The sequence below is a fragment of the Heterocephalus glaber genome, unplaced genomic scaffold (genome assembly GCF_053883595.1).
Source record: "Heterocephalus glaber isolate CG9 unplaced genomic scaffold, H.glaber_assembly_v1.0 deba00001673, whole genome shotgun sequence".
Lineage (NCBI taxonomy): Eukaryota > Metazoa > Chordata > Mammalia > Rodentia > Bathyergidae > Heterocephalus > Heterocephalus glaber.
In genome coordinates, this window is record NW_028258410.1 from 11,792,028 (window position 1) to 11,857,250 (window position 65,223).

The 65,223-nt window shown below is 47.8% G+C and overlaps 1 protein-coding gene across 2 annotated transcripts; it reads left to right on the forward strand.

Moving 5' to 3' along the window:
* The first annotated feature begins 9,715 nt into the window (after positions 1-9,715).
* Apcdd1l (APC down-regulated 1 like) lies at positions 9,716-56,792 on the forward strand. 2 transcript variants are annotated; one of them, XM_021255163.2, is made up of 4 exons: positions 9,716-9,859; positions 46,625-46,745; positions 49,201-49,753; positions 54,561-56,792. In XM_021255163.2, exons 2-4 carry the CDS (start codon positions 46,633-46,635, stop codon positions 55,317-55,319), a joined length of 1,425 nt encoding a protein of 474 aa, XP_021110822.2. In that variant the 5' UTR covers positions 9,716-9,859; positions 46,625-46,632; the 3' UTR covers positions 55,320-56,792. The 2 variants fall into 2 exon arrangements, with proteins under 2 accessions (XP_021110822.2, XP_004841223.2); XM_004841166.4 differs by lacking the exon at positions 9,716-9,859 and adding an exon at positions 10,324-10,859.
* The last annotated feature ends 8,431 nt before the right edge of the window (positions 56,793-65,223 follow it).

Here is a 65,223-nt window from a genome sequence, read left to right on the forward strand (position 1 = left end):
ATTGGATTTCAACTTGCCAAAGATTAAAACTAGACCCATATCTCTCACCACGCACTAAACTAAAATCTAAATGGATTAAAGATCCAAATATTAAAACAGAAATGCTGAACTGGCTGGAAGAGAGATTAGGTAGAAGTCTTGAAGACATCGGTGTAGGGAAAGATTTTATGAACAAAACCTCAGTTGCCCATGAAGTAGCACAAACAATCAACAAGTGGGATCTCTTCTTATTAAAAAGCTTCTGCAGAGCAAGAGAAACCACCAGCAGTGTGAAGAGACAACCCACAATGTGGGAAAAAATTTTCACCTGCTGTCCCTCAGACAAAGGTCTACTATCTAGAATCTATAAAGAACTTTAAAAAATCAGACCTCCCAAATTTAAAGACCCAATCCAAAAATGGCATCTGAAATGAACAGACATTTCTCAGACAAACAAGTAGAAATAACAAGTAAACACATGAAGAAATTTTTAACATCACTGGTCATTCGTGAGATGCAAATGAAAACAACGCTGAGATTCCACCTCACTCCAGAAAGAATGGCTGCTATCATGAAATCAACCAATAACAAATGCTGGCGGGGCTGCGGGGAAAGAGGAACCCTGCTCCACTGCTGGTAGGAGTGTAGACTGGTGTAACCACTATGGAAATCAATATGGAGATACCTCAAACAACTAGGATTAGAAGTCCCATTTGACTGAGCCATTCCTCTACTGGTTATCTTCCCCCCAAAATTAAATGAATCATACCAGAGTGATATATGTGCACTCATGTTCACAGCAGTGCAGTTTGTAATAGCTAAAACTTGGAAACAGCCCAAATGCCCAGCAACTGGAGAGTGGATAAAGAAAATGTGGGTTTTTTAATAAAATGGAGTACTACTCAGCCATAAGAAATTAGAAATTAGAGACATTTATAGCTGAATGGATGCACATTGAGGCCATACTCTGAAGTGAAATAAATAGGACACACATGTGTAAATATCAAACAGTTTCTCTGGTGTGAGAAACTGAAAGTGTAAATAAGGACTGAAAGGTATAATAGATAATGTGAAATAGGAAGAAAAGGGGCAAAGGGGAGGGGGAAGTGGGGGGGGGGGGAAGGAAAGAAGGGAATGGAATCAATATGAGAAAATGAAAAAATGGAAACAAAGTCTTTGTAAATAAGGAGGGATTGAGGGGTTGAAGGGAGGGCAGGGGAAGGGGGAAAAGTAAGAACCAAGAGAGATTATGTAAAGGTGCAAATTTCCAATGATGAATGTCATTGTGTTGTATACCTAAAATGTACCAATAAACTTAATTTAAAAAATAAAATAAAGTGTTAGCCAGGAAGCACAGAGAAGAGCCAGAGCCAGGTGTTGTCCCCTAGGTCATGACCCTGATTTCTACTCCTTCAACCAGGTCTTACCTAATGTTTTCATCACCCCCAATCATTCCACCAAATTACCATCTTATCTGAGGATTTAATCATAACCTCAAAGCCTAAAAGCCAGCAACCACCCCTTTAAGCACATGACTTTTGGGGGACATTTCAAATTCAAACCACAATCTTTCTTAAGGGCAAGGAAAACAAAGTGCCAGCCTTGAATTTTGGCTGGAGATGTGCTTCATGCTCACCAGTCCTTAGGGAAGGGGAGGTTGGCGGTGTAAGCAGCCCTGGTACACCAGCACCCAGCAGAGCCTTTCTCTTAAACGGTACAACTGCAAAAGGAGCCCGTGGCATCCCCTGCTCTGTCCATAGGGGACCTGAAGTCACCTCAGCTGTCTGTTAAGGGAAACACCAACACCCAACTCACACCAGGCCTCCAGGCCAGCAAGGGGTCCCACCTGCCTTCTCTGGAGCTTCCCACCCACTTTATGGAGCACACGCACACTGTAGCCTCTTCCTGGGCCTCCCTCCCATAGGCCTGTGCAGCCCGCTGCTCCCACACTGAGAACACATGACTGCCACTGAGAACACATGACTGCCTACAGGAGGGTGCTGAGCTCCTCCTCCTCCAGAACTCTGCACTTTCTCAGGCAGTCAGACTCTGAGGGCCCTGATCCCTGGCACAAGTGCCCATGACATCCTGTGATGCTCAGAATCCTCAGCGGCTCTCATCTCCAGGAGAAAAGTCCATCTCCACAGTTCTCACCTTGAGCTCATAACCCACCCGCTTTGTAGCATCTGTTGATGAACCTGTGAATGATGATCTTTTCTGTTTTACAGTTCTCTGGAAGAGAAATGTGGTTTGCATAAGGAAAAGAGAAGAAAACAAACATCGTGGTGTCAGCCTGCCTACACTCCTGGCTCCCTCTGGCATGCTGTGGATGTCTTGTGGAGGAAGAGTCTGTGCCTGGAGGTGGGCAGAGACTGGCTGTAGTGAACTCCTGGTACCTGGCCTCTTCTCTCCATTGTTACTAGGAGCTAACCTCACCCAGAGATCCCAGTGCTGAGCACCCACCTCCTCTCAATTACTCAGAACGGTCGTGCAAGGCTGGTTGGTGTGGTCCAACTAATGTACATCTTAGGCACCAGAACCACTGTGGGATGGTGCGCACCCCACTAGCGGAGCTCCCAGGACCGTGTATTTCCTCAAGGAGCAGCAGGGTCCACGCTGGGGGCAGGATCACTGGCAGCGTCATTGTTCTTCTCCCTACACTTACATTTTTGGTAAAGGACAGACAGTTGAAATCCACTCTTCTTTCCAATAAGCCACTCAGCCCTGGAAACACAGCAGGACCCTGTGGATTTGTGTGGGATGCAGGAACAGGCCACCCAGAGCCCCTTTGGGGATCAGATTCCAATGAAATACCCCCTGGTCCCTGGGACATTCGGGTGGGCCTGTCAAAACACGTAGACACACATGCTCAGCTTCCCCCAGGACCAGGCTGAGAAGTCCTTTCTGTTCCCCCTTCTCTGGAGTCATCAGGCAACAAACATCTGAACTGTGAGAATCAGGGTGGGAGAACTGTCACTCCCACCACTCCTGTCACCCATAGCTCACCTCACTTTTCGATGGCTTGTCCTCTATGGCAGGCAGTGCCTGTAGGGAAGCCAGGCCCACTGTGACCAAGGTCTCCCTTGAGATCCTTCACCATTGCTGGGAGATCTGGTCTTAGTTTTGTTTAAATTGTTTGCTAAAACTAATAACATGCTTCTCAATTTCCTGGAGCTTTGGGAAAACAAACAAGAGAAAAAAAATCAGCCTCCAATTTATTTTCTCTCCAAATTCCCTAAATGAAAGGGAAGAGGGAATGGATGCCTGTGGTTGGTAAATGAAAGTGGCTTAAATCAAAGCCCTGCTTCCCCTGCAATGAGATGGGACTGTGTAGCTCCCCCTCCTCTCAGAAGCCAGCTCCTTTCAATGGTTTCAATGAGAGCACCGTGTCGGCCTCGGAGGCCCAAACAGTTCTCCAGCACGTCAAACCCAAGAGCTTGTCACCTGGAAGCCTGGTAGAAAGACTCTGGGGAGAGTGGGGTGGAAGGATGATGTCTTGTTAACCCTTTTTCTTAGGAGCATTCTGCACCCTCTTTACCATGCCAGGTTTCACTTACCTTGATTTGGAAGAACTGGGACTTTCTGCAGCACAGGCTAAGCCAAATAGAACAGGTAGCTGTCTAGACCTGTTTCAAAAGGATAAGTCCCAGCTAAGCACATAAATAACATCCACTGCCTTTTACCATACAAACGCAGCCAGAGAGCCAAATGCATTAAAGAGTCTAAACACAGGTTCTCATTGTTATCTCATTATATCCATTAAATATGTAGGAAAGAAAATGCTTCCGCGTCTTGGGCCTGGTTTAAACTATCAGGGAGCAGATTAGAGTTAATTAATGCTGTGAACTCTGAAACTGCCTGCCAGGGAGGCTCCCGATGGAATCCAGGTTCACACCTGTCACAGATGGAGTCCAGAAAACCGTGGACAGTGGCAGGCCCCTACACCCCCAACGCTGTAGCCTGAATGCCTAACCTGTAACTCACAAACCTCCACCTGAGATGAAGAGCGGTGGACTCCAAGCAGAAACTGTGCGAAGGTCTCTCCCAGTGCTCCAGAAACGGCCAGGGGTTGCTTCTGGCAAGTTGGAAAGAGCTGACCAATTATTCATGCAACTGGATAAACAGGCATCGCATCTTGTAGCAGGAATCAAGAGATAAAAATTCCATTTCAAGAGGGGGTGGAGACTAAACCAGGAATGTTAATTGTAAACTGAAAAAGAGAAGGAAGGAGGGGAAAAAGTCTGTGAGCTCTTTGGCTTGGGTTGTGCTGTGAGCACCTGAAAGATCTGCCTGTCCCCAAATTCTCTTTTTCCCATTCCCCAAAGCCTCCTGACAAGCAGGCAGCGGGGAGGGAGAGGGGTCATCTCCCACCGAGTTTAGGTCGGCTCTCCTCATTGCGCCCCTGGTCTCTCAGGAAAGCCCCAGCCACAAACCTCCACTTGACAGCTCATGGGGAGAGGGATTTGTGAACCCTCAAACTGCAGCACCTCAAAGTGGAAAAAATTAATTGGCTGCTCCCAGGCTGAAATCCAAAGCAGGTGGAAGTTTACAAACAGCTGCCGAAAAAGGCTCAAAACAAGGCAAATCCAACACAGATGATACTTTGGCCAGCCAGGTGTGGTAATCCCAGCTACCTGAGAAGCTGCAGCAAGGAGGATCTCATGTTTGAGGCCAGCCGGGGCAATTTAGTGAGATTCTGCCCTAAAATAAAACATATTTAAAGGCGGGAGAGGATATAGTTTAGTGCTAGAGCCCCAGGCTGGCATGCATGGGGCCCTGGATTCAATCCCCAGCCCAAACAAAAGGAGGAGTCAACAACAATGCTTTATTTTTGTCCTTCTGCGCTCCTACTCCACTCATGGTCTTGCACCTGACTGTTCCTTAAAGTTCGGGAAATAAATTCAAAAGATGAAATTGGGGAATTGGTGCTTTATTTAGGTACTAGATTTGACCATAGGTTGAACCATATATACTTATGTATACAGAGAACATGTGTGTGTATGTTCGGGGTATATATGTGGTGAAATATATATATATATATATATATATACACACACATTTGGGGATATATACAGAGAAAATATATATTCTGAGATACATTTGGAGGGAGATATGTGGAGAATACATATATTTGGAATATACATGTATGCACATATATTTGGAGCTACTGTACATATAGAGAGAGAGAGACTAATCATACACCCAAGTGTCAGTAGGGGTTGGCCCCACGTGGTAAGAGTATGCACGACTGGTAGTTTACTGCTTTCTTTCTATTTTGTCTGTATTTTCCAAACAGTATATTAGGAGCATTGCTAATTCTACAATGGGAGAGAAATAATGAACTTTGTGCTTCTGAGATACTGTACTATATTAGGAGCATGTATTGATTTTTATATGGGAGGACAACTAAAAACTCTAATCAACATAGTCTGAAGCTGCACAGACTGACTTGTCCTTCCCCCTCCAGCAAAGCAGAGGAATTCACCTCGGTAGATTTGCCCTCTCCTGGCACTCAGCTGGCAGGTGGAGAGCAGAGCTGAAGCGGGGAGAGATGCACCCTGCCCAGAGCCGTACTTCCAGAACACACGCAGGTGGAGAAGAGGGGTCCTGCCCATGCTTGGTGCTTTTGGCGGAGGGGCACCAATGGGAAAAGCAGGCGCATGGACTCTGGCAACACCTGGCACAGCTGCCACCCCCACTCCTCTTGCCTGTTTCCCAGGTCAGGAAGGAGTCAGAGATTTCCCTTCTCTGTTTGCTTCTCCTACTTTTGAAGATGCAGAATGTGACATTGATCTTCCTGAGTTTTTGCCTATGTTAGAACTCCCATTTGTCTTATAAATTTTTCTTCTGGTCTTCCCATCTCCTTGTCCACTTCCTTTCTCTTGCTTCCAAAAGCCATCCACTTGAATTTGTCTGATGTATTCACACAAACACGGGAAGCACGTGGTGTTTATGTGCAGTTTGTGCTTCCTGTTCACATGAATGACCCTTTCCACTCGGTGCTTCTTTCCTGAGGTGCTGTGCTTTGTAGATCTCTCCACAGTGTTGCTCCAACAACTGAGGACCTCTCTGCAGTCCTCATATCTGACTGACAATTGGGGGTAGAGCACTGTGATGACTCTAAGACACATCCTGCATGGGAGGTGCTCAGGGGACAGCCCTCTCTGCCTCTCTTCCCTGTCCTCCTGACCTGGGGTGACCCTGTGGAACCATCTGGAACTGACCTGATGATCTCCAGAACCCTTGCCCCAGCCCCACACCCCGCAGTGCCGAGCTGAGCAGGGGATCTTGCACACATGGAGTCACTCAGCCGCAAGCACAGTGAAATGATGGTAATGACCACCATCTCACCAAAAAGCTACTCTGACGTCCTCCCTCACATCATCTTGCTGGATTCGCCCCCAACCCTCAGAGGATTCTTACATTTTAAATAAATGATACCAGGCCCAGAGAGAGTGCCCAAGAACGCACCTTATGAGTAGCAGTGCCAAGACAGGAACTCTATTAGATACCCCAGCCTTCCTGACCCCAGACAGGGCTGCCACTCCACCCCAACACCAAGGAAGCCTTTCTCTTACTGAATTTTTGGTTCTAGAGTAAAATAGCCAGAGTCACACCATTCTCCTAAAGACTCTCTGCAAGCTCTGCTATACCTAAATAGCTCTAAACTTTCATCCCCATGAACTGGGTGATCCACCACATCCCACTCTCCCGGTGGACAGAGGGAACAAGTTGGGAACTGTGTGGATGAGGTTATGGGTGCCTTACCCCACTGCTTACCCACTCACCCAACAACCAAAGCCCTGGCATCAGTGAGCGGACCAGGCTGGGCTGGGGATCAGAAATCTCATGCAGACAAGGCTGGTGACAAGTGTGTGCTCTTCACTGAGCAGGGTTTAAGCACCTACACATCAAGTTGGCCCTATGCCTACTGATATGGGGATGCAAAGCCTACCTTTGTAGAAAAGAGATCCTTACAACAGGAACTAAGATGTGTCTCTACAGGTTGGGGGTTGGCAATTCAGTGATGGGTTAATGAGTTTATTAATGAATTATTACTAATAAATTGATGAATGTGAGGATAAAATCAAACCATTCAGCTTGGGTACCACCCAGAACAATTGTGACAACGCTAGTCAGTATCTATCCATCCTTCTACCCATTCATCCATCTACCCATCTGTCCATCCACCTAACCATCATCCATTTACCCATCCATCTATCCATTCATTTATGCATTCATCCACCCATTCGTCATTCATTTATATACCTACCCTTCTTCCCATCTATCCATCCATCTACCCATTCTCCATCCATCCATCCACACATTAATCCATCTTTCCATCCATTCATCCACTTACCCTCCATCCATTCATCTACCCACACACCTACTCATCTGTCCATGCACCCATCCATCCATTTATCTAGTCATTCATCCAATCACCCAACAATCCATCCACTCATTCATAACATGTCCATTTATGTGCCAGGTTCTGGGTTCAGCCCTCTGATACTATTCTCTCCCCATACACACAAGAGCTCCTTGGAACAAGGAGACTAAGACTGATATAGGAGCTACTGTAGAGAGTCCCCAGGAGGCCAAGGGATTTCCCCAATATGGCACCCAAGGGGAGACAGACAAGGCACTCAGGATCCAGGCAGTTAGGGTCAGAATGAGGAGCCAGACTTCCAACCACAGACTAGGTTCCTGTCCAGGCTCCACTGCACACCAGCCATGTGACCTTCAACTTCTCTCCAGGGAGTTTCAGGATCTGAGAAGGTTGGATCCTCCTCTGGCCTGGCCCCTACTTCAAACAGCCCAGGAGGGCAGCTTGATGTTTACTTGGTTATTAGATAACCAGGCCCGGCACCATTTCTTTGATCAGACACCCCTGATAACAAGCAGAGGAAACAGACCATTTTATAGCAAGATTTTGGAGGGTGATCTTATCTTCCTGCAGTGCTTTTAACAGGGACAAGGATGAGGAGGTAGGTGTGTGAAGAGGAGGGGGAGGGAGAAAGGGCCTGACCTGCTATGCTTTCCCATCCACCGGCCCTGGACTTTGGCTTTGGGGGAAGGATAGGAAACACAATAGAACAGGAAGGCTGGCCCTCTCTCCCACTCATGGACATCTGGCTTGTAGCTGCCCCTCATTCCTCCTGACCCCAGCAAGACTCTCATGTCCACCCTAAACCCTGGGCAACTCTGACCACCTGAGGAGGTCCCCTGCAGTTAACAGTGCAGAAAACCTGGCTCTGAAGGACCAGATGCACAAATGCCTTTGGACACGACTCACGGCCAGCACAGACAACCTTACAGCGGCCGCCATTTCAAATCCGCTCCCGGGATTGTTCTGTATGTAAGAAAGAGGTCACCAGCCAAGGCCCTATCACCAGTCCTCTAACTAAAGGCGAGGTCTGTACAATATAACTTCTTTCTTTCTTTCTCTTTCTTTTTTGTGTTTTTGGCATGGTTAAAGATATGTTTGAAGCCAATAAATGAGTCTTAGCTTCAGTTCCTTCTTCCATTCTTATCTCCTGGTAACTCAAGGAGAGTCCTGTTAAAACACCATTTGTTGTCCATTTTCTTTGGAGGTTTTTTTTTTTTTAACTTTTTTGGAGTGAAGTTCATATTTCTCCACTCAGGTAGGTGTAGCTGTCTCAGCTGCCCTGGGCTTCTGTCTTCTCAGCCGTGCAATGCAGAGTGCTAGACCACTCCCGCCAGTGTCCCTTCTAGCTTCACACATTGTCCTGAGCTCTGTGCCCTTGTGGGGCTTAGCTAAGATGCAGAGGATGCCACGGAATCAGGCTTCCCAACCCTCTCAAGATCTGCTGAGTAAGGCTGTTGTGGCATGTGCATTTCCACTGGCTCTTCAGACTTGGAGCGGAGCTGACCATGCCATGAAATGTAATCCTCTATGGAGACACAACATTATATGACAAGTGGGGACTCAGAGCTCTTTTGCCTTCCAGCTATGCAGCACTGGAGCAGCAGTCCCTGGTCTTGGAACATATTTCACCATTCCATAACACGGGGCTAACACTAACTCCTACTTTTCACTGGGTTGGTTGGGTATAAAGGACTCAGCACCTTGCTCACACCAAGCTCTCCAGAAGCATTCACAATTCCTCTTACTTATAAGTAAACCAATACAACTATCAGCACATGTGCACCACACTTTGGGTGCAAGCTCCTACTTGTAACAGAAACACAGTCATTTCTGAAAGCACTGAATTATGATCCCACCTGGGACATCAACGTAGCACCCCCCTTCCCACAACAAGCCATTAATGCTTGACCCCCCATCTTCACCTGGGACTTGGAAATGCCTAGTCAGAAAGCCCAGAGGGGGCAGTCTCCAACTGCTATGACCAGAATGGAGTGTCATTTTTAAACTGTCATTATAAATTTTGCATATTTAAAGCTACATAATTGCCACAAATAATCACAATTATGCAATTACAAATAATCACCCTGAGGAGCTCTCCTCTGGCCCCTAACAGTTGTCCCTTGCATACCAACTTAGCGTGTGGCTGTCACTGATGTCTGCAGGGAAGTATCGTGGAGAGCTCAGTTTCATCAAGGCCACCACAAGCCTCACCCTGCTCACGGTAATAAGCATCAGAAACCAGGAAACAAACGTCATTGTCAGGAAGGAGACTGGTTGTCTTCCTCACACTTCCATTTGTGTAGGATCACACTGTGCCCCGCTGCTTCCTGCATGGAGGAAAGCAAGGACGGCCAGGGGTCCCCAGCTGGGTTGATAGCAAAGGGCTTGTGCTGCTCCTAGGAACCTCACCTAAGTTTCTGGCAAGAAATCAAAAGGAGAGGTGGGGCTCCCCTGGTCCCTCTGGAAAACCAGTCCACAGAGGTGCTGCAGGTAAGGCCAGGACACCTTCGGAGGGGCAGGCTGCCTGCTCAGACAGGCCCGCTAGACACACACCTGCCCCAAGAGACAGGCTTGTATTCTCTCTCTCTTTTTCTCTCGTCCTCGTTCTCTTTCTTCCTCTGTCCCTTTCACTCCCTCTGTCCTTTTCTGCTTCTGTCTTGCTCTTTTTCTCAGCTCTATCTTCTTTCTTCTCTCCTTACCGCCCCCCCCCCATCCTGTGTGCCCACACACCTTTCTTCGAGGCTGGCCTGCCAAACAGGATGCCACCAGGGAGGCCCGGTGCCAGGGTGGGATCCGCAGGGACCAGTTTGGAGGCATCCGGTTCGTCCTCCCCCTCGCAGCTGCCTGGCCTCGGAGCTGCCACCCTAAGCTGACTCACCCTGAGGAGAACTGCGGGGTGGTGGCAGGAGGAGGCGTTGGGGGTGGGGGAGGAAACCCGCCCTCGTTGGCTCCACACTTTGCCTGGGCGGCGAAGCTGGGGACGGCTAACTACAGAGCGCGGCTGCCGGCTGCGGGGCGCCCTGGCCTGGCCCCTTTCGCTGCGCTCCTGGGCTTGCGGGCTCCAACTTGACGCGACTTTTCCAGGAGTATCTGGAAGGCCCGGACAGAAACTTCAGGGGTCCCGGGAGCGGCCTGGCCTGGGCGCGCCCCGGCGCTGGGCAGGCACCGCTGGGCTTAGCGGACACAGTTTGGGGAGCCCTTCTTGTGCACTGCAGCCTCGGGGAGACCGGGGCCCGGGGTCTCACAGGGGGCGCGCCAGGGCGAGCGCTGGCCGCGCTGTCTCCACCTCTTCTGGCCTCGGACCTATGAGTGCGCGGCTCGGCTCTCGGCTTCTAACTCCGCGGCCAGGCAGGGTGAGAGCGGGCGCGGGACCCTCGAGACTTCTCCGCGGCAGCCGCGGGCCGCGCCGTCGCGTCTCCGCCTCCCTCCTGCCCGACGGCGCCGCCCGCAGCCATGCTGCTCTACGCCTGCGTCCTGCTGCTGCTGGGAGGTAGGTGCCGCCCAGGCCGGCCGGAGGGGCTCGCGGCCCGGCGCTCCCTGCGGGCCCCAGGGACTGGGGCCTGTGCACCTGGCCGGCCACGCTGCGTGCCGCGGGCTTTTCTCCAGCCTCACCTGGTCGGCAGCTGCGGCGCCACCGGGTCCCCCTGGGCCCTGAGCGAGGAGCCGGGTCAGAGGGCGGGGTGTGCGCCCCTCGCTCTCTGCGCCCGTGCAGCCTGACCTCCGTACTGGGAGCTCCTTGGATTGACCCCGGGAGTGCTGGTGCCTCCAAAGAATGCAAGAGCATCCCAGGAGCACAAGGGACAAGCCCAGGTCGCTCCGCCAGGGCTTCTGGAGGTGGTCTTGCCCTCTGAAGCTGAGACCTGTAGGTGCTTAGGGCTGTTTCCCGCAGCAGGATTGGGGAGAAGGGAGGGGAAATGGTGTTGCTACCTTTAGGTTGGCGCCCAGGAGGCCTGACAGGGGCTGGGGGGGGGGGGGGCAGGAGCCCCTGGTGAAGGAAACAGAGTCTTCTCCAGCGCTGACGGCCTCCCAGTGGCTCTTGGGACTCGCTACAAATGGCAGCTGACTGCACTATGCCGTTATGGCATCAAAGTGTGCCGACCCCAAGCACCTTCCCATACTGAGGGGCCCAGAGTCAGAGTATCTGGCTCAGGAGTGCCGATCGGCACGTCCTATCACCTATGAGGGTGTCCATCCGCTCTCTCCGTCTTAACTTTTTTTTTTTTTTAACCTGTCGAATGGGCTCACAAAAGCTCTAAAGCTCCTAGGGGATTACACGAAGACATTGGGGAGGAGCCCTCCCCTTGCAGCCTGGGATCGCCAGGCACTGAGCAAACCTTCGGCTACAGGCAGCCGAGGTCACAGGCCGTGAGGTCCTGCTGCGCACGAGCTGCCACATGCACGGCCACCATCGCTCACAGGCACAGAGCGAAGTGTGGCCTGGCACCAGGGCATTTCAACCACAGCCTTTTCTTCCCAGCCCCAAATGTCTATGCAAGATGTTTTGAGAAAAGATGAAAGGGGCCTTAAGGAGGGTCAAGGGAGCTTGTGCATGCAGTTTGAAGAGTTGCAGATGCAGCCAATCAAAAGGTACATTCATCAAGGGCCGCTTTCCCTGCTCGGCTGGAAGTGAGAGGTCACACAGCTCTCCCTTGCCACAGAGTCCTCATCTTGGCAAAAACAGTCCTAGCTTCCTCACTGGCTTCCTAGAAAGTAAGATCCTGTTGGGGATGCTGGGAGAGACTCAGAGCCAGTGTCTAGATGGGGAAGAGAAGAGATCTGTGCCAGCCTCTGTTCCTCCAGCTCCTGAGCCCCTCTATCCAGTGGAGTTGAGGCAGTCCAGAGCAGTGGGACATACGACCCCCAAAACCTGTGGTCTTGGTCACATCACAGGACTGTTGTCCTTGGCAGGCCCTGAGCTTCTCGTCATGCCAATAAAAATCACTGGAAGTTTAGCGCTGGGGCTTACTCTTGGGGAGCCTGCTGCTGCACTCCTTGGTGACCTTTCACCAGGGGAAGTCAGACAGATTCTATAGGAGAGATGCCAAGGGTGTCCAGGGGCTGACAAGAACGGGGAGCCCACTCCCCATTAGTTCAGGTGCGGAAGCCAGAAAGGCAAGGATTCCATGCCGGCCACCTCCATAGCTCCCAGTTTTAAGCTGGGCACCATTTTCTACTGGGTGCTTTTCTCATAAGTCCTTTGTCCTGGGGCCAGGAATTTAGCTCAGTGGTTCCACCACCTGCCTCACAACCACAAGGACCTGAGTTTGATCCCTGGTACAAAAAAAAAAAAAAAAATGTCCTTTGTCCCATTGGCTGCATCCCCAGATCTCAAGATTCTTTTGCTATAGTGAAAGGAAACAGAACCCAGTTGATTCTTCTGTGCTTATGTAATCTTAGGTGCCTGAGCCGAGGCAGCCCAGACCTCGAGTCCAGGTTCCAGAAACTTTGGGCAGAATGAATGACACACCAGCTGCCCTGGCAAAGAAATTCAGATTGAGTGCGCGCGCGCACACACACACACACACACACACACACATCAGGGCTTCTCAACCTTAGCACAGTTCATATTTGGAACCAGATTCTCTTTGGAGGGCCAGGGGCCAGGCATGGTGGGCTGTTCAGCTGCATCAATGGCCTCTTCCTGCCTGATGCCAGTAGCGCCCCTCCCAGTCGTGAGAACCCAAAATGTCTCTAGACCTTGCCAGATGTCCCCTGGGCACAACTGCCCCCAAATGAGAACCATTAGTATGGACAGATCAAGCTCAACTGGTAGCTTTCCACATGAATCTTTTCTGCAAATCACTGGATTGGATGGATTTTGTTATTCTTGTTCTGAACAATCAGGAAATCAAGGGCACAGTGGGGCCTCAAGAAAAACAACACAACCTAGGTGGTTTCTAATCTGGAGGTTGATTTTTTCCATTTATTCTCCCTCTGTCTGTGTTTGACAATGTCCTCACAGTGGATGACAGGAGTGAGGCCAGGGTACGCGCACTTACCCACTGCAGTGAACCTGCCTCCATCCAGACCCCGAATGCCAGATGTGTCTAGGGCCATTTATTCAGCTGCCAGATTGGTTCTCTGCACAGCAATTTCTGGCTTTTAAAAAATCTTATTCAACAATTTATGCTTCAGGAGGAAAATAAGAAACCACAGCTTCTTCTTCCTTTGTGTGTGTGTGTGTGTGTGTGTGTGTGTGTGTATGCATATTTTTTTTTCTAATTTTGGTGCTGCTTTTATCAGTAGCCCTATGCTCTGATGGCAAATTATCTTTAGAGATAGATTAACCAGGACAAAATCACAGACTGTTCCATAATAAATTAGTCTTGATGTGGGGATCCATTTCAAATCCCACAATAAAAATGCGGAAGAAAATTGACTTAAATACATTTGTTGGAAAATTAAATGTGAGTAGAGATCAGTAATCATATTAATTATTTAAAACAAAGAAAATTATCCACAGAAACTTTGTCTCACCACTTGGCAAGTTCCAAGCGAGACATCTTGGCCAGCTGTCTCACTTACCTTCTGACCAATGCTATAATCTCTAAACTCAAAATACCCAGCTCAAGGCAAATATAGCAGATTCCTTGATTCCAAAACCATCTGGATGGCAAACCAGTTAGAAGCTACTCATGAAGAAATATTTGTGCAATGTATTGGAAGTTAATTGTGCTAATGAAAGCTTTAAGCCAGAATGAGCCCCTTATAAAACTACCAGGATGTGGTGGTTCACCGCCAGCGTCATTCTGCAAAATGAAAATCAATGGACCAATGCAAAGGGGAAAGGAGGGTATTAAAATCAATTTGAACTTGAGGGCAACTAAGCTGAGCTAGGTGGTTTCTGGGGAAAGAACTAAATCCAGACGTTGGCACAAAGGGTTGCTGTGAGCCCAGGCTGGCAGTTGGGTGTGGTTAATCCTTAAATGAGAACCTCTACCCCCCTTGGATTTTCTGATTATCTCCAAAAGATCCCAATACAGGAAACTGACACCAGGGAAATAAGATGCACCCAGAGGGACCAGAGTAAAGCTGCCACACAGGAAAACTTGTCCCAGAGATGTCAGACCTCCTACCTAAGAGGGCAGCCAGTGGTCCAGTGGGCAAAACTTATGACCACCAGGACAATACCTGTGCACTGAGAAGCCAGCTGATGAATTTTGTGTGCTGCAGGGAGCTTGGGAACCCATCATGGAGATAGACCCAGGTCCCACCCTGGCTTTGTTCCCTTCCTGTTGGCCTCCTGGGCCTGGTCAGCCTCCCTGGGCCTGAGTCTCCTCACTGAGTTGGGACTGGTAATAGCTGTGGTCACTGTGCCTGAGGGATTAAATAGGATGATGTGTGGTCATTAACACCAAGCACCCAGTGACCCCCTGTCCTGTTATGGCAAAGAGGGAACCTGCACTACACTCCCAGAACCCAGAGAAGGGGAAGGTGGGATCCTGCACCCAACAGGCTGCATTCAGCTTGAGCTCCGGTAGGTTGCTTAAGGCCCGTCTTTTTAGTAGGCACCATGTTTTCTTCCTTCTCTGATGTGCTCTGTGCCTACAAGAACCCCTTGACTCATAAAGACACCAACAAATATCAGCACTATCTAACATCCACGGGGCATCGACTCTTCTTAAGGGCTGCAGGAACATTAAATTATTTCTTTACCTTCTGTGACATAGGTACTGCTATTATGAACTTTTGACAGCTGAGAGGTGGCTGCTACTGGGTTAGGGTGCTTTGAAGGGCAGAGCCCTCATTGGCTCTCGCTTGCTAAGGAACCATTCAGAGCATGTGAAATTCTGGACCCAAGAAGCCCAGAAGTCTCTGCTCCCTGGTGGTCCTGAGGAGCTAGCAGTCTCTAACCATGGTCAGTCCACTGCCACCCACTGCCCACTACGGAGAAAACCAGGGAGGGTGGTGGGATCCATCACCAAAGCCAGGGAGACACATTGTGATACTTGTTGATCCCATTAAAAGTAGAGCTTTTGTCCTGAGGAATCCCTGTTCCACCCTTCTCAAGTCCTGCTCTGTTTGAGACAAGTGGACAAGTGATGATTTTGCTTACCTAAGCTCTAATCCCTTTTATTTAGCTACAAGAAAATTTCCCTCATTCCCTCTAGTCCTGGGGGGCATGTCAAGCAAGATGCCTCATCTCTACCTGGGATGTGTGTCTCCAGCTATGCCAGTAGGATGCTTGTTCCAGGACCCTGAATCTTAAGCAGAGTGGCCAGAAATGAAATGCATTCATGCCTACGCAGGCCACAGAAAGCTGCATAACAGTTGTCTCACTGGATTCCAAGAGCATTCATTGGTGCAGTGAGCACCCATGCCTTTCCAATCCTTTTTGCCCTGCAGGAATCATATTTGGCATCTGTCGCTTGCAATCAAAGCATCTAAGCAATATGCCCATAATGTCCATTTGGGGACCAGGCTCCGAGAAGTAGACTAAACAGTGGACACACCCTATGTCCTCATTGCTAAGTACTCCTAGAGCTCAGTGTGCATTCTTTTTTTTTTTTTTTTTTGGTACCAGGGATTGAACTCGAGGACCTTGCACTTTCGAGGCAGGCGGCGGAACCACTGAGCTAAATCCTGGCCCCTAGTGTGCATTTTTTTAAAAAGCTGAGCTGCCCTCACTAGGCCTCAGTATTAAATTTACAGCAAAGGGGAAGAAAAGCAATAGCTCATACCCAACCCCACTCTTTCCCGAAAGTATGTGCAAATACAGAGCAGGACATGGGTGTATTTAGCTTGGAATGACTAGTGCCCACAGTGAAATGAAATTACTTGCTCTTTGAAATGTACAATTAGAGTTGTCTTAGCATGTGATTTTGGTGGTCGGGTGTGGTTTCTAGATAGTTGGAAATTTAAGTCTACTGTTTGGTCCATCAGATTTAACCAAATTCTGATGGGCTCTGATTTCCTTAACAGCAGCCCACAGTTACTGAAATGAAAACCAACTTGCCAGTGAGTGGGAATGGCTTGACTTTTACCACAATCAGTGTTGGGATTTGTTGCTTCTTCTACAGTGTTAGAATACCTTTGCATTTCCATCTTACAGGGAGTCAATTTTAGGCAACCATCAAAATCTCAGAGAAGGTAATAACCCACAGGATTGAGTGCCTACTTGCATTCTGCTACTAATCCCCCACCGAAAGTTCCCAGGGACTAAATGCTGGCATGGGGGAGATTCAGAGACATGTGCATTTCTGCCCCTGGTGTTGATCAGGGGCAGCCTGATTTTCAGAAAGGAAGAAAAACGTACTAGTTCCAGATGATATGTAAAACCAAGTCTATTGCTGTCCAGGATGTTCATTATTGCTGCCAACAGGGGCCCAGGGATGAGAAGTCAGGACCCTGAGTCCCATTAAGGCTTCTTCAACCAGCACATGGAATTGCTTGGAATTTGCATGTTCATTGCCAGAGCAGTTCTGAGAGTATGCAAGGCCAGAGCTGGACTTTATTAATAAGTGGGTAAAACAGATTCCCTGTTTACATAGATAATTTGCTTAGAAAGATCTTTTCTTTTTTTATCCACTTAAGTACAAAGACAAACTTCTTTCTCTAGTTTCTCCAAATTCTAATTTAGAAGAGCTTAAGTGAACAAGCATGCAGTGGTCGAAACATTCATTTGCATATTTAGCTCTTCAGTGAGCACTCAGTGGGTGCCTACTGCATGCCAAGTACTTTTCTGTACCCCCAGGAACATCACAGGGAACCAAATGAACCTGGCATGGTCCTGTGGGGTTTGTATTCCAGTTGTGGGGGATGGACAGACAAATTAGAAAGCAGGTCAACAAGAAAATGACTGGTAGTGTGTGTCTTAGTCACTTTCCTGTCACTGAGACACAACACCTGACACCTGCAACCTAAAGGAGGAGAGATCTATTTTGGCTCACGGTTTCAGAAGTTTCAGTCCATGGTAAGCAGGCTTAAATACAGAGAGAAGGGCCTGGGCAGAGGAAAGCTGCTCACATAATGGTGGTCAGGAAGTAGAGAGAAAAAGGAGGAGCCAGGGAGGGAGATACACTGGTCCAAGTCACGCTCCCAGTGACCTGCCTTTCACAGGCCCCACCTTCTAAGAGCACATCAGCTGTGTCTCTCCCACGATTCAGTCACCTCCACCTATGGTTGTGTGAGGCTCTTGGGGGAGATGTTCTCAATCTGAACATAACAAATACCATACACTGGCTGGATAAATGCAGCAGAGATTCATTCTCTCACAGCCCTGTGGGATCAAAGCACTGGTTTCCGCCCAGACCCCTCTCCTGGGTTTGTCTTCTTGCTCTGCCCTCGTATGGCCACTCCTCTGTGGGTGTACATGCTCAGGGTCTCTTTGTGTACCCAAATGTCCTCTTCTTTAAAGGACACCAGTCAGACTGGATCAGGGCCATTCAAGCCTCAATTTAAATTTATCACCTTTTTAAAAGTCTGTCTCCAAAATGCAGTCACATTGGGAGGAACTGGAAGCTACAGCTTCGGCACTGAATTTGGAGGGAACACAGATCAGCCAACCACCGAGATGCTTAAAAACAGCCAGGCACAGTGGTGCATAACTGTCTTCTCAGCTAGTCAGGAGGCTGAGGCAGGAGGAGCATAAGTTCAAGGTCAGCCTGGACAATTTAACAAGACCTTGTCTCAAAAAATTAAATTAAAAAGGCCAAAGGGGTGGCTCCGCGGTAGAGCACCCTTTGGGTTCAATCCTCAGTAGCACAAAAAGACAAACATAGAAATGTATTTTGAAGATATGCATCAGATACTCTATAGTCACCCACAGTCAATGAAGGGAAAGACTGACCCAACTTTCAAGCCTGTGGTTGCCTCCGCAGATGCAGCACAGGAGGAGAACCCAGGAGGCTTCAAAAAAGACTGGGCCCATTTAGTTCTTAGCCTCAAAATCGTTTGCAGGACATCTCTAAAGTGCACGCTATCTGTCCTGTGAGCAGCAGAATGCTAACCCTCACAGAGGTCACTGCGCAGTTGCCATGATTGGTGATGACACCCAAAGGCCGAGTCTGAGCAGGAGCAAGAGCGCCGGTGAGCAGCAGGCAGGCTGCAACGCTGCCAAGAGGCAGAACTGTCAGGACTTCTTGGCTGGAGGACAGGGAGTTGACAGTAGCTGGCCTGGTAGATGGTGGTACCCCGTGCAGATAAGTGGTGGCTTCCACAGTACATTCTTTGACTTTAAATTGTCCTCGGTCCTTCCCAGAACACGTCTGGGCTGTGAAGAAGTGGGTCTGGAGAGAGGACAGGATGTCCTGGGGTCGTGGGATGGTCACGATGAGAACTGGCTGTAAGGAAAGCCTGGAGGGTTGAGGAGGGGGAGTTAAGGGTCCTTGGTTCCCCCATCTGTGAAAAGGAGACAGAGCCCTTGTCCATCCCAGAACACTGCCAAGAGGACGAAATGCACTCATCTATCAGTCCCAGGGAAGTTTCGTTCTCCGATATTTCTGAGGTGCAGGGGTAGAGCAGGGATGGGATGGCAAGTGAAAACAGACCCACAGGGACGTTCCAGCCCAGAGTGGGGTGGGCATGACACACAGGATGGCACTGACACGCTTTGTGCCAGCGGGGGAGCAAAACAGCAGAGTCACCGCCATGCCCTTCAGCAGGCGCTGGGCCATCTATTCTGACTCAGCTGCATGTTAGAGCCCCTGCCACAGCAAAAGGACATGGGAGCAAGACGACTTTGGGTTGGTGGGAAGCCATCTCTACAAATAAGTGGAAGTAAAAAAGAAAAAATGCTTTACATTCACATTCACATACACATTTTTCAATGATAAATGATACATTAATCATTCTTGAGAAAGACGCTCAAGAATCTGATAAGAATTTTTGGTGAGGAGTAGAAACTAGGGTTCAAGGAGGCAGAAACTTCATCTTAGGCCTTTGCAATGCACTTTGGAATTTGTTTTTGCTTTTCCAAATGCCAGCTGTGGTTAATATAAGTTTTTAAATATTAAGCTCCATGGTCTCATGCTCAGAGTGAGCTGGAGTATAGAAGGGGATGTCATCCATAGAGCAAGAGCAGGTAGAGCCCCCATATTTGGAAGGGACACTAAAGTAAAGGAAATGCAAGCAGACTAGCAGGAACCTTAGCTTGTCCCATGACCATTCTGGTCCCCAATCATTTGAGGACTTTTCTCTAGAGGCCCTTGGGGAAAGTGTGTCAACTGACTGGTCTTTATGAAGCAAAGTCTCAGAGGTCGTGGCCATAACAGCCTGAGAAACCAGAGGGTAAAGGTGATTGGAGGAGAAAATTCCTTCTGAGACAAGCGTTACCATGGGCATGGTCAGTCCAGGGCAGTGTCTCCTAGGATCCATGCCCCCTTCTGTCATGTCAATCTCAAAGCCTTGTCTTTACATGGAGACGTAGCCATCCAGAAATAGTAGAGTATTTTCCCACTTCCCTTGCAGCTAGTGTGGCCCATGACATGTGTGTCCACACACCTGCTGCTGCAGCCCTTTCCCTGGGAGAGATGCAGACACACTCTGTGCCCAGCTAGACTGTGTGGATGAAGGTCACACCCAAGGTTGGAGCAGAGCCACAAGACAGACTGCCTGGGCAGAGCTGTGGAACTGGCCCTCTCCTACAAAAGAAATGCATTTGTCTCCTCCTGCAGTGACCACTGTTGTAGGTCTCTGTCATAGCAGCCAAAGTTGTGTCTAATTAACTGAATGAACTGAGGAGTTGGATGGTTTGGTGGCCATGGATCCCTGGATGGACATTGATAGAGCTTAACTCCAAGAAAGGAGGTCACTATGAGATAGAGGCACCCATACACAGTTGCCATGGCTGGAGACAACACTGTGAGGAAGGGCAAGCATAGCATGAGCTCCAAGGACAAGGGGCTATTGCACTGGGCGCATGGCATTTCTTGTTGCATAAGGGCCCATTCAGGAAAAAACAAAGATATTAGCAAAATCCTTTTTTTCCTTCTTCAAGAAATTATATCCTTGTTAATCAGGAAATGCGCTGACACCACAGTTACGCATCCTTTAATAGGTTTCCAGGTGCTGAAGGGGTTGATTTTGGAGGCTAACATTTCAGCAAAGCCACAACCAGCCCACACCACAACGCTCATTGTGATGCTGCCCCTGAATGAATTTCATCATTGAACAAGCCGCTTTTAAAGCGAGTTTATATTGTCTTTGCTTGGCTGACCTTGTATGCTATTGAATTGGAAAATGTGGTTTGTATTGTAAGGCCTCTTAATAATGTATTTTTTCTTTGAAACAAGGGACTTTTCCATTGCAAATGAGACACAGAACACCGTACTTCCCACGAAGAATGCCTCAGTCTGTTTTGAAACATAATTTTCATTAGCTAGATTTCTCACCGTAACAAAGATTTAAATTTTATTTTAAAAACAGCCTGACAGGCACCCTCCCAACACATGGATTTATGTATATTCCTTCAGAAAAAAAGAAAAAGGTCTGGAAATATACACAAAGCATTAGGAGTGGTTGCAGATGAGAAGGGAAGAAATGACTGGGGAAGGGGCCCAAAAGGGTATCCTGCTTTCCTGCAATGGATTATTTTTTAATACAAGAATCGTTGCTTTATAACACGGACACATCCCGAGGCAATTTTGTCTTTGTACAAGCATCATAGAGTGCACTTATACAAACTAAGACAGCTGCGACTTCACTAAATACAATCTTATGGGACCACCGTAGTATGCACAACCCATTGTTGAGCAGGTACGCTGCACATGACTTGTATTCTGAGAGCCTAAGGCAGGAGGATAGAAAGTTTGAGCCCAGCCTGGATAACTTAGCAATTTAGGAGGCACTGTCTCAAAAAATTAAAAAAGGGCTGGGGATATAGCTCAGTACAACGGCCCTGGGCTCAATCCCCAGTGTCCAAAAAAAAAATGTCTCCATAAAGTCCTGCCTCCCACCAGTGTGTCTTGGCTGGATGTCATAGGCTGAACCGTGTAGCTCCAACATTCACTCACACACTGAAGTCCTCCCCGCAGGACCTCCGAATGCCACCTTGTTTACAGAAGTAATCACCTTAAAATGAGGTCCTTAGATTGTGCCCTAATCCAGTGTGTCCTCACCAAAAGCTCACAGTTGGACACAGACCTGCGAAGAGGGCAGGTAGCCTCCAACAAGCCACAAGAAAGGCCTGGAACTCAGAGCTCTCTGAAGGGGCCAACTGTGCCCATGCTGTTCTTCACCTCCCCTTGGGCCTCCAGAGCTGTGAGCAAATACATTACTGTCCTTTAAGCCACCCATCTGTGGGGACTGAATAGAGCCTCAGTTCCCAGGCCCCCCAGTGGCACCCCTATTCCACCAGCTGAGACTCCAGGGCAGGGGGCTGGGGCCTCCCTGGAGAGCCCAAGGAAGCCCACTACCCAGGCAGCCTGCTGGACTCCAGCACCCCCCGCAGCTTTGGTCCCTCACACCCACTTTTGCCTTCACCCCAGGTGCCCCGGCACCTCAAACTCACCCCAACCCCAGTTGTCATCCCCAGCTCCCCCACCCCACGATCCCTCTGCCCGGGCCTCTGAGGCCCCTGGAAGTCTTCCTTTTCTAGCCTCCTTACCACCCTCACGGACCCCAAGCAGCTTCTGGGGGTCCCCTTGCCCCTGTACCCTGCTCTCCAGTGCCCGCCCCCGGGAGGATTCTGGTGACCCCAAAGTCCCAACTGCCCCTCCCACCCAGGTCGGGGGCCGGCCTGTCTGCCCCTTGCTCCCCAGCACTGCAGACCCCCAGCCCAGCATCCCTGGCCCCTTCCCTGAGCCCCCAACCCCGGGAAGTCCCTGTGAGTACTTCCCACAGGACCAGGGCAGGATTTGTCACTCTTTCCATCCATGAGATGACCTGGAAGATCCCTGTCTCCCCCGAGACCCAGGGCAGGAGTCAGGGTCCTGTGTGGGCTGCACGTACCTCCTGTACCACCACAGGGGCTGCTCCAGCGTGGGGTGAGCAAGGGCCTGTGTCCCCACACCACCCACCGCACGTGACCAGGCCCCTGGGCCATACCTGTGAGCCTCTCAGGTCTCTCCCACCACCCCAGGCTCGGCACAGGCTGTCACGAGACGAGCAGTAACTGCGTCCACTAAAAAGTGCCTTTCAGGATTCAGAACACCAACATGCACTCATTAACCCTAGGGAATTGGGACTCCATAGAAATGACCCCTTCCCTCCTCTGCTCATAAAAATAACCCTAAGAGCAGGTGTTGCTTCCGCTCCGGTGCAACTGGACCCTGCCCAGCAGTCTGCCACTCTGTCATCCGGCCGTCACACCGGCACTGGGGAGGAGTAAAGTGGGGCAGCGGCCCAGGCTGAGCATGAGGAGCAGTCTCTTGGGGGCTGAGGGCTGCAGACCTCAAAGCTGGGTGGCTGAGGGCACAGGGCGGCCAGGTGCCAAGCTCTCGGCCACTGAAGGGGGCACTGAGCAGTGCGTGCCCTGTCCACAGATACTATGGCCAGTGCTGGGCAGGCAGTGGACATGACAGCAGGCTCCAGCAGACCCACCTCGGGACAAGGCCATAAGCAAGTTGTCCCTGAAGGGCTGACTCTCAGAGACAAGGATCAGCCCGAAGGCCCCAAAGATCATCTATGTCCACGGCAGGGTCAAAGCACCAGCAGTTTGGAGGTGGGCAGAGGGCAGGAAGAACATGGCAAGCAGAGTTTTGTAGGACTTCAGAAGGGAAAGGGGCTTGATCAAATGTACCTTTTATTACATAATACTTGATAATTACAAGAAAGTGGACTTTAAATCCAGCATAAAAGAACACCGCAGCCCACCTCTCACTCCAGGACCATGACACTGCCAAGTGCAGCTCCCTGAACTGCGTGTTCCAGCTTACCTGGCGTTTCCCTGGGGTGTGTTCTCTCAGCACAATGAGATCTCTAACAGTTACACCTTCCCACAGCGCCTGTGCTGGGTTTGCTTTTGTCACCCAATATTATGTGTCTAAGAAGTGACAGCTCTCGGGTATGGCTGCAGCTCAGCCAGTCTTCACTGCTGGATGATATTCCAGGGTGTGAAGATGCTACCGGCTGGTTTTTGTTTTTCTGCCTATGGACGTCCGCTTGTGTCCTGTTTTTTTGGTATTATCAGCAGGCTATTAGGAACCTTCTTGTCCTTGTTGCCAAGTACCCATGCCTAAATCGCCAAAATCTGAGTCATAATCTGCTAATGAGTCAGGAAATCCCATTACCGGGGCCCAAGAGACATTTTTTTTCATAAATGGAAGGGAACACTTGAGAATTGATGCTCCTAGCGAGAGCCAGTACTTTTCCTGAGACTTCCGCCCCCCTCGTACATGTGAGTGTGCACACGAGCACCCCCTCCCCAGGTGGTGACTGTTTCTGATCGTGACTCACAGAAAGTGTTTGTAACTCCCTGGCCTCATGCCACAAATTTCTAGGAAGTTCATTCACAAAAATTATTTTTCAAAGGATTTATCCCAGTTCACGATCCCTCCAGCGGTCCCGTTTCTCCTCACCTGCACTTACTATTTTTGAAATTGGTTAATTGTGTTTATCCAATGAGCACAACATATTACCTCACTGTGGCTTAATTTGCATGGCCTAAGAACATAGATGTCTATTTGTCCTCTGGGTTCCTCTTCCTGCGAAATTCCAGTTCATGTCCTGTGCCTGTGTTTCTATTGTCTGGTTTCTCCTTTCTTGAGATTTGGAGGTCTTTTCTCCATGACATATGTATTATTACTCCTCCACCACACAGGTGTGTCATAGATCTCGTCCCTTAGTCCGTGGCTTTTCTTCTCATCCTCTTCACGGTCCCTTGTGAGTAATGGAGGTTCCTGATTTTAATGTGGTCCTATTTACTAGCTTGTCTTTCAGAGTGTTTTTTGCACTTTTTTAAAAGAAATCTTTTGATATTCTGAAGTCATAGTCTGCTTTTTCTCCTAAAGCTGCACAGCGCTTTACTGTTTACACTTAAGTCCCTGCCCATTGGAAGTTAGCTTGGGGTGTATGTGAGAATTAAATCCAACTTCTTTCTCTTTCCTAGGGGGATAAAAAAGTGTCCTGGCCCTCCTTGCTCCTGGCCTTCCCTCTCTCCCTCAACTCCTCAGCTGCTTCCAGAAACCTCATGAGCCAGCATCTCAGCCCCAGATTCTGTTCTTTTGGTCCATTTGTTCTTCTCTTTGCAGAAGATACAGTGTCCCAGTAGATCTTGGTCTTTCCACAACATGCCCTTGTATCTTATTTTTCCTTCTATTCCTAACACATTTGCTCTTTCATATGTTTTATAACTGAATTGTCAAGATCCCAATAAAAAAGGATGACCTTTGGGATCTTGATTGGAATCCACTGTTGTCTATGGATTAGTTGGGAGAGAACATCTATTTCCTGATTTATCCTGTCCATAAATATACCTTGCTTCATTTATTTACATCCTCATTAAGATCTTTTGGTAAATTTTTATAATCCCCAAATATGTCTTGCATATTGTAATGAAATACATTCTGTGGTATCTTATACTTTTTTACTACTATTATAAATGGTACTCCCAGCTATTTGTTTCTGTTATGGAACATAATTGATTTTCATACATTGATTTCTTTCATCTAGTCATCTTGCTAAACACTCTTATTACTTCTAATAATCTGTCTGTACAGACTGAGTTTTTACAGAGACAATCATACCATCTACAGATAGTCATCATTTTACTTCTTTTCTAATTCTTCTACATCTTATTTCTTTTTCTTGTTTTCCGGCCAGTACCTTGAGTGAAACGTTGGACTTAATTGGCATTCATTGTGATGACAGTGTCCTTGTCATATTCCTTATCTTGAAAGCCCAGTATTTCATCATTAAAAAAATATCATTTCATGTAGAGATTTTTGATAATGCCCTTAGTCAACATAAGGATATATCAAAGTATTTCTTCTTTGATGATGGCTTTTGATAGAGAATGGGTGTGGAATTTTATTAAATGCTTTTTCTGCATCTATAAATGGGCATTTCATCTGTGAATGTGATGAATAGCACTTACAGGGTTTTCTGATGTTAACATTCCTGCATTATTGGGATGGACCTAACAAGGACAAATTGTATTCTCTTTGTTACTGAGTAATGTATTCCATTTGCCAGCATTTTACTTAGGACTTTTGCAGCCATGTCAGTAAGTGCAATTTCCCTCTCTCATCCTCCTTAGTTTCCTTCCTCGCTCTGTCTTCAAACACCTTCAGGGTCTCTCCCTTGCAAGGGTCCTTTCCGAAGTTGGGGGGGGGCAACATGTTTGTGTGGATGTAGGTTTTTGTAAACATGGAAAATCTAAGATGTTTTAACATGAACCACGTAAGACTCTCTTCCCACTTTTCCATGCTTTCACTTTTCTTTCTACTCTGACTTCCTTCCATCACATTTTGTCTCTTGCTGTAAATCTGTGCGGTGACCACAGGCATTTGGGGATCCAGTCTAAGGGGCAGTTGAACTGTTGGTTAGAGAGCTATGTTCATATGTTCTACTGCTAAGTTCTTGCTCACTGTGACTGAGATGTATCCTTCGGCCCCGCCACAAAGGTGCCTATGAATGTGCCATCCAGCTCCAGTCTTGGTGGAGGAGAGACAGGCATGGAACACACAGACCCAGAAGCAGTCTATAAAAATTGGTTGCAGGGCTGGGGATTTAGCTCAGTGGTTTCATCACCTGCTGTGCAAGCACAAGGACCCGAGTTTGATCCCCGGTACCAAAAAAAAAATCAGTTGCAGACCTCATAGCTCCATAGGTGAAAAAAACTTAGAGAGGATTACCAAACTCTGATAACAGTTCTAAGAACAGTTAGCATTATAATAATGAGTTGCGGAGTTGGAAAAAATCTAACTTGTCAATAACAAAACATCTTTGCAGGGGTTGGGGATACAGCTCAATGGTAGAGCACTTGCTTGGCATGTAGGCAGTTCTGGGACCCATCCCCAGCACCATAAAATATTTATACATAAAATATACTTATACATATTTTTTTTTGGTACCAGGGATCAAACTCAGGACCTTGTGCTTGCAAGGCAGCCGCAGTGCCACTGAGCTAAATCCAGGGCCTAGAATTTCTTTTAAATATAAACATATAAGCCTATAGGTCTAACGCAAAGTATTATTTTCCCAGCATTCCATAAGTCCTGATGTGTACTGTTTCACTTTCTTAGTTCTAATATCTGCAATTTTTAAAATTTTTATTTCCTCATTTATTTCTGAGCGTTTTTAATTTCCAAACACATGGAAATTTTAAAAATATCATTATTACTGGCTTTTAATTTTGTCTTGTGGTCAGAAATATGGCCTGGATGATACCAATTCTTTGAATTTATTGAGACTTATTTTACGGTCTTTTATGGACTCAGTTTTTGTAAATGTGGCATGTTTTCAAATGTTTGAAAGGAATGTGCATTATCTAATTGTTGGACACAGTGATATGAGTGTGGATATATTTACACAGTGCAGACAAATAAATTTATTTATTTATTTATTTATTTATTTTGGTTTGCAAACACAGTTTCTTCTGGAAACATGCGTATAATCCAAGGTGCTTGTATATCAAAATGAATGTCTCCATAAGAAATGATGGAAACTCAGATGATTCATTCCACAACCCAAAAATATTCATATAAAATGATTACAATATTGTGATATAGTACAAAATAATAAAGAAAATGCAAAATATAAAGAAAGATAAACAAATTATCCTGCACTTACTTTTGAAAGCCTTCATGGTTGGTTTTCTTCCATGACAAGAGAGAGGAGGGCTATTGTGCAGGACGACTTTCACCATCACCAGTGGAATCACTGCTGTCTATTGGCTCAGTGAAATCATTTTTTCAGGCAACTTTAACAAGGAAGCTATCCAGTGACCCTTGTTTTTTATTCCTTTTGAAGATTTTGTAGAAATGTGACATTGCATTGTCATTAGACACATTCATCACTTGCATTTCTACAAAACTTTGCACTGTTTCCCACATTTTATACATTCCCTAATCTCAATTGAAGTGAGGGATTTCACCCTTTTTTGCTTCCATCTCTATAGACAAGATCTCCATAAGCTCTTACTGCTGTGAGATGATTACTTACCCACAATCCCACAGAGAGAGAGACAGAGGGAGGGAGGATTGGCTCAGTTGTGATCATGTAGTCTGGCATCACGTACTACTCATATTGCAAGACATTGCTCATTTATCAAGTTAAAATATACCATCTTCACTCTCTCTTTTCAGAGTGCTATAGTTTTCAGAGAAGAGGTCTTAGATTTCTTTTGTTAGGTTGATTCCTAGGTATTTCAGTTTTTTGGATGCTATTGTGAAAGGAATTGTTTTCCCTGTTTCTCTCTCAGTGAGTCTGGTGTTCATGTAGAGGAAAGCTATTTATTTTTGTGTGTTGACCTTGTATCCAGCTACTTTACTGAATTTGGTTGTTAAGTCTAGAAGACTTTTGGTGGAGTTCTTGGGGACTTCTATATAGACTATCATGTCATCTGCAAATAATGACAGTTTAACTTCTTCCTTTCCTATCTTTATTCATTTTATTTCTTTCTCTTGTCTAATTGCTGTGACTAATGTTTCCAAATCTATATTGAACAGGAGTGGTATTAGTGGATATCCTTGTCTTGTTCCTGATTTTAGTGTGAAGGATTTCAGTTTTTGACCATTTAGTATGATATTGGCTATTGGTTTTTCATAGATGGCTTTTATCAGATTGAGGTAGAGACCATCTATTCCAATTTTCTGTAGGGTTTTTTTTTATCATGAATGGGTGTTGGATTTTGTCAAATGCTTTTTCTGCATGTATTGAGATGATCATATGGTTTTTGTCCTTGGCTCTACTGATATAATGTATTACATTGATTGATTTGTGTATGTTGAACCATCCCTGCATCCCTGGGATGAATCCCACTTGGTCAGAGTGTATGATCTTCTTGATGATCTTCTGCATTCTGTTTGCCAGTATCTTATTAAGGATTTTTGTATCTAGTTCATTAGTGAGATTGGCCTATAGTTTCTTTTTCAGTTGGGTCTTTCTCTGCTTTGGGGATCAAAGTGATGCTCCTAGGAATGACTTTGGGAGTATTGCTTCCCTTTCAATTTCATTGAAGAGTTTAAACAGTAGTGGCAATTTTTCTTGTAAAATTCAGCCATGAAGCCATCAGGACCCAGGCTTTTCTTTGTTGGTAAGTTTTTAATTATGTTTTCATATTTGATTGATATTGGGTTGTTTAGAATTTTAAGGTCTTCTTTGTTTAACTTTGGTAATTCATATGTATCTAGGAATCTGTCCATTTCTTCTGTTTTCCATCTTATTGATGTATAGGTTCTCTAAGTAGATATTGATGATCCTCTGGATTTCTTCTGGGTCTGTTGTAATTTCACCCTTTTCATTCCTAATTGCATGGATTTGGGCCTTTTCTTTCCTTGTTTTGATAAGGTTGGCTAAAGGTTTGTCAATTTTGTTTATTCTTTTGAAGAGCCAACTCTGCTTTGTCAGTTTTTTGTATCATTCTCTTAGTCTCCATTGAATTGATTTCTATGCTGATCATTATAATTTCCTCCCTTGTATGAGCATTGGGTTTGTCTTGCTCTTGTTTTTCTAGAAGCTTGAGGTTCAGCATCAGGTTGTTTAACTGAGCTCACTCTGTTTTCCTAATATGAGTATTCACTGCTATGAATTTCCCTCTTAAGACTGCTTTCATTGTGTCGCATAGATTCCGATGTGTTGTATTGGCATTGTCATTTCATTGTAGAAACTGTCTGATTTCTTTAATTTCCTCTGTGACCCACTGGTTATTCAGAAGTGTGTTGTTCAATTTCCATGTGTTTATGAAATTTTTGTGGTTTCTTTTGCTATTGATCTCCAATTTCATCGCACTATGGTCTGATAAGATACAGGGGATAAATTCAATTACTTTGCACTTATGTAAACATGTTCTATGAGCTAGCATGTGGTCTATTTTGGAGAATGACCCCTATGAAACTGAAAAGAATGTATATTCTGATTTTGTGGGGTGGAACACTCTGTAAACAGCTGTTAATTTCATTTATTCAAGAGTTTGAGTTCTAGTATTTCGTTATTTTTTTGTCTAGTTGATCTATTTGTGACAATGGGGTATTGAGGTCCCCCACTACTATTGTATAAGTGCTTATTTGATTTTTCATGTCTGTTAGTATTTGTTTCATATAGTTGGGTGCACTAGTATTTGGTGCATATATATTTATGATTGTCATCTCTTCCTCTTGGATTGTTACCTTCACAAGGATGTAGTGGCCTTCTTTGTCTCTCTTAATTAGTGTTGGTTTGAAATCCATTTGATCCTCAAATAGGATAGCTACTCCTGCTTTTTATCAGGTTCCTGTCACATGGAGTATTGTTTTCCACCCTTTAACTTTCAGTCTATGAGTTTCTTTTTGAATTAAGTGTGTTTCTTGTGTGTAGCATATTTTTGGACCTTGCTTTTTGATCCATTCTCCCAGTCTATTTCTTTTGGTAAATTAAGACCATTAACATTGATGGTTATAACTGATATGTATTGACTTATCCTTGTTATGACTTTTTCATTTTGTTGGATTCTCCCCCTTTGTGTTTAATTTCTTGTCATCCCTGATGGATTCATTCTGCTGGGCTTCCTAGAGTTGTGATCCTCATTGTGTTTTCCTAGGGTATTGTTTAAAATTTTTTGGAGTGCTGATTTGGTATTCATGAAGTTCCTAAGGTGCTCTTTGTCATGAAAGTATCTTATTTCTCCATCAATTTTGAAAGATAGTTTTGCAGGGTACATCAATCTGGGTTGGAGGCTGTTTTCTTTTAGGGCTTGAAATACTTCACTCCAGGCTCTTCTTCCCTTGAGGGTTTGCATTGAGAAGTCTGCTGTGATTCTGATGGGCTTCCCTTTGTATGTAATTTGTTTCTTTTCTCTACCTGCTTGTAGAATTTTATTCTTCTGTTGGGTTTCTGGAATCTTAACTATTACATGCCTATATGTAGATTTTTTTTTTTTTGATCATGGCTAGTTGGAGTCCTATATGCCTCACTTATTTGTATGTCAAGTTCTTTTTCCCTGCTTGGGAAATTTTCTGCCACTACTTCTGTGAACAATTTTTTTTTTATGTCATTTGCACTCTCTCCTGTTTCTTCATTGACTCCAACCAGTCTTATGTTATTCTTCTTTGCATCATCTAGCAGCTGCTGGATTGATTTCTCATGTTCCCTTACTATTTTAAAGCAATTTTTCTTTTCCTGGTCACTAATTGCAATCCTGTCTTCTATATCCGATACTCTGTCCTCACATTGGCTCATTCTGCTACATAAACTATCAATGGAGTTTTTAATCTCATGTAAATCTGTTTGCATCTGTTTTATGGATTCCATTTCTTTCCTATGCTGGGATTTCATCATGTTCCTCAGAGCCTCTATTTTTTTATCTGTGTCTGCTTTAGGGTTATTAATCATTTCTTGCATTATGGACACAATCTCTGCTGTTATCTGAGAAATTATTTCTGATTTCATTTTTTCCAGATCCTCTTTGATTGCCAGTTCAGGGAGTCCAGGTGGTTGAGTATCAGATTGTCCCATCTCATTGCCCTTTGGGGTTGCCTTAGGTGATCTGGAAGTCTGGTTTTAAGACTTGTTTACGTGTCTTCTCATTTCAACAGATGCAGCCTGCTGCACCTTTGTTGAAGTGACTTTTTCCTCACTCTGTGGTCTGCAATTCTCAGCAAGCCACCGAGAAGCCTTTTCTCTGCTACTCACCACTACACCAATTCCTGGGTTCAGAATGGTGGCTTTCTGGATCCCTGCACTGCCCTGTTTCCTGGCAGGGTTCTGGCTGGGGCCTGTGCATACTTGGAATGGTATCTGGGCATGACTCTGGCTGGGCCCTGCTCCCTTGTGTAGCTGTTGTCTGGGAGGCCTTTGGCTGGGGGCCATGCACCTGAGTTGCTGGTGTTTGAGCGGGCTTCTGGCTGGGGTCTGTGTGCACTTACCAATGGTATCTGGCCAGCCTCTGGCTGTTGTTTGCCTGCCTCATAGCTGTTTTCCAGGCAGGCCTTTGACTGGGGCCTGTGGGCCCAAGCTGCTAGATCTGGGTGGGGCCCTGGCTGGGACCCGTGCTCACATCACAGACAGCTCTGGTCCATGTGGGCTTCTTGCTGGGATCTGTGTGCACTTACTGAGCAAAATCTTTGGTTTTTTTAAATCTTCACATTATTACTAATCCTTCCTCTACTTGACATATAAATCATTTCAGGACTGAAGGTATAGTTCAGTGGTGGAGTGTTTACCTAGCATACAGGACACCTTGGGTTCAATCCCTAGCTTAAAATAAAAAAGAATTGGGTTAAACTGTCTCATTATGATAGTTGATTTATCAATATCTCTTCATATCCATACTAATCTTTGCTTTGCAAACTTTGATGCCATTTTGTGGTTATGTCTTCCTGGCAGATTGACCTTTTTATGAAGTGATGACCTACATCTCCAAAAATGTTTTATGGTGTGTATGATACATCATCTAATATTAGTGTAGCCATTCATTTTCTTTTTGTTTAGTAAATTTTTTTCTATTCTTTTGCTCTCCATCTTCCTGGGTTCTCATGTTTCATGTGTGTCTATTATAAATAACACAGGGGGTATTAAATCCACTTTGATCATCTCTATTTAATTAAAACCATTTGCTTTTATACATTTGGGGGGGCATTGATGAAAATCAAACTGAAGGGCACTCCACCACTGAGCTTCATCCACAGTGGGGGTTTTTTGCACATTTTATTTTTGAGACAGGGTCTCAGTAAGTTGCCCAGGTGGGATTCGAATTTGTGACCTTCCTGCCTCAGACTCCCTTCATGCTAGGATTATAGACATGTGACATCATGCTCAGCTTCAGATTTGTTTTAAATCAACTGTTATCTTCTACAAATCACATGTTGTTTGCTCTTTTCTTCCTTGTCCTTTTTAATATTTGAGGGATTAGTTCAGTTGTGCTCACTCCTGGGACTGTCTTTTTCCTCTCTTTTGGTTTGAAAGGGATACAATACTTCCATTGTTTTAGTGGCTACCTCTGAAGCTATAGTATCTTAACTCTTCTCCTGATTAATGCAAGGAATTTAGAATATTAACCTAATCATTCTCCCAAATTACATGCTACCATTCTCTAGTATTTTAGTTGTTTTTTCTTTTTTCTCTCTCTCTGTTTTTACCCCACAAAATTGGAAATTCTTGTTTTAGCTTTCTTTTTTCTTAGATGAACAATATTTTGGTTTTGTTTTGTTTGCTCATTATTCTATCTTTAAAATCAAATTCATTCCAGTAAATTTTCCTCCTTCATAAATTCCTTTCTTTAGAAGGATCATTTAATGGAAAAGCAAACACTCTTGGTGCTGTTTATCTGAAAACTGTCTTTGTTCTACACTTGTTTGGGAAGATTATCCCAGAGGATGTTTCCTTTTTCTCTTGGATGTTCTGCAGACTCCAGAGCTGATTTCTCTTTGTTATTCCTACTCAGCACTCACTGTGCTACTGAGAACAGTGGTTTGGTGTCTTTTATTGCTTCTGGAAAACTGTAAGACAGTTTTTTTTTCCACCTACTGCTTCTCATCTACCTTTTCTTTTCTTTCCTTCTGGGAGACATTAGCCTTTCTCATTATATCTTTTATCCTATGTCTTTTAACCCCTTTACTTTAGTTTTCAGGGCCCCTCTCCTTCGTTTCTGAATTTGGATTAATTTCTTTTCATCAGTCTTCCAGTTCACTGATCTCTTTTTCAACTACATCTAATCTGCTCCATGATTCAGCCACTGTGTTTTTATTCCAACTATTAAATTTTTATTTACTTAAAGTTCTATTTGATTGTTTTTAAACCTTCTTGGTCATTTTCTAGGTTCATAATATTTGCTCATTTTTTAAATTTCATATTTTATTTCATTAAACATTTCATATACTTATTATGTATTCTGTTATAGGTAATTCCAATAATCTATGCTCTTGGGATGCAAACTTTTTTGTTTCTGCTAATTCTTACTCTATAGTAATAGAGTAGGCTTCCTCCAGCTCCATTGCAGCACCTTTGGGCTCCTGGGAGCTCAGAGGCTTCCCTGCTTTAGGAAACTGTTTCATCTATGTTGAGCCTGGTTATTTATAGTGGGGGTCCCTCCAAATATTCAGATAGCTGCACTGCAGAAGCAGAACACTCATGCACGTTTCTTGATGATCACATTTACTGCTCAATTGAGGGTAAACTGTGGGGGCCAGAGGGAATGCCAGGGAGGTAGCAAGAGGCTGTGGTTAGTCCTTCAGCTGAGAAATGACAGTGGCCTTAGTCAGAGTGATAGGACTGCAGACAGAGAGGGCAAACAGGCAAGGTGGGAGAGCAGCTACTAATTCACTTACACCCCTAGTTTATTTATGGGCACAAAAAATGTGTGATTAACCACAAACTTTCATCAATGTATAACTTCTAGTATTTGATTGTTAGACTTACAGAAATGAAAATACCATATTTTATATTTGATAACATCCTAATGTGGAAAAAGGTGCAAGGTGCAATGACAGCTACTGTCATTGATCACTGATGAAGGGTAAACTGAAACAGCATTTCTGGAGGACATTCTGGCTAAACCTGTCAACATGTTAAATTCACAAACAATTTCTCCATTAGGAAATTCTCCATTGGACACATATAAAACTTAGACCAGGATATATTTAAATGAATATCCAATGAATTATAGTTTTTGACAATAGAAAAAAAAGAAGAGAGAAAAGAAAAGGACCATAACCTAATAGCCATCAACAGAGGAATGGTTAACTAAATCAAGATTCATACATATAATAGAACACTATTTTGTCTTTTCCACGAAGAGATAAGTCTATGGTGGAAAACTATATCTGATAATTTAGGTGTAAAAAGCAAAATGCAGAACAATGTGTATAGAAAGATTGCATCCATAAAAATATTTTAATGGCCAAATAAAAACATATACATTTATATGCAGAGATTGGGATGAAACCATTTTCTGGGAGGATAAACAAGAAACTGTTAAAGTGATTGCTTTGGAGGAAGCAACCAGGGCTTCAGGGTAGAATGCGACTTGCACTTTTCATTTCACACCTTTTTTATACATTTTGAAAATTCCACTGCAAGCTATCATTGCTTTTATTTGAAGAGGTTTGCCTGTTTTTATTGCACTTGCACTGATTAGGGCACCTGCTTCCCTTGGTTATTACATCTCCCGCTTCTACCTCTGCATCAACTCTTCTTCTTCCCCTGCAGACTGTGAATATGCATTAGTCCCTCCAGTCTTTAAAAAAAAAATCTACCTTCTGCAAAGATCTCAAACATCTATTATTAAATCAAAACAAGAGATTTCAAGTAATATTACACGATAATCCCACTTGTATAAAAAATTATGGAATAAATGCATTACATGTGTATAAAATGAAGAAAAGCCTAGAAAGAATTATTCATTCATTCAACAACGTACAATGCCTTCCTAGGGTCAGGCAGAGACAGGAGTTCAGAGGGGACCCGAATTCCTTCACTGTGGAGCTCAGGTCCTTCCTTGGCTCTACTCTAAGAGGGAATATGCAGGAGCAGGTGGACAGCATGTGCACTGGGAGAGGTGGCCACGGGTGAGCTTTGAAGTCCTTTTCATGCTTTTCTGTATTTTCTGATTTTTTTTTTTTGCCCTGGAACTTATTTTAAAAAGTGAACACAATCTCACTCTCTCTCTCTCTCTCTCTCTCTCTCTCTCTCTCTGTCTCTCATGCGTGCGCCTGGCCTCTCTTCTCTACCTGCAGGCAAATTTCTACTATTGCCCCAGCAATATTTGGGATGCACAGATACTAAAAAACTTCTCAGTGTGTACCTGGAAATCAGATTTAACCAGGCGCCCTGTAATTCCTCTGCAACCCTATATACAAAACCACTTGCTCCCACACTTCTGTGCCTGAGGGGCCCTTGCCTTCCTCACCTTCCTTTCTGAGCTGTGTCCTGTCGAGGCTGCCCTGCTCCCCCCACCCCGACCCGTCCTTCACTGAGTGCACTGTGGGCAGCGGTCTTGCCCCAGCCCATTACCACCCCACACTTAAATAACACACCCCCAAAGCAGAGTCCTGCACAGTTCTTCATCTCAGGAATGGCAACCCATATTCCCCATCTCCAGGCCAAAGACCTGTACCCCACACCCCCCTGCACCCCACAGAATGGCTTTGGCTCTCAGACCCTCCCTCCCCAGACACCTACAAACACGCACCAGGGCACTCTTAACACAAACAGCCGGGCCTCAGAGCCTTGACCCCCAGCTGCCTGCCGCTGTGTCCCCTGCAGCAATTAGGCCGCCTCTGACAGCTACTGTCCTGTGGCTGAGTTAACGTTTCACTTCCAATCAACTATCTCATTTTCACTTAACTTATTTTTTAAAATAATCTATGCCTCTAGGCCCAGCTTCGGCCTAACACCATCCCCGGCGCCATGTGTCAGTTACTGAGTTGAATCAAGGTAGACATGAAACTAATCAAGTATGAAACGACCGGCCCCACCCTCTGTGACCGAGCGCACACACCTGGCTTCCTCCGGCCCTTCTGCTGGTGAACACTCCGGCACCCCCCAGCGCCAGCCGCCCCGCTCCGCTGCCTCTCTCCCCGGGTCGCCCTGCGCCAGGGACTAATTACATCCTCCTGCCTCTCCGTGCTTCACACCTCTCAGCCACCTTCACAGCTCTGCCCAGAGTGCCCATTACACACTCGGCTCCATCTGAGCCCTTCTCTCCTTGTGAGACCCTCAAGGAGCAGGTGGCAGGAGGGAGGCCCCTCGGCCCCTCCTGCTCCAGCCTGCTCGGCAGGGAGGAGAAGCGACCCGCAAAACACGCGGGGGTCCCATCACTGGGCTCGGAACACCAGAACCAGCTCACAGGTAGAAGCATTTTCACAACCCCGTCGACAGGCACAGAGTTGAGTGGGTGCTCAACAAATGTGGAGTAGAGACCAGGAACTAGAAGGGCAAGTGGAAAGAGGCTGGGGTTGAGTTTCCAGACCTGGCTTTGGTTTGAGCCTTTCTACCTACAGCTTGTGTGATGAACCTACGACACAGCCAGACTCTTTTTTTGGAGCCTCTGTTTTCTAGGCTACTTGTAGAATGGGGACAGTCACCACGCCCACCCCTGATGGAGTTGATTCCTGAATGTGGGCAGTGTGAGCTCCAGCTCTTGCTAGAGACATGTGCCTGGTAGTTGTGAAGATGGTACCTGCGGCCCCAGTGACTAACAAGGAACCCACAGTGGTACCCCAATTAGTGTGGTGCCCTGGGCTTGAGCTGTGTACCCTCTCCCCTGAAGAACAGCACCATTGGTCCAGGTTCCCCCGGGAAAGACAGGATTGACAAGCCTGTTTATTTAACATTTAGTAATCCAACACATTTTCTTGTACCTTCTCTGCAACACTTAAGCCAGTATTTGCGTCTTCGAGATTCTATTTGTATGGTAATTTAAAAATAGGGTTCGGACTTGCGGTCAGCCTTTCTCCTGAAACTCTGAAAGCACATTAATTTTCTAGACGGTAAAATAATGCCATAATTAAATATTACCATTTCTCTTAAAATCTGGTAACTCCTAACAAAATGGGTTTTTTGAAACATGATGTAGGTTTTCCCACAAAATTGCACTCTAGGGAAATTCCTTGTTTTGAATGTAAGATCGAGACCATGAACTTAATCTCGACACGATGGAAGAAAAATTGATTTGCTAAATTATAGTAATTTTCTTGCATTTAAAATCTCTGCTCTTCCTATCGAGGCCGACACAGATTTCCTCCCTGTACGTCTTTGGGGAAAGGCCCGAGACGTGGAGATGTTTCGTTTCCTTGTTTACGACGCTTCCCAGATGCCCCTTCTTGTGGCTCCAATTGGAGTTGCTGTTCCGAGTGGCGAACGTCTCCGAAAGGAGGCGACCGTGGGCCACCTCCTCACCCCTGCCGATCGTGTCCAAGTGTGTCTTGTGCACAAGTGGAAACCAGGATTCTCCACGTGGAAGGAGGCGTGGGCTCCAAAGTGGGCCTTCCAGGGACTCCGTCTTCCCCAAATTGGGTGGAGCGAGCGAGGCCGGGTGGCCGGGGTTGGAGGCCGACGCTCGAGGCGGCCTGTCGGGTTTCACCCCGGCTCCCAACCGCCCCAACCGAAGCTCAAGAGGGCCCCCTTGTGGAGACTCCCAAGAACAGCCCAGCCAGTGGAGCGCTTCCCCAGACGCAGGGGTGGCTCCGGACAGCCCCCTACGTCTTGGGGAGTTCTCAGACCCCAAGAAATCTCATGGAGACCTCCAGCCTCCGTCGTTCTCTTCTCAGAGCCGACATACTTCTTGTAGACAAGAAGGCTCTTGACCCCTCTGGGGAAGACCTGGTGCACAACCATTTCCCAAGGCCTCGTGAACCAACCACCCTGGCGACGCCGATATTCCTTGCTGTCTCGTGAGCCCTTTTCCGGGATCTGCTGGGAGTGTTCACCACCATTCACACAGATGCCTTCTTTCTTATTAGATGTGTCAAAACCTTGTGACCATCTGGCCAAATTCCTGTTCTTCAGAACAATGAAAGCTTCAGTCTACTGCCAAGAGAGCTAATAAGGATTCCGTCCAACAGGAGACTTCTAGATGCAGGCTCTGTTTAGCAAACTCTGACTTGTTCCACAGCCCCAGGGGCAGGTGCCCAAGGGCTTCCCAAGACGCTGGGCCTCAGAGCTGCAGCAGGAGCTCAGCCTGCCTCCCCCACCCTACATACACCCCAAGGCGCAGCGCGGAAGTTGGAATCGTGCTGCGCCTGGAGCCAGTTCAGTGCGCTCAGGAACTTCTGAGGCTCTGGGAAACAGGCGCAGAGGCGAGCTAGTCAGGCCTTGTCGCCCAGACGCCAGAACACCTGGGCAAAGAGGGGAAGGCTCCCATCCATTACCCGGGCTCTTTGACTATTGGGAAACAGCTGGGCTTTGGCTGGAATTTTCCAGTTTTCAGCTGGGCGGAAGCCCCGCCTGAGCAAGCGTAATTAGCGTTACTATGGGGCTAAGAGAGAATTTCGATGTAAACGGACTCTATACCGGAACATTCCTAAACAAACAAACAAAAGCCTAGCTTGGTGGGCCGGGTCTGGGTGTCCCAAGGCCCCCATTCCCTTCCACTCGATGAGTAGAAGGCTTCCTTTTCCTTCGCAGGAAATGCTACACCCGGGCAGCAAGGCGCCCTCGGGGCCCAATGCTCCTCTTTTCAGAAGGCTTTCCACCTTGGCGCTGGGCACCGGAACATAAGCAGTCTCGTCCCCCCAGTGGCCACCGTGACCAGCAATGCCTGCGCCCAGAAGTGGGGGACAGGGACAAACCAAAGTGCGTCTCCATCAGAAGGCCTGCTGCTTCTCACGCTGGGGAGTCTGACTTCGGGTGCCGGGTCCCTCCCGAGCTTCCCAGGGTCCCCGCAGAGGAGAGCACATCCCGGAGGGCCCGGATGTGGCCCCGAGTGGGCCCGGAACACACTCTTTCTGGAGCACGCCATTCCTGAGCTTCCCACGACTGCTAAAAAATCAGTCCTTCAACCCCTGGCCCTGAACACAAAGCCCCTCAAAGGGCAGACTTACCGCCTCCTTGCAGATCAGCCCCAGCTGGCCATCCTATTCCTGTGATTTGCTGCTGCTGGTGGCGTAGTGGGCCGAGCTGTAGCCTTCCCGGGGAGTTTCTATTGAGACCTTCCGCGTTCCCGTGTGGGGCTACATCGAAAAGTGGTGGCAGCCACTGAAAGCCAGCCCCGAGCTGGCAGCCCAGGGCATCGGGCACACAGCAGCCAGCCTGGAGGATCAGACAGCGGCCCCTCTAATCGAGGCAGCTCATTGTGTGGGTAGGATCCGTGGCCGAAACTTTGATTTAAAATGTTACATGTGAGCCTCCAAGTCCAAACATTCTAGGCGAATTACCTCAAGCTGAGGGTTTTGAAATAAACCAGAGGGTTTCAGACTTTTACATTTTTTTAAAGCAAATCTTACCCCAGTGTATAAACCCGAGCAAAGGATGGGTCGCTTGGGCCAAAGCCAGGCTGGAATCCACTCACAAAGTCTCCCCTCCTTTCCAAAGAGAATTCGGGGGTCTTCCGAAGCCAGCTCGAACACAGCTAATGCTGCAAACCCTGTTTCTCCCCTGCCCTCTGTTGAGTACCGGCAACAGCGGAGCCGAGAGCATAAAACAGACACCCAACTCTGAAGACCTGGCGTGACAGAAAAGCAAGTGAAATAGCTCATTAAGAGTTTCTTTATGAATTACATTTTAAATTGTAATATTTGACTCAGGCAAAATATTAGTTAAAATTAATTTCACCAGTTTCTTTTTAGGCCTTTCTGTGTAGCTACTAGAAAACACCTGGCACTAACTAGTAACGGCACACCGGGGCTTCCATTCTGCTATGTCTGGAGGACACTTACCGGGCAGGTGGGGACCACACCTGGGGGCTGGATCCCGGTGTAAACGGGCTTCACAGGAAAGTACCTAGCGTAGGTTCTTAGGCTGGGTCCAGCCCCTCTGAGCCCTTGATAGCATGTGATGCTCACGTCCAAATCTCACCTCAGCTGCTTCTCTTTTCTGCTACCTGTTTGGATGAGCCCAAGCCCCCAGCTCGAGAGAGCATCCTTTCTGACCGTCTTTCACTCTCAGCCTGATTGCTAGCAATCCCGACAGCTGTAAACCCCGTTCTCCTCTCCCACTTCCATCTGGACCCTAACAACCACACCCTAAGGGGCAGGAAAAGTGCCAGCAAGGGACCCACGTGTGTGCTGTGATACAGCAGGAATCAGCCCTTCATTCAACCAAAAGTAACTATAACCAGCATTCGTAGAGCACTTAGCATGGGATGGCCTTGTTGTAGAACTTTCTGTAACTTGACAAATGTCCCTGGAGCATCTGTCAGGCACTGTGCTAGGTACTGGAGAATCCATGAGCAAGTGATAAGGACTCCATCCTAATGGGGCAGGTATACTATCTGGGAGAGTGTGAGGAAAGGAGGGAATGGAAGACAGGAAGAAGGGAGGGAGAGACAGAAGGAAAGAGACAAGGGAGAAGGAAGGGCTGGAGAGAGGACAGAGAAAAGAAAGGAAGGAAAGAAAAGGGAGGAAAGGGAGGGAGGAGAGAGAGAGGGGAAAATGAGAGGAAGCCAGAGTGACGGCCACTGGCAGTGAGCACACCCAGCCCCTGGACTGTGGTCTCTAAGCACCACTCTCCAATAAAAGGAATGAGAGCTCCTTGGATAAATTGCTGATGCCCGGGCTGGGCCTGAGCATGTGCAAAAATACCCTGGCACCAGGAAATAAAAAAGCGCTCAAAAAAATGGCAGGGGCAGATTGGAGAAATCCTCAGGAGCCTAATCAGGGTCAATTTAAGCAGAAAAGTATTGATAGTCATGAGTTATAGCCTACACAGTAAAATAACTATCCACAGGTTCATACTAACAAAAATAACAAGCAGATAAATGTTTGGGGAGAAAATGGACAGCACTTCCTCACAGCACAATTCCAACTAATGAGTCAGAAAGAAGCTGGGGGTGGGGGCACATGCCTAATTCCAGCACTCCGGAGGCTGAGGCCGGAGGGTTGCCATGAGTTTAAGGCCAGACTGGGCTACATAGTGAGTTCAAAGCAAGCCTGAGCTACATAGTGAGACCCTGTCTTAAAAGAAAAATCAGAAATAATGATGGGACTAGAGAATGACCATTTGGAAAACATTGCAGTAACAATTGTTGTAAGCGAGAATCACCAGTGGTCATCAATAGATGCTAAAATCAGTGGAAGCCAGGCGTGGTGGTGCACACCCGTAATCCCAGAACTGGGGAGGCTGAGGGAGGAGGTTCACTGAAAGTTTGAGGCCAGCTGGGCTACATAGTGTGTTCAAGGCCAGCCTGAACTGCATAGCAAGAGCATGTCTCAAGAAACAAACAAACAAATAAATGGGAAATCATGAGAAACTGGATGTTCTCGTTGTCTCTAAATATATTTCCATAAGAAAATAATTAATTTCAAACAGAAAAATAGCGACTTGGGCTGTCGCTCAGGGGTACAGCACAAGCCTACCATGCACAAGGTCCTGGGTTCAATCCCCAGTACTACAAGATAAAGGAAGAAAGGAGAAAAGAGAGCAAAGTAGTAGCTTAGCAATGCAGACACCTGGCAGAACCCTCCACTAAACAGGGATCAAAGTCAGTGTCACCAGGAGGGGCCAGCTGACATCAAGGGCCCCCTGAGTCGAGGAACCAAGAAGGTCCAGCAGGGTTCCTTCGGCATTTGCAGAAAAACACCTAAGATGAATTTAATCATGAGGAAACATCACACACTCCCAGAGGGGGAACGTCCTGTGAACTAACTGCCCAGGTCAGGAGAGACAGAGACTCATCTGAGATGGAAGGAGACAAGCGAGCTAAGTGTAGCATGGGATCCCGACCAGCAAGGGGTGCAAACCGAACCATGGTCAGTGTGAACAAGGCTGTAAACTGGCTCTGTCCTCAGGTTCTTTTCCTGACTGTGATCATTGCTGGCTGCCTATAGAAGGTGTTAATCTGCGGAGGGGTGAAGGGCATATTGGAACTCTACTGCTTCTGCAACTTTGTATAAGTCTAAAATTATTCCCAAATGAAAAGTGGAAAGATGAAAGTAGATGCAGAACTGCCAGGCATGGTAAGTACTGTACAGGGCCGGGGGGAGCAGGACAGAAGGGCCGCAGACCACCCTGCCGGACTGCTGTGAGGAAGAGGACAAGGAGGTAGGCAGGAGAGGGTGGGTTCACCTCTAGGGCTGCACAGGGATAATCATGGCCAGAGCTGGTGGATGGCAGCAAAGCCAGGAGGACACTGATTTTTTTTTTCCAGTACTGGGGTTTGAACCCAAGGCCTTTGCACTGACTGCATCTCCAGCTCTTGTCTTTTAATTTTTTATTTTGAGACAGGGTCTCACTAAGTCACTAAGTTGCCTGAACTTGCAACCCTCCTGCCTCAGCCTCCCAGAGTGCTGGGATGACAGGAGTGCACCCCCCACCTGCCTAAGATGCTGACAGTGAAGGGCCTCACAGGCTGTAAGGAAAGCCTGGACGAGACTCCGAGCGCACTGGAAGCCACAGAAAGTTTTGGGCTGTTGTGTACATTTCTTTCAAGATGCTCTGACAGCAAGAGAAACCGCCAGCAGTGTGAAGAGACAACCCACAATGTGGGAAAAAATTTTCACCTGCTGTTCCTCAGACAAAGGTCTACTATCTCGAATCTATAAAGAACCTAAAAAGATCAGACCTCCCAAATTTAAAGACCCAGGGCCTGAGATTTAGCTCAGTGGTTTCACCGCCTGCTGTGCAGGCACAAGGACTCAAGTTCGATCCCCAAGATACCAAAAAAAAACAACAAATGTAAAGACCCAATCCAAAAATGAACATCTGAAATGAACAGACATTTCTCAGACAAAGAAGTAGAAATGGCAAATAAACATATGAAAAAATGTTCAACATCACTGGTCATTTGTGAGATGCAAATAAAAACAATGCTGAGATTCCACCTCACTCCAGAAAGAATGGCTGCTGTCATGAAATCAACCAATAACAATTGCTGGCGGGGCTGTGGGGAAAGAGAATCCCTGCTCCACTGCTGATGGGAGTGTAGACTGGTGCAAGCACTGTGGAAATCAGTATGGAGATACCTCAAACAACTAGGACTGGAAGTCCCATTTGACCCCGCTATTCCCCTGCTGGGTATCTTCCCAAGAGAATTAAAAGAATCATACCACTGTGATATATGTGCACCCATGTTCATAGCAGCACAGTTTGTAATAGCTAAAATTTGGAAGCAGCCCAATTGCCCATCAACTGGAGACTGGATAAAGAAAATGTGGGGTTTTTTTATAAAATGGAGTACTACTCAGCCATAAAGAACGAGAAACTAGAGACATTTATAGCTAAATGGATGCACATTGAGGCGATACTCTTAAGTGAAATAAATAGGACACACATGTGTAAATACCGAATAGTTTCTCTAGTGTGAGAAACTGAAAGTGTAAATTAGGACTAAAAGGTATAATAGATAATGTGAAATAGGAAGAAAAGGGGCAAAGGGGAAGGGGAATTGGGAGGGGTTAAGGGAAAGGAAAGAAGGGAATGAAGGAAAAGGAATAAATATGAGAACAGGAAAAAATGGAAACAAAGTCTTTGTAAATAGGGAGGGATGGTGGGTTTGAGGGAGACCAGGGGAATGGGGAAAAAATAAGAACCAAGAGAGATTATGTAAAGGTGCAAATTTCCAATGATGAATGTCATTATATTGTATACCTAAAATGTACCAATAAAATAATATTTAAAAAAGAAAAAATGCTCAGGATAGCTTAAAATTACATCTCATAATGGGCTGTGTTAATGGATAGGATGCTGGCCTGTCCAGAGGGGCGACGCCATGGAGACAGAGGGTGTGGCCGGGTCAGGGAGCTCGGGTGAGAACTTGTTCTGGACCCAGGCACAGGGGTGGTTGCATGGTGCCCTGCATGTGCCGTACTAAGTGCTGCCGAACCGTACACGTTACGGTGGTTAAGGTGGGAATTCGAGGTTAGAGGTATTTTATGACATTTTTTGAAAACTGCCTAAGAAACAGCTGCCTGAGGAGTGACAAAAGCCAAGTCCCTCCACCTCTCTGAACCTCGGTCTCCTTATCTGCAGCGTAGGGGTGTCGATAGACCCCAGGTCATGTGACACACTGTGCCTGTCTGTCTCGGGGAATGGCCAGGCCAAGGGAGTGCTTCGGAGACACCACCCCCCTGGGGCTTCTGGAGGGGTCTGCCCTGCGGTCACAGCCCCCCTCCAGGACAGGTGCCTGTGGCCGTGGGCATCATGATGAGGCTCTGCAGACAACCTCAGCCACTCATCTTCGGCAGGTGTCAGTTCCTCTCACCGCCACAGGCCACCTCCATCTGGCATTGGCCTGAGTGGCCTGTCCCTGGTGTTCTGATTCTGGAGAACACATCGGGTGTCTGCAGATCATATTTTCAGCTCTGGGAGCCTGGTCTGAGAGATTGGGCACTCTAGATTAAATTCTGCAGGTAATTTGAATGACGCTATCTAATTTCAAATGTCCCTGCTCTTAGGAGTGCAAAAGCAGCATAATTTCTAATTAGTGGGTAAACAGTAAATAATGAATGGCAGTAAGTGGACACCACTGTTAATTAAAAAACCATGCTTGATAAAAATCAATTTGTTCCTTGCATTTTAACTGAGTCTATCAGGTCCCTGCAAAAAGTTGTACATCCCAGCCACAATACCATCTGCCTCTGGTTGTTGATCTTGTTAAGACTTTTCTGGGGGGGTGGGGAGAGAAAATGGGAGTGAAAAAAAGAAAAGAAAATCAAAGTCTGCTCCAAAAGCAGCAGTTGAACAAATGTCACGGAATCATTTAAAATTGGCTGAGTTTATTTTTACAACCTTGAAGCTCAGGTTCTCGAGTGGCCAAGAGGCAGTTGTGGTGTTTTTACTGACAAGGTCCAAGGCTGTTTGTGTGTGCCGAAGACAGTGGGATGGAACGTATCCCAGACTCCTAACATAACTAAGCCCTCATTTCTCACAGAAAGACAAAATGAACTAAAACACAGTTAGTGCGAACATAGTATCTGAGGGTTCGAGACGAAATGCGGCCTCTCCGCCTTTTCTCCTCAGTGCCTTCGGCGGGGAGCAGGAGAAAAAGGGTTTGTTTTCTTTTGAATAGAAAACATTTTCTCACGAAGCTGAGCTTTGTGGAAACAATAAGAAAATAATTTTCCAGGCCTATTTGCTATTTCACTCTGTAATGTAAGCTTGATTTTCCTACAGGCCAAATAAGGCTGACCCCTTCTGATCCTTTTCTTCACTCTGCTTCTATCCACTCTCCAAATCAACACTTTCGGACAGATTTCATTGACACTGGTGATGTTCAAATTAACCTACAGAATTGAATCCAGGGGACCCAGTGTCTTCCGGTGAAGTTGGCTGTGGAGGCACCAAAGCGCGGCGCTGATGCTGCACCTGTCTCTCCAGCTGGGGGTGGGGGCACTGGGATGGCCCAATATGGATGTGCCCACCCAGCATCACGCCCTGGCTCGGGTACCTTTGGACATCTAGCCCGTGCCACTTTCATGCAGAATAACCCAGCCCATCCCCTTTAAGTCTTGGAGCGGCCCAGGTGACAACACGGGCATTCAGGGGCACCCCAGCCCCAGCTGGATGTTTGGTTTCCTTTCTCTTATTTGGTTCATTGACTGCAACAGGTTGGTTGGCCAAGAACGAGACAGGACCCAGTGCCAACCTGGCGTCTGCACTCATCTGCTCATCACAAACTCAGCCAAACTGGTAGCACCCTGCAGTCTGGGTGTCCAAATCAGTCCCTTGTGCCCTCACTGGGAACGAAACACAAGCAACTGGCTTCTGACAACCAAAGCTTTAGACCTATGAGCCACACTCAGGGCTCACAAACCCTGGTGAAGTTGAGCTCATCTTTTCTCTGCCCAGAGGAGGAAGAGGACACTCACCCCTGGCCCTCGGGGTTTCGGCAGACATGAGACACAACCATGTATAAAAATTCACAGAGCAAGCCAAGCATGGTGGCACATGCCTGTAATCCCAGCACTCGGCAGGCCAAGGCAGGAGGATCACTGTGAGTTCGAGGCCAGCATGAGCTACACAGTGAGCCCCTCTCTCTCAAAAAAAAAAAAATGCAGTTAGCTCTGGTTTCATCCATGACTCTCCTGCCTTCTCAGCTCCCCACTGGGGACCCCATGGCGTTGGATGTCGCTGAGGAATCTGCTCTATCTCATCTCCTGGGAGGCCACTGAGACAGTTTGGGGTCAATATGTGCAATTAGACCGCCCTGAGAAGGCAGTGTGGGACCCCAGCCTCTCCAGGACTCCACATGGGAAGGTGTGAATGGACACCAGGGAAGGGCCAGACGGTACTCCTCCACCGAGCCTACAGCCCCTCCCAGGCCCTGGCTGCCTGAGTCTTTGTGGCCTGTCTGGGGAGGAGCTGGGGTCCTCAGACCAGAGTGGCCCCTGTCCAGGAGTGGAGGAGCCAGGAGCACCACCCAACAGGGCACAGCTGCAGCAGCAATGCTATGAAAGGGCTCAGCACCTAGGAGTCTGGCATCCCAGCCTGGCACCTGGGCAGGCCTCCCTCGAGGCTTTCTTCCCCCAGGGAGTCACGTCTGGGAACCCTGCTACCTATCAAACTGTGCCAGGCTCAGAGGGACAGCAGTGGGGTGGGGTGTACCTCAGGGGTGTGGCTCTCTGACATCCTCTGTCTGGTTTGCAGGTAGGGCCATGGGGAGCAGCCACCTGCGCTGGGAGCCCCACTGCCAGCAGCCAGTATCTGAGGGCACGCCTGTCACTGCCGTCCTGCCCCCGCGCCTTGATGGGCCTTGGATCTCCACTGGGTAAGACCCCCATGGCCCCTGACAATGGGCCTAAGTTGGGAGACATTTCCCTCTGTTAGCCTCAGTCACCACATCTGCGAAGTGGGCCCAATTTCCTGGGTTCCTGAGAGGCCACCAGCTGTCAAACACATGGTTCCTCTCACTTTCCCTCTCTAGAGGAGTGGGACCATGCCTCAGCCGACCATAGCAAGGACAAGTGGGGTCAGCAGAGGGCCAGACGATAAATACACAACCACAGAAATAAATACTATACACTTGATAATGTGCTGAGCTCTGTAATGAAGGAAATAAAACTGAAGGTAATAATAGCAAATGACCTAGAGAGGACGTGGTCAGGACCAGCTTCTTGGAAGTGGTGACATTCAGCTGGGAAACTAAAATGAGTCTGCCACCCCCGAGAGCCAGGGGAAGAGCCAGGTGAAGGACACAGCTGGGGCAAAGGCCCTGAGGCAGGAAGTAGCAGGCCAGAGCTAGGCTGGGTGACCCTGCCCAGTTCTCTTTCAACCTGACCTGCTTACACAGCACTTGAGAGGCAGTGGCCCTCTTCTGCATGCACAAAGCCCACGGCAGCCAGCTGAGAACCTCCCCTGCCAGGTCACCTGCACTTCTGCCCCTCCTGACCTCCTCCTCCTTGCCCAGACCCATCTGGGGTCAACGACTGGACTCTCCATGTCCTCCGCATGCCTGCTGAGCTCATGGGGAAACCCCACTGCCAAACATCTGCTAATGCTAGCACTCTGGGTGGAGGAGAGGACAGGGGTCCCACAAAGCCACTTGGAACACAGCCAGGCTCTGCAGGCCACAGGCCCTTCCACAGTCCAGGTGGGGTCCCGGCACCTGGGGCCAGCATCGCTCTGAAGCAGAACTGGGGTTCGGGATGGGGACCTGGTGCAGCCTGCTCCCACCCCCAGGCCACCACATCCTGGGGCAGTTCTTCTAAGAAGTTTCTTCCAGAACATTCTTCCTAGAAAGTTGCCCACTATGTTCTCCAGACAGGCCTGCAGGCTCCTGGGAGGGGTACAGAAAAGGGTCCAGGGCCTGGGTCCCCAATATGTCCAGTGTGACCTGCTACACCCTTGAGCAAAGCTTGCTGCTCTCTAGGCCTTGCCAGAAGCCATCAGGGGAGTCTGAAGTACTGAGGGGTTGCTAAATTGCCCAGGCTGGGCTTGAACTTGTGAACCTCCTGCTTCAGCCTCCCAGAGTGCTGGGATTACAGGCACGCATCAACACACTGAGCTTCCATTCCCTGTTTTTAAACACCACCTGTTCTGGTATTTGCGCACTGTTTTTCTTTAAACTTGCTTTTATTTACTTAAACATCTTCATTCATCTTTACAGCTTTATTGAGGTATAATTGGCATGCAGTAAACTGCACCATCTACACTGTAATATAATTATTTTTAAAGGAAGCATAATATCACCCTGGATCCGGAGAACAGAGCCACTTGCCATAAATAAGAAGTAACTGTAAAAAGAAACTCAATGAAACAAAGCAGCATAATTAGAGTCTTTCTAAATTCATGGCCTACCTAAGGCTCCAAGTCTGTTCTCTCTGGGAGAAACAAAAAGAAGTTGGCTTTAAAGATGCATAAACTCTGAATACAGACTTTCTCCTTAACATTAGCCAAAAGAGTGAAAGGAAAGGAAACTGTTGCTGGCTGATAACATGTTCTCTCTACTCCAACAGCCTCAGTATTAAAAACACTAAGAAAATAGCAATGGGGTGGGTGGTTAGGGTAAAACTGTGAGTGGGGGTTTATCTACCATCTATCCCATCTGCACCCCTGATGGGTAAGTCTTAGGGCATAACTGTGACTCTAGAAATCATTTAGCTTCCCTGTCCCTTCCCCTGGCATTGTTTGCATTGCCAGCAGAATAGAGCCTAGGGGCCAAGGCCTACCCACCATCTGTTTTTATAAATAAAGTTTTATTGGCACATGATCAGGCTCATTCATTTACATGTCACCTGCGGCTGTTTTACCTCTTCAATTGCAACAAAAACCATCTGGCCCACAGCATCAAAAATATTTATTATCTGACCCCTTTGCAGAGAAAGCTTCCCAGAAAGCCCATCACAGGTGCCAGGTCAGAGAAGTTAACTTATCAAGAAGAGGGGGACAATGTCAGCAACCCTCTCCTGGGATTCACTCATTCCTTTATCATGTAGCAAGGACACAGGGGTTGACCGATGTATGCAGCTCTGTGCCAGGTGCCCGGAATCCGAGGGGGGAAAGCCAGGGTGCTGCCTCCCCAAGCTCACAGTGCAATGCCCGCCCATGTCGGCCAGTGCCTGGGGATTGAATGGAAGGAGAATTACTGTGCAGCTGACTGCCCAGCCAGGGCCACAGACTGAGCACACAGACCTGAGCTGAGAGGAGGCTGGAATGCAGGCTGGGGGTGGGGCTCCGGGCTGTGCTCACCGCTCTACCCACCTCCTGTCTCCTCTCTCCGGCAGCTGCGAAGTGCGCCCAGGACCAGAGTTCCTTACCCGCTCTTACACTTTCTACCCCAACCGCCTCTTCCGCGCCTACCAGTTCTACTACGGGGACCCCTCCTGCCGGGAGCCCACCCACTCGCTGCTCATCAAGGGCAAAGTCCGCCTGCGCCGGGCCTCCTGGGTCACGAGGGGTGCCACAGAGGCTGACTACCACCTGCACAAAGTGGGTATTGTCTTCCACAGCCACCGTGCCCTGCTTGAGGTCACTGAGCGTCTCAACCAGACTTGGGTGGACCAGGACTGTGCGGGGCGGCTTCCCCGGGCCTCAGCCTGGCTGCCCGGGGCACTGTACGAGCTGCTGAGCACCCGGGCCCCGGGGGACTGCATGGCGGCACTGGGCTTCAGCATGCACGAGCTCAGCCTGGTCCGAGTGCAGCACCACCTGGAGCCACAGCCCGGGTCTGGGCCGCAGCTGGTCGAGGAGCTCTACCTGGGGGACATTCACACCAACAGGGCAGAGAGGCAGCACTACCGGCCCACAGGGTACCAGCACCCGCTGCAGAGCGCCCTGGTGAGTCTGGGGCCCTAGGAGGGAGTTCTGGGGCCCCGCCCAGCAGCCCTGTAAGATCTGGGTCCTGTCTGTCCTCCTCCCATCACCAGTCTGCTGCTGGCCTCAGAATATCTGCACGCCCGTTCCCCCTGCTCGAGGTGCCCCTCCCCAGGCTTTACCAGACTGGCTTGCTGCTGTTCTTGTTGCTGGCGCTGTTCCAAAGGAAACATCAGTTTGTTCCCCCACCCCCAGCCTCATGGCCCACATGTGGTCCCTGTGGGCCCTGCGGGACCTATTTCTGCCTCTGCTGAGCACAAGGCTTGGGCGGGTTTCCCCTTGCCTTGGTTCTCTGATCCAGTGTCCCTTTGGCACTAGACCCTTCACAAGGGCAGGGCCCTGGTACCACCCAGCACAGGGTCTGGTTCCTGGTCAGGGCCAAGAAATACTGGTGTATCAACAAGGAAGATGGCCTTTTGCCAGGCTCTGCTGGGGCTGCTGCACTCCCTGCAGGCCTCAGTGTGGTCCTCCCATGACACACAGCTCCCCATGAACCCACAACCATGTGAACGCAGGCTCACAGCACAGGGACTCAGGAGGGTGCAGGGCCAGGCGGGATGGGGTAACATTGCCCTCCGGGCAGGACGTACCAGGACGACTCTCTCAGCAAGGTCCACCCCAGGCCCTAAGGTGAACACCACAGAAGCCTTCGGCCCTATATTGTGAACTAAGCCATTGCAGATACATTGTCCTAACCTGGAGAAAATCCAGTGCCCTTTTGTGCCCAGTGAGCAAACAGGCAGAAGGAAAGTTACCTTTATGTGTATGATATCCAGGCACATAGGCAAGACAGGTGTGGGATTTGTGACCTTTCTGGAGTCCAAGCCAGAGAAGGCAACATCCCTGGAAGATCCTGCTGGAGGCTGGGGAGGCCTAAGCACCGTCCCTTCAGAAACTCGCTTTCAAAGGCATAAGATAAAAATCCACTGGCGTTAATGGAAAGCAATCCCATTAAAATACAGTAAGGTAGTTACTGAAGTCTTAGTGCATGAATGTGTGACACAGAAATACTAAGAAAGGGAATTCTTTTCTCACCCTCATGTCCAAGCAGTGATGAGTGTCAACAATGTCCCCCGTGTCTGAGACACTGATAATAGGGCACTGGGGACACTGTAGAGTCTCCGGATTCTACTGGGGTTTGCTGCCCACATTCTCAGTGAGGAGACCTTGGACTCTAGTTAGTTAAAGGTTAATAGCCATGGAGTTGCGATAGGGCTCCGGCTCAGGAACTTCTATACAAGGCACCCAGCGCATATTTTTTGAAAGTGCAAACAAATAGAGGGACAGAGGAAGAGATGTGCGTTGCTGTCCCGGTCCAGTGCCCTCTGAGCCCTTGGGGGTCTCAGCACACATGGAGCGCCCACTGCATCTGAGGCACACAAGGGGCAAGCCAGACAGGGAACCCTCTCACCCAGGAGCAGCCACTTGGTAGAGTCCCCTGGGGTGGACCACTGGGGATAGGACAGACCGCAAACCCACTGCCTTCCCCTCCACTCCTTCCCTCCCAGAAACCCCAGGTCTGTGTAGCAGAGAAGGTATATGACAAGGTTCTTCTAATCAGCCTCAAGCTTCTTTGAGTGACCTCAAAATCATTCCCTGTTCAGAAACCAATGTTCTGGGCTGCGGTGGCCTGAGTTTTATGTAGAGACGGAAGCGTCGGTGGTGAGCTGATTACCGGCCTTCACCTCCTCCTTTGGAGGGGACGCTGCTCGCCCGGAATGCAGAGGGCTTCGGGGCTGACGACTGCTGTCCCTGCTGTCCGTGCTGTGGCCTGCATGTGACTGGGAGGGGAGACACATAGAGATGTGTGCCACGCTGAGCAGTGCCAGATGTACGGACATTAAATTAAACGTCTGCTTACCAATCCCCCTCCTGAGGTGGGGGATAATTTCAGAGAAGGAAATTCAGCCGAGAAATCCCCAAATAACGAATTAGTTGTTACCTTATGCTCTCCAGAACCCAAGTCTTATGCACGGCCCAAACGAGATGGTAAACATGAACATTTTTAGAAGTTAATTTAAAACCAATTTGATCCCCACATTCACTGCCTGGATGTAGAATCCTAATCAATCAGCCAACACGTGACCTAGCTCTTCTGAGCCTGGTGTCACCTCTGGGGGTTAATTAGACACTGTTATGTGCCATTTGAGAAATAACTTTATATAACAGGCTTAAACCAGTAAGAGTTTGGCTTCCACATGAGTGTGAATTTGGCTGGCTGGAGGCCTTATTAACATTGCAACTCCAGACTTCTGCACAAGGGTGCCTGGGAGGCATTCGAAGGCAAGGGGCGCCTTGTTTCCCACCACCTTCAAAAGTTCCCAGCATGTACTCTCAGCTCTTTGGGAGGCTGAGGTAGGAGGATTGCAAATTCAAGGCCAGCCAGGGCAATTTAGTCTATCTCAAAATTGAAAGAGAGAGAGAGAGAGAGAGGGCTGGGGATAGTAGGGCATCTTTGGTTTGATCCCCAGTATTCCACCCCCACCCTCAAAAACATGTTCCTAAGAAGGAAATGCATTTCTTGCCTGTCCCCCTTCAAAACTTGCTGGTTTTGTTTATCCCTGCTGTGCCAAAAACCACTTCCCCCCATTTTCCACTAGCACCCAGACATCTCCTCCACACAGGTATCTGCGCAGGCAGCAGGGAAGCAGGCAGCTGGGGAGGCCACTCTGGAACTGCTCTGATGTGCTGCATTGTGTCCTGTCAATACGCATCAGTGCCACAACAGTGGGAACATGGGTCTAAATGCCTAAATTAGAGCAGACTCTCATCAGGCCAATGACTGAGCTTGCCTGCCTCCATCACAAACATTTTTGCAGCCATTTACTCGCATTTCAAAGTGCCTTCCAGCTCTCTGGGTCAGAGTCCCTCAAACCAAAAGTGATATAGACTCCTGTATTATGGAAATCAAGGAAAGCTTAGGTTCATCATAGAAATAAATAATAAGAGCTTCTAAAATATGGCAATCCAAAAAGAAAGACAGAAGGGAGAAAAACACCTTCCCTCAATCATCTAATATTTTCTTCCTAATCCAGAACTGTCCAACGCCACTTGTTTTGGGCATGAAACTAACCCAGCAACAATCTATGCAAGATCTTTTGAGTTTGTTTTCTTTCTTGCATGAAAATATTTATTGGAGCTGATTTTACAGCTGGACTCTCTAAATGCCCCCTTTCCCTCTGTCTGGACCCTGAGTTCCCCCCAGGAATGGCAAAGCAGGGGACTTTTGCTCATTCCCCAGTGGGCTTTGACAGATGCCTGCTTGAAGGCATCTTTATCTTTCAAAATGATGCTCTGGGCTTAATTTTGGGCAGCAGCTCCCTTTAAGGAAAGAAAAAAAAAAAAAAGAAGAAGAAGAATAAGATGTCCCTATTGGTTTCTTTTTGGCCTCTACTAGTTTTTCACTGCAAAGTGCAGACTGACTACTCCCACACAATTTGATTTAACATCTGGTTCCTGTTGGCTGTTTTACAGTAAACCCACCTCTGGGGAATCTGGAAAGTGGGGTTAATTGAGGCCAAAGACCAAGTGAAACCAGATCAGGGCCTGGGGCAACAAAGGCTGCAAAGGTGCCTGAAAACTCAAGTGGAGCTGGTTTTCCAGTTATAAATAACACCAGAAGGGACATCTTTGAGCCATAGCTCTTACAACTTAAGTTACAATTTAACCCATTTCCTTAAGGCCACTTCAGACAATGGGTTCCAAAGGCCTGGATGTTTTGACTGCTTTAGATCTTCACTGCCACATTCAGTGGCCAAGGGGGTGGAGCAAAGGATGCTCACTTTCCAACCTGAGATCCTTAAAGACAAAAGCTTCCATTCTTAGCTGGGAATGGTGCTGTGTGTCTGTGACCCCAGCACTCTGGGAGACTGAGTCAGGAGGATCGCAAGTTTGAGCCCAACGTGGGCAATTTGGGACTTGGTGAGACCCTGACTCAAAATAAAAAATAAAAAGGGCTGGGAATATAGCTCAGTGTGAAGGCCCTGGGTTCAATCCCCAGTTGGAAAGAAGGACAGGAGGGGAGGAAGGAGAGAGGGAGTCAAAAAGAAAAAAAGAGGAAAGCAAAGCCCCCGTTCTGTAGGGGAACATAGCCACTGGGAGGCTCCGGCAAGCGCACCCAGGCGGGGGGGCTCCGCCGGGCTCCACCACTTCCATGTGGGACACCTTGTGGGCTCTCTGGATTTCAGCTTCTGGGCTATGGCTGTGCCAAGTCTCTCGATGAGATGCTTGGCACAGTTCTTGGAAGTGCCTCAGAGAGTGAGGGGTGTTAGCGATGAGCAGGGAAAAAAGATCTGCTCTAAGGTCCAGATGCGGGCCGGGCATGAGGAAGACAACACCCAAATCCTGAGGCACAAGGCCTACGTCCTTTCCGTTCGCTTCCCATTGGCTCACTCAACAAGCAGATGCTTGCTGCGAGCCAAGCGCTGTGCGAGGTGGCCAGGACGGAGGAGCCCAGAGAGGTCAGTGGGGCAGGGGTGGCAGGGAGTGGTGCGTCTGATGGGGCAACCCTCGAGGCGCTTCTGCGGCTTGCTGTGGGTCTTTCAGCAAAAGCCTGGGAGAGGAGTGGGAGCCGCCGGTCCTTCTGGCTGGGGCGTCCAGACAGGAGGGGCTGCATGTGCAAAGGCCCTGGGGAGACCACAGCCCTCTGAGATCCAGGGGAGCGGTGAGGCCGTCCTGAGTAGAGCCAGGAGGGCGGAAGACGGGTGGGCAGATGGCCGGGCTCGTCCGGGCGCGGAGCGGGGGGTGACCGCGTCTCCGTTTCTGCCCGCAGCACCACGCGCAGCCCTGCCCCGCCTGCGACCTGGTGGCGCGCGCTGACGAGCACCACCCGCCCGTGCTCCCGCGCGCGCCGCCGCTGCCGCTGCGCCTGGGCGGCCGCTGGGCCAGCGCGGGCTGCGAAGTGCACCCGGCCGTGCTCTTCCTCACGCGACTCTTCACCTTCCACGCCCGCGGCCGCTCGTGGGAGGGCCGATACCGCCACTTCTCCGACCCCGCCTGCCGCCGGCCCACCTTCACCGTGCGCGCGGCCGGCAGCTACTCGCGCGGCGCGCCCTCCTCCAGGGTGCGCGGCGCCACCGAGCTGGTGTTCGAGGTCACGCGGGCGCGCGTGACCCCCATGGACCGGGCCACGGCGGCCGCGCTCAGCGCCTCGGAGCCGAGCAGCTGCGGGGGCCCGGGGCCCTGGGCCGTGGGCGTGGAGCGCGACGTCACGGCCACCAACGGGTGCCTGGCGCTGGGCATCCGGCTGCCGCACGTGGAGTACGAGCTCTTCAAGGTGGAGCGCGACGCGCGTGGGCACAGCCTGCTCCTCATCGGACAGAGGCCCTCGGACGGCTCCAGCCCCGACACCCCCGAGAAGCGCCCCACGTCCTACCAGGCGCCGCTGCTGCTGTGCGGGGGTCACGGCCGAGGCCCCCCCAGGCCCCCTACCCGGCTCCCCGGCGGCGGGGGCCCGCGTGCCCGAGCTGGCCCCTTCCTGCTCCCGCTCCTCCTCCCGCTCCCGGGGCTGGCCTCCCTCGGGGGGCTGTGACAGCGGCCGGGCCCCCGCGCCCCTCCGCCGCCCCTGGGCGCCGCCTGTGTCGCGCGTGGCCCGCACCGGAGCTGCCTGCAGAGTCCGGCTGCTCCCGGACCCGCGGTGAAGGGCGCCCCTGTGTGAGTTTCCCAACCCCATTCCCGTTCTGGTTCTCCCCACCTCTTTGTTGGCGGACAGGTGCCAATCGAGGGCCACCCTGAGTGTCCCTTCCTTGCCCTTGGGATTGTGGATGGCAGCGGGAAAACCCGAGATTCTGCCCAGGGACCTGCCTGCTGCTCCGCCGAGCCTGCAGGTTGTACGGGTTAAAGTTTATTAACTCAGATTGAGCAATACAGACTCAAAGCGGGGCCATGAATTAAAGATGCAGCTTCAGGCTTTCAGCGCTCCTCAGCTTTCTGGTAAAGGCCTCGTCTCTTTGCGGGCACCTCGGCTTCCTGAGTTCTGACTGCTGGCATCTGCCTGTATCTGCCTGTGCTTCTGTGAGTCGACTTCAAGCTGTCAGCCCTGCGTGGGGATAAACCCAGTTCTCCAGGGCCAGTGTGCAGGAGACAGGGCCTGAGCTGGGGAGCGTGGCCTCTGAGGACCCCTTGCCCCCACAAAACCCGGCAAGCGCCTGGGCTGGCTGCCGGGGGCAGGTCTGTGGAGGGAAGGCTTTCCCGGCCTTCGCCTTCGGAAAGGAATGAACACCAAAGACGGCAGCAGCACCAGCATGCTCGGTAACGAGCCCTGTGCCCCGACCCCCTATTGTGCCGATTTCCTGTGCTGGCCTGAAAAGCGGGGTCTCCAGAGCTGCGTCTTGGGGGCCGCCCCACAGAGGTCAGGGACCCACCAGGCGGGAAGCTGCCTCGCCCTGCGGCCTCACTCACGCGTCCGTGTCCTCAGCTCTGAGGGTCTGTCACGGTGGGGACAGGCTGTGCCCCTCCGGCGACCCCGCCCTGTTCCCAGGACCACAAGCACCCTGGGAAATTAACTGGCAACGAGGTGGGCTCCAGGGTTTTCAGGACTGTGAGCCACTGAGTCACCCTCTCTCTGTTCCTCCCGAGCCCTATCGCGACTCTCTTCGAAGATCACGAAGAACAGACCTCCTTGAGGCTAATGTGGGGTTCAGTCAGCCCACTGAAATCCCTGGAACTTATTACCCATTCTTCTCTGGGGGAAAAACCCCCACTAAGTTAATATTCTCTGTAGGTCTCAGACAGCTGTGAGTGTTCCTGGCGTATTTACCAAAGTACAGGAAATAATTAGATTATTTATGGTCTTAACGCTGCACTGGGGTGGGGGAGCTCCTGGTGGGAAGGCGGTCTGTGTCAATGATATGTCTACGGCTGAGCAAGTCTTGTATCCAAGGCTTGAAGCAACCATGCCACCATTTAGCATCAAATTTGAATCTTTTGCTACAAGCACCCAATGATAAATGTAAACATACTGCATACCTAAAATGCACCAATAAAAGAATTTTTAAAAATTGAATCTCTTAATAAAGTTAAACAGCCTGAAAAATGTTCTTGCTGGTTATTAAAGTCAACCAAGGGGATTATGGTTCTAAAGAAAGGAAGTGCCTGCCAGAGGATGCGAAGGAGAATAAAACCAGTGGAGGTGGACTCTGGCTGTCTTCACTAGGCCTTCCCGCACTTCCCTGCAGTCTTCAGCTCCTCAGAGGTTTCCACTGTACTCAGACAAAAGCCACAGATCTGGCTCCCTGTCACCTGCACGGTTCATTGGTTCAGTATAGCCCCTCAATCCTTGTCCACCTGACCTTTTTGTTTCTTTTCTCTTTTTTTTGTACCAGGGATCGAACTCAGGACCTTGAGCTTCCAAGGCAGGTGTGGTGCCACTGAGCTAAATCCCCAGCCTCCTTTCTGTTTCTTGATCTGAGCTGTTGCTGCCTCTGGACCTTTGCACATGCCCTTGCCCCTGCCAAACATCTCCTTCCTTGGACCTTTCAATGCTTGGCTCTTTCTTTTCCCTCAACTCCCAAGCCAAATGTCACCTCCTCAAGGAGCCCTGCTGTTAGTAACCCCCCAAAGCAGCCCCATTTCCCCTTGTCCTTCTGCCTATCCCAATTGTGTCCTTTATATTCCATCTGTTCACTCTGAAATGGTCTTATTTATTCACATTTGCTCTCTGCCTCTTTTGCCTAGAAGGTAAGCTCACAAGCGAGGATGAGCCCCTCACAGCCATCTCTCCAGTGGGGTCAGAGGTGCCTGCGCCTGTAGAAAGAGCTGGGTGATCTGGGAAACCTGTGGTGACCCCAGGGCCCAGCTGTGTCTCTTGAGCAGGAGGACCCCAAGCTAAGTGAGGAAAGGGGCTGGCCTGAGGTCAGGATCCAAACCTGAGCAGTTGGAACCCAGAGCCCGAGACCTGGGCCTCTGTCTCCCAGGCCCGGGCGGAAGGAAAGGGTTCCATGCTGTATTTGGAGAGCAGTTTGGGGGCGCTCTGTGGGACCTGGCCGGAGCCCCTTCCCAGTAGGTGGAGTGCTAAGCAGAGTCCCTTCACGGCTGGAGGCTCCGTTCAGGCCCTCTGCCCCACCCCACCCGCCAGAGGCTCTGCCTTCCAGAAAAGCTTTCAGCCACAGAAAGCGAGCCCCAGGCCTGTCTCAAAGCAAAACACAATTAAGGTTCTCCACGGTTCACTCACGTTTGGGGAGGGGATGCTGTTGATAATTTCATAGTGCAGCTCTCGGGAGAGTAAATGAGCTTTGCTTTTAAATAAAAAATTAAAATTGTATACAGTTCTCAGAGGCCCATTAGCTAACAGATGCTGGTTATCAAAAGAAGTTATTTCTTTGCCTTTCTCTAGGCGACCGTGTTTAATCTCCCAGAGGTGACACGGCCGCTCCGTCCTCTCCCAGGAGCTGGTGACTCAGGCGTGGGCCCAGCGATGACGCAGTTGGGACCGAGTTAGGCCTGGGGCAGGGCCTTCGCAGCCGGTGTCCCGGGGGTGCAGCAGGAGGGCCTGGAGGGGCTGATGGCTGGTTCCCTTCAACCGATGCAGAAGGAGTAAATAACCTGTCCACACCCCCGAGACTCACCTTTGCAGCCCACGCTCTCCCCCACACCGATCCCCCCCAGCACCCTCGTCTCCTTCAGTATCCGAATCTGAAAAGAGGCTGCTTGCTCGGTACCCCTCCTCTAGAAGGATCTGACGGACCCTGTCCTGTCCCCCACTGGATGCTCCGCTGTGCACAGTGGCACTGGCACACAGCAAGAGGTGAACAAACACAGGCCAAGGGAAGCCACGCTGAGTCCTGGCTGGGGACCCTGAAGGGGACAACCCACAACCCAGTGCTGGCTTGGACTTTCAATGCTGCTGGCTTTTTTCTTCTGTTAAGAACTCAGACCTTGGGTTTGAGGGCCTGTTTTCTATTTACCTGCCTATTTCTAAAAAGGCATTGAGGACGATTTCCTGAATAAAGGGCCCCAGGGCCTGGCACAGGCTTCATAGAGTCTATCCCAGGCTTCTCATTGTACAAAGGCCTGGGAGACTGGGAGACCCTCAGCCCCACGTGGGATCAGGTCTCCATCCCAGCTTTACCTGGGGAAACGAGCTGAAACCTCACAGATCCTAGAGGACTGCCTTTAAATAGTCTCAGTAAGGATGGGCCTTTACGAAGTGCCACATCATTTATTTCTTAGGGCTCATTCACAACCCACTTCTCTTTGTTCTACATTTGATATTTTTTAATCACTCAGAAAAAAAAGTAACAAAATATAGTCACTCCGCTAAAATCAGCTGTGTGTTTAGTAAGCACTACATACATGTATTGAGCACCCATCAGATGTCAGGCTAAGGTAGGTGGGGGACACGTGCTTTCACCTGCTCTTCCGGTCCCAAGAAATTACGGGGAAAGAACTGAAAGACACAAAATCAGATGGTTAAACAGAAAAGAGAATGCAGCTAGCAAGATTCCTGAAGCTGGAAAATTGATGGCAATTTATTGAAAGTAGGTTGCAGCAAGTCCTCTCGTGCCACAGGTCCCTGCAAAGGCTTAGGAATTGGTAGCCCAGCCACTTCGGAAGGCAGGAGAGCAGTGGGGCTGGAAACAGGGTGTCTCTAGCTATTTCACAACTCTGTAAAAGCTCAAAGGAGTGCTAACTACCAGGTCTTCTCCCTAAGTCCTGTAAGGAACCAAAAGTTTAAATAAAGATTTTGAATTTGGCAATAGTCTAGGGCAAGATATCATGCTAAAATATAGATAGTAGAAAAACCAACAGCCAACATCATACTAAATGGTCAAAACCTAAAAACCTTCACGCTAAAATCAGGAACAAGGCAAGAATGTCCATTCCTGTTCAATATAGTTTTGGAAACATTAGCCATGGCAATTAGATAAGAGAAAGAAATAAAAGGAATAAAGATAGGAAAAGAAGAAGTTAAACTGTCATTATTTGCTGACAATATGAAACTCTATATTGAAGATCCAAAAAACTCCACCAAGAGACTTCTAGACTTAATTGACAGATACAGTAGAGTAGCTGGATACAAGGTAAACACTCAAAAATCAATAGCCTTCTTGTACACAAATAACAGTCTCACTGAGAGAGAAATTAGGGAAACAATTCCTTTCACAATAGCATCCAAAAAAAAAGAAATATCTAGGAATCAATCTAAGGAAGAGAGCAAAAGACCTCTACATTGAGAACTATCACACCCTGAAAAAAGAGATTGAGGAGGATATAAGAAAATGGAAAGACAACCCTTGTTCCTGGGTAGGAAGAACCAATACAGTGAAAATACTGCCATACTTTCAAAACTGCTATACAGATTCAATGCAATCCCGATTGAAATCCCAACAGTATATTTCACAGAACTAGAGGAAACAATCCAAAAATTCATTTGGAACCAAAAGAGACCTAGAATAGCAAAAGCAATTCTAGGCAACAGAGACATGGCAGGAGGTATCACAATCCCCAACTTGAAACTATACTACAAAACCACTGTGATAAAAACAGCATGGTACTGGCAAAGAAACAGACCTGATGATCAGTGGAATAGATTAGAAGATACAGAAACAACTCCAGACATACTCAGCTACCTCATCTTTGACAAAGGAGCCAACAATCCTCACTGGAGGAAAGATAGCCTCTTTAATAAATGGTGTTGCAAAAACTGGATTTCAACTTGCCAAACATTAAAACTAGACCCCTATCTTTCACCATGCACTAAACTAAAATCAAAGTGGATTAAAGATCTAAATATTAAAACAGAAACACCAAACTTGCTGGAAGATAAGTTAGATAGAACTCTCGAAGACACTGGCATAGGAAAAAACTTTATGAACAAATCCTCAGCAGCATGGCAACTAGCACAAAGAACAACAATTGGGATCTCATCTTATTAAAAAGCTTCTGGAGCTGGGGATTTAGCTCAGTGGTTCTGCCGCCTGCCTTGCAAGTGCAAAGACCCGAGTTCCATCCCCGGTACCAAAAGAAAAAAAAAGCTTCTGCACTGTAAAAGAGACCACCAACAGAGCTAAGAGACAACCTACAATGTGGGAAAAAATTTTTACCAGCTGTTCCTCAGACTAAGGTCTACTATCTAAAATATTAAAGAACTCAAAAAAATCAGAGCCCCCAAATTCAAAGACCCAATTCAAAAATGGGCATCTGAAATGAACAGACATTTCTCAGACAAACAAGTAAAAGCAGCAAATAAACATATGAAAAAATGTTCAGCATCACTGGTCATTTGAGAGATGCAGATGAAATCAATGCTGAGATTCCACCTCACCCCAGAAAGAATGGCTGCTATCAAGAAATCAACCAATAACAAATGCTGGCAGGGTTGTGGGGAGAAAGGAACCCTTCTCCATTGCTGGTAGGAGTGCAAACTGGTGCAACCACTGTGGAAATCAATATGGAGATACTTCAAACAACTAGGATTGGAAGTCCCATTTGACGGAGCTATTTCTCTGCTGGGTATCTTCCCAAAAGAAGTAAAAGAATGGGCCGGGGATTTAGCTCAGTGGTTCCGTCGCTTGCCTTGCAAGCGCAAGGTCCCAAGTTAGATCCCTGGTACCAAAAAGAAAAAAAAAGAATTAAAAGAATCATACCATAGTGATATATGTTCACCCATGTTTATAGCAGCACAATTTGTTTGTTTTGTTTTGGTTTTTGGTACCTGGGATCAAACTCAGGTCCTTGCGCTTGCACAGCAGGCAGCGAAACCATTGAGCTAAATCCCCGGCCCAAGCACCACAATTTGTAATAGCTAAAACTTGGAAACAGCCCAAATGCCCATCAACTGGAGACTGGATAAAGAAGATGTGGTTTTTTTTATATAATGGAGTACTACTCAGCCATAAAGAATGTGAAACTAGAGACATTTATAGCTAAGTGGATGCACATTGAGGCCATACTCTTAAGTGAAATAAATAGGACACACATGTGTAAATACCAAATAGTTTCTCTGGTGTGAGAAACTGATAGTGTAAATAAGGATGAAAATGTATAATTGATATTGTGAAATAGGAAGAAAAGGTCTAAAGGAGTAGGGGAAGTGGGATGGGTAGGGGAAAGAAAAGAAGGGAAAATAAAAAATATGAGAAAAGGAAAAAAATGGAAACAAAGTCTTTGTAAATAGGGAAAGGAGGAGGGGGTGAAGGGAGGGAGCAGAATGGGGAAAAAATAAGAACCAAGATATATCATGTAAAGGTACAAGATCCCAATGATAAATGTAACTGTATTGTATACCTAAAATGTGCCAATAATTTAATGAAAAAAATATAGGTAGTAAATAAATGTCTACACATTAAATGGTGACATTGCACTGCCTCCTTCTCCACTTAGCTCCTTTAAAAATGGTAGCCAAGAATATGCTGCCTGGAAGACTTAAGCCCTTTACCACCAAACTAGGGATGTTGCTCAGTGGTGGAGTGCTTGCCTATCACACATAAGGCCCTGGGTTTGAGCCCCAGCACCATGGAAAACAAAACAAGGCAAAAACTCATTATTTTCCAGTTCCTCTCATAGAATAAGAACAAACAACTTACACAACAATAAAAATGGTAACGTCCTTGGGGAGATATATTCAAAAGCAAGTTACTATCAATAAATAATAGAAAAGAAAGAACTCATGAAAATTAGAAATATTGCTAATGGAAAAAGGTGAAAAGAAGATTGGAAATTAAAGTTGAAATTTTTTCCAGAAATAAAAGATGAAAAGGATTAGGAACTCAGATGGCATTAGATATAAGGACCACACTAGAAGCTGAAAATAAGTGGAACAGTGCTTTCAAAATCCTCGGAATGATTTTCAACTTTGTCTTTTATACCCAGTACAACTATCAACTAAAAGGGAGGGCAGAACAGTAAATTTCCAGATAGGTAAATCTCTCAGAAAAATTGTGACTCACATATTCCTTTTTTAGCGATATGCTGAAGGATGTGCTCCCCCCAAAAGAGGTAGTAAAACAAGAAAGAGGAAACTGGAGATTCAAAAAGAAGGGATCCAACCCAAAAGAGAGTAAAGGAGGTGCTGGTGCTAATAGTGAGTGAAGCATGTGGCAGGCCTAAACAGCAGTCAGTCCAGAGAGGAACAAGGGAATGGAGGGTTCCGGGACTAACTCTCAAAGCAATCCATAAAAATCACTGATTGCCTGATGTGTGTGAATGTGTGCAGGGACTTACCTCTGTCAGGGTTTGGTGCTGAACTCTTGATAGATACACAGGAAACTAAGGAAACAAAAGAGGAAGATTTGTAACCTCAGGGAAAACAAGGTTACATGCAAAGGTCAGTATAATCATAGACCATCCAAAGCACAGCTGTAAATATAGTAGTCTTTATCATGCGCACACAGCCAAAGTTCAGGCAGAACTTTTAGGAGAGAAGGGGGAAGGAGATCTGTGCTTGGAATAGGGCTGCCAGAAAGATTAGAGTCAATTCCTTATCTTCCTTAGGAGGAAATCAATAGATAATATCTAGAAGCAAAAAAATATTCAAGAATATAATCACATTATTTGGAGCTACAAAGGTTAATACCAGGGGCTGGGGATGTAGCTCCCATCAAGCTCCAGGTCCTGAGTCTGATCCCTGGAAACACACACACACACACACACACACACACACACAAAGGTTAATACCAGAAGAAACAGTTCAAAGTACTAACTTTGCTGTCTCTGAGAAGAGGAAGCCTGGTGATGTGGACTGCTGGTTTTCATTACGAGCCCATTAAAACCATTTGAGTTTTTTCATTATACACACAGATGGAGGGAGAGCGAGGGAATATAAAAAGATGTGTTATGCATGTGTACCAACTCCCCATGATGAATGTGATCATGATGTACTGCAAACATGTACTAATAAAAATTAAAATTTTAGAAATTATGCATGTAAATGGTCTGGTATAAAAATACTTCAAAACCAAATCCAACAATAAAACCTAGAACTTCCTCTCAAATTGTTTTCAATCCAGTGGAGGGCAGACTCTGGTGTGAGGAGTTTTGAATGCTTGGGGAGGTGAGGTAGTGGACCCAGTGGCTCATAGAGCAGGCAGTGAGCAAAACACAGTGCTCAAGGCTGCAAACATAGGATGGGGGTGTAACTCATCGGTAGCGTGCTTGCCTAGCAAGCATAAGGTCCTGGCCCCAGTACTGCAAAAAACAAAAGCAAAACCTACCAGCATGGTGGTGGGGGGAGGTTCCTACAAAAGGCGCACAGCCTACATGTCTAAATTTATGGGAATTAGGAGGAAGAAAAACTGGGAGACCATAGGGTCCTGGCCATAGGCAGCAGCCCTTCCTCACACACTGGCGGTGTGAATATTAGTGGGAGTTTTATCACTGCAAATGGACAATACTTTCTGTAGCTTGGAACCACTTTTAGGGCTGGTATTGTTACTCTGGGAAGGAGTTAAACATACAGTGAGTTTTGGCTTGACTTTAAAGAGCCTCCTGCCTTCCCACACATTTTCTTAACATTTCTGAAGTACCATAGAGGTACGTTTTTCAAAAAGTCCATAACACTAATTTCCTGTTTCTCCAAAATTGTTGGTCTCTTTTCTTCTTTGAAGTGATTTTAGTGGTCAAACACTGCAGGGAAGAAAACAGAAACAGGAGTTCAACTTGAAAAAAGAAAGCCTGGACAGTAAGTGTAATTTCAGAGTGTATTTTCAGTTTCTGATGCGGCATGTCAGTCCCATTACAGGACCCTGGGAAAATTCTCAGGCAGCAGATTGGTCTTCCAATGCATTAACAAAAGATAATGATGAGTCAGTGTGGTTACTTCTTCAGAATAGCTTCTTGTTCACAGCTGAGATTCTGGCTCTTTGAAAACCATTGCCCTCTCTCAGCCCCTCTCCAAGAAGCTCCCTATGGACTGCACCCCCTGTAACCCGAAGGTCCAAAAGACCCCCAGGAATGCGAGGTTAACACAGACAGGTTCAACTAACTAGTGCAGCCATGATGTTGCCATATGGGTCCAAAACCAGAGCACTAGTAGCTGACCGTAGCATTTACTTGCCCTACCCCCTGCCCCATTTCTACCCACTCTGCTGCAGGTATTTTTCCTATAATGAAAATGATGTGGATTCCTGTGTCTGCAGTCATGACCTATGCCCCTAGACTCTTCCTGTTGTCATTCTGCCAACAGCCCATTGTAGGACATATCAGGCCTTCATTCCCTTGACCTGACCTCACTGTAGGTTTTTGCGGGCTGTCAAACAGTTTTTAGTCAATGAACAGCTGCTCAATTTTATGGAAGGAAATGCAAACTAAAACCAAGATAAGCAAAGATCAAAAGGCAGACTGTGCAAAGTGCCAGCCTAGGAATAAGGCAGTAGGCCCCCGTGTGACTAGGAACTGCTACGTCCTCTTTGGGAGCAGAGGAAGCCTGCTAACACAATTTAGAACGCAGATATCCTTTGATCCAATCACCTCTCTCCTAGCAGCTGATCCCATGATGC

Excerpts from the sequence above, each read along its gene's own strand:
- Apcdd1l (XM_004841166.4), top strand. The coding sequence starts at position 10,823 with ATGCTGCTCTACGCCTGCGTCCTGCTGCTGCTGGGAG. Across the intron at positions 46,746-49,200 it reads GGGCCTTGGATCTCCACTGG|CTGCGAAGTGCGCCCAGGAC; the intron begins GTAAGACCCCCA and ends TCTCTCCGGCAG. Across the intron at positions 49,754-54,560 it reads ACCCGCTGCAGAGCGCCCTG|CACCACGCGCAGCCCTGCCC; the intron begins GTGAGTCTGGGG and ends TTCTGCCCGCAG.